The sequence below is a fragment of the Scomber scombrus genome, chromosome 5, assembly GCF_963691925.1.
Source record: "Scomber scombrus chromosome 5, fScoSco1.1, whole genome shotgun sequence".
Classification (NCBI taxonomy): domain Eukaryota; kingdom Metazoa; phylum Chordata; class Actinopteri; order Scombriformes; family Scombridae; genus Scomber; species Scomber scombrus.
The window spans coordinates 1,207,973-1,280,061 of NC_084974.1; the positions used below are offsets into that span (position 1 = coordinate 1,207,973).

At 39.7% G+C, this 72,089-nt stretch overlaps 3 protein-coding genes and 1 long non-coding RNA gene across 5 annotated transcripts; 3 read left to right on the forward strand and 1 right to left on the reverse strand.

Annotated features, from left to right (window-relative positions):
• Positions 1-1,280: 1,280 nt before the first annotated feature.
• akap1b (A kinase (PRKA) anchor protein 1b) lies at positions 1,281-22,608 on the forward strand. The gene is made up of 11 exons (XM_062418459.1): positions 1,281-1,414; positions 7,624-9,239; positions 11,370-11,494; positions 12,946-13,072; positions 13,397-13,524; positions 13,858-14,035; positions 16,043-16,193; positions 17,766-17,833; positions 18,060-18,133; positions 18,221-18,286; positions 19,183-22,608. The coding sequence occupies exons 2-11, from the start codon at positions 7,649-7,651 to the stop codon at positions 19,243-19,245; spliced, it is 2,571 nt and encodes an 856-aa protein (XP_062274443.1). The 5' UTR covers positions 1,281-1,414; positions 7,624-7,648; the 3' UTR covers positions 19,246-22,608.
• Positions 22,609-23,578: 970 nt separating this feature from the next.
• LOC133980955 (uncharacterized) lies at positions 23,579-24,023 on the reverse strand. The gene is made up of 3 exons (XR_009925195.1): positions 23,937-24,023; positions 23,762-23,827; positions 23,579-23,660 (listed from the first exon to the last, which is right to left on the reverse strand). It is a non-coding gene; the product is annotated as an uncharacterized LOC133980955 (long non-coding RNA).
• Positions 24,024-28,696: 4,673 nt separating this feature from the next.
• On the forward strand, positions 28,697-53,554 carry cuedc1b (CUE domain containing 1b). 2 transcript variants are annotated; one of them, XM_062418474.1, is made up of 11 exons: positions 28,697-28,812; positions 39,335-40,011; positions 41,674-41,801; positions 42,351-42,477; positions 44,440-44,704; positions 46,092-46,157; positions 46,416-46,496; positions 46,603-46,696; positions 47,200-47,258; positions 48,811-48,880; positions 50,992-53,554. In XM_062418474.1, coding segments are annotated over exons 2-11 (1,203 nt in total). In that variant the 5' UTR covers positions 28,697-28,812; positions 39,335-39,699; the 3' UTR covers positions 50,993-53,554. The 2 variants fall into 2 exon arrangements, with proteins under 2 accessions (XP_062274458.1, XP_062274459.1); XM_062418475.1 differs by having other exon boundaries at positions 44,443-44,704.
• A 4,371-nt stretch (positions 53,555-57,925) lies between these two features.
• wsb1 (WD repeat and SOCS box containing 1) lies at positions 57,926-71,863 on the forward strand. The gene is made up of 9 exons (XM_062418720.1): positions 57,926-58,306; positions 59,940-60,108; positions 61,912-62,195; positions 63,370-63,501; positions 63,859-63,959; positions 66,627-66,799; positions 67,923-68,036; positions 69,269-69,376; positions 69,618-71,863. Exons 1-9 carry the CDS (start codon positions 58,267-58,269, stop codon positions 69,778-69,780), a joined length of 1,284 nt encoding a protein of 427 aa, XP_062274704.1. The 5' UTR covers positions 57,926-58,266; the 3' UTR covers positions 69,781-71,863.
• The last annotated feature ends 226 nt before the right edge of the window (positions 71,864-72,089 follow it).

The following is a 72,089-nucleotide window of genomic DNA, read 5'->3' on the forward strand; positions in this document are numbered from 1 at the left end:
GGTGTGCGGATACTCCTGATGTAGAATCCACCAGCTATAGACAACAGGTTTGAAAGTCATTAAGACATGCAATATATACCAATCACTATAATATAAACATGTTTTTTTATTAGATAAAAACACTTTAGGCCCAAAACAGGAAGTAAGTTGTCAACAATAGCCAACTTGCACAGCCCAATATTTCTTATATGCTTGTTTTTCACCAATAAAGAGTGGTTGTACCATGCTAATGACCTTTCTATGTGATTCCAGGTGTCAAGGTTGTATGAAAAAGTGGGTTAATTTGTCTGTTTGAGGTGTTGTGTAAAGGGGTGTTTTTCAACTCTCGCATGGACATCAATTCAGGAGTGATGCCAAAACAAATTGTAAAATTATTAATTAGACACCATTAGGGTTTTAAATAAGTAGGTTACAAAAAATGCCATGCAGTTACTCTTTCTCCTGCCTGATTACATCAGATTAACAGGGCAAAACAACACATGACCTTGTGCAGGGGGAGCACACACTATACACCGGTTAGTGTGCTCTATGTGTGTGTGGGTTTGTGTATGTCTATGTGTGTGTGGGTTTGTGTATGTCTATGCCTATGTCTATGTGTGTGTGGGTTTGTGTGTGTGTGCATGTGTTTCTATCTTTAAGAGAACTCATTTCCGTTGAAAATCAGCGTTGTGAGGACATGTCTGTGTTTTGAGGGCATTTTGACAAGTTCTCACCACTTCACAGGGCCATTTGAAGGTTAAGGTTAGAATATAGGTTAGGTTCAGTTAGGGTAAGGGTTGGGTTTAGGCATTTAGTTGTGATGGTTATGGTTAGTGTGAGGGGTTAGTAGTGTCAATTAGTGTCCCCACATATGTAGAGATGAAGATAGATATAAAGATAAAATGCATGTGTGTGTTTATGGGGTTATGCCTTGTGATCCAGAAAACATTACCAAAAAAGATTATAAGTTATGTATGTTTATTTGATTTATCCAATTCTCCCATGTCCAAGTAGTCATTTCTGTTGGATTTAGTTACTGATGAATTAATTCATTCATGAGTAATCTTATTTAGTAAATATAAATGTTGTTGTTCTCAGTTACACAGTCTGAGTCAGTCTGTTGTGTGCAGTTAATCGATGCAATGTTACAGTTTCAACACATAATCTATGTATCCTCTATATGAAGCTAGAAGCTACGGTGCCTTTGCTGCATCCTCAGTTGACGCGAGGCTACAAACGGTTTGAATGATTTTAACATCTGAGTATCGCGAGATTTTACCAGCTGTTTAGTATGTGTTTTTTTTAGACTGGTGCTAGTCGGTCAACACGTGGAGAGGAGAGGCTGACTTTCCTTAGGACGCGTTTAAAAAACCAACACTCTGACATTATACTAGTGTTGCTCTCATCGTGGCGGCGCCAAGGATCCTAAAATACCGTAAGTAAACTGATAAACTCTGGAGAGGACAAGGCTGCATTTAGGAGGCGGGTAGAAAGCAGGTTAGCCTGTAGCTATCTGCATGTTCACACAGCGTGACTTGGTCCAAATCCTCTCACAAGGCTGCAACACACGCACAGTGTTTAAAAACACATTAATTTCCATTTTCATGCATCTCTTCAACATGTCTACGGTTTATTGTGTCACTGACTGAATGTAGGAACCACATGTCATTGAACAACTAGCCTTCACATCTTTCTACAACTTAACAGTCGGCACACTCCAGCTAGCTGCTGTCCCTATTGTATAACTAGAATTACCTTCATTCCTTTCCTCCTGCTGTTTTATCCACATTCTAACAGCCGGCTCATGTGTCATGAATAGTAATAAATGTGTACATGCTATCAGCAGCAAGAAGGCATTTTGGTATCATTTCACGGGCCGGCTAGCAAGCTAACGTGAAGGTCTGAGGCCCATGCAGGACAGAAGCAGTCTTTGGCTTAAATGTCCTTTAACCCTGCGTCAGTCTACCACACTGCCTGCTGCCTTTGCTCGCGTTTCAAGCTGTCCGATGCTCTGCCTTCATGTTGTGGTGGATACATGAAACTCATGTGTCCTGACACACGAGGCTGTAGTGATGTAAGCTACCCACGGTCATAGTGTCGTGGTCAGATATAATGCTGTGGTGAGACTGTGCGGTTAGCTGCCATGACATTTAATTCGTGTGTATGTCCATAGACGTTTTAGCATGAAACCAAGGTGCTGGGCTAGCCTGCTAACTTCGTACTTTGTATGAAGCACTGCGGCCTCCTCAGCAGCCATGCTTTAACCCAGCAGTGTAACGTTAGTGAGGTTACGACTACCTCTGAACAGATTCTATTCCACACAGTGTTACGCCAAAATGTCCTTATATAGGTGTCATTGAACTTTCCCCATGCTCCTGACAACGTGTGTGTTTTAGTAGCCGGCACGGGTTTGTCTTTGAATGTTCAGGGTTCTCCGATTAAATCGGCATTCAAACGGGGCACACATGAAGTTAGTTCTCCTTGCCTGCTGCCACACACCGGCTCTGTTTGTTCTTTCAAAGGTTGGTTGCACTGTGTTCGTTAAGGAGCAGTGTAGTAGTATAGACATGGAAAGGGAAAGAGTCTCATGTGAATCAAGAGAGCGAAGTGTCGACTCTTATTGAGGGAATATTAACGTTACCCTCCCATACATACATACATACATAGACCACCATACATACATCACCATACTAACTGGCTGAATGATAAGTGTTACTTCCCGCAGTGGTCTTTGCTGCTATATAATCCCATTAGCAGGTCTATGTTGTGATAGATCTATCATACACGACTGGCTTTTACTTGCTAACGTTACACGCAGCACCAACAACGTGATTATTTATTGTGAGCCATGCACACATTCATTGTAGGTATTTATTATTATCATTATATTATTATTAGCATGTAGCTAGCTGAAAAGCTCTGGCATTAGCTTAGTCGTTACTGAAAGTAGGAATTATGACCCTCACGTATTCTAGACAACTCGGTAATACAAGGATTACTCTGTTGTAACTACCGGCAGATAACGTTAAGTTTCAACTTGACTGTAGCCTCGGTGTGTTCCGTCATGTAGAAGTCCATAGTATAATCTGCACATGTAAGGCCAGAAAGTGTCTCATGAACATTGACGAACAGTACCACTCTGCCATCCGACGTACACATAATGACCACGTTGGTGTTAATAGTTGTGAAATGTCACCGTTTAGAAGGAATTCCCGGTTATCCTCGCACACCTTTGACGTTACTAAAGGACGGGGTCAACCATTTATAGAACAGTAGTCTTTAGAGTCAGCCTGCTGGATTTCATATGACGCTTTCAGCGGACCGTGACTGATAAATCATAAATCCTGTTGTAGATTAGACACGTACGTCTGCCGATGAACAAAAGATTATGTTGCAACATTTATAGTAAAGCGTTTAGATCGTCAAGCAGTTGTAGGAATTGATTAAGTGACAGCATGTCACCTTAGTAGAGACTGATAGTGTGTTGTTAATATGAAAGGTGTATAAGCTGCTTAGGCTGCCTGTGCACAGCACTCTGTGTGGTTTGTAACATGCAAGTACAGCATGACCACTCCCCTGTCTGAACAGCCAAGGTCACACTCTGCATATTGACTTTAAGGTCAGGAAAAGCTCCAACAGAAGTCTGACCTGGAAGGAAGGCTTCAGATTGGTTTGACTGCTTGAAAAGCAGCCAGTCAACTTCAGTTGTAACCTTGTCCAAGGTGAATGTAGCGTGGGCCACCATTTCATAAGCACATGTATACAGTCTCATCCCTAAGTTTCCTTTTTTGAGTCAGGTTCCACTGCCCATAATGAAGCTTTTCATTTGTTGATCTGATGCTGAATTGTATGGAAGACTGTGTAGTAGTTATTGTAGTTGTCATTTTTAACATGCTCAGAGAAACATCTGCTGAATGTTGGGTTAGAGGACCCCTTCACTCTAGGTTGAGACCCCACTGGTTTGTGTTGTTGATTTGCAGACAGCCCTTTATGTGTACTCTATATATAGAATGATTTTCACACTTTCATAAAGCTTTAGTTTTGGTTGCACATGTTCATGTCAAAGTTTGTCTCATGTAAGTATACAGCTGGCCTGCAACCATAAAGCCACCTAAATGAAATGAGCAGTTAGTTTGGTCTGTGCAGGTGTTTTCTGCTAAATGTCAGCTCAGTTTGAATAACTGTGGCATGCACATGCTGTAATCAGCAATGGTCAGAGGCTGTGGTTGGTTTTTCATATGTAAAGAAAGGCATGATTAAAGGTGTTGCCTACCCTGATGTTATGATGGAGGTTTTGAATTCAGCCAGTCTTAGGAACCTGTTGCTGGCAGCTTTCATCTCACCAGTTCAGCTTAAGTACAAATGTCTTTAACTAAAGCTTTCTTTAAGGAAAAGTACTTAAATTTTACTGATTAATCAAATCCAATATGCATCTTTAGATGCAGCTGCTACACCTTTGATATAATAAACTGCACATCATATAACATTTTTAATAATGATATTTGAATCATATACATAACTGTCAGCCATCATATCTTCATTGTTAATGCTTTTCCGTTGAATCAACATGTGTGCCATGCAGTAACAGGTGATAAGTCCTCAAAACTCTCCCTAATGTTGTGTTCAGGGATGCTCTGACATCTGATGTTTGAGCCTCAGCTGCAGGACAACCTTTAACCCTACAACAGATGAGCAAAGCCAGACTCTTCATGTCACTGCATCCATGCTTGTTTATATTTTTCAAACAGAGCTAGCAGACTTTCAGTACTTGAATGTCTGAGCAGCCTTGAATGTGTAACTTTTATCAGAAAACCACAGATGTTAAATATTAACTATAATGGATTGCCTATGTCAATCTGTGTTTTTATTAATATCCAATACGAGATTCCTGTGGTTGTTTCAGCCAGTAATGATGTTTCATGTTATTGCATAGTATTACTGCTGTGTCCACTTTACATCAGTTGAGTTGACCTGTTGGTGCAGATGCTACAAAATCCAGTTTCTTAATACTTGAAGGAAGATTATCAGAGACTGCTGTTCCTTCAGTATAGAACATGTATATATTTTTATCTTTACCCCTCTATAATGTGTAGGCTGTGACACTGTCACTTCATGTAAAAACATACTTTTTATAAATGTCAAAATGGGGAAATAAATATACAAGGCCTGGCATTGTTGGTGTAATATCTATATTAAACCCATGAAGCTAATTTGTTCTTTGAGTCTTAATTTCACTTTGCACAGGTAGATCTGTACCAGTGTCCTGTACAACATAAAGGCTGTCTGAGAGTGTCAGGGGGACCAGGAAAAATGTCATGAATTTTAATGTATTCATTTTGTTGTTTCTGAACTTCTCAATAGTAAAATAAAAGTGCTATCCAGCACTCTATAGTTTGTTCAGATTTGTAGCACCTGTAACATTGTTGCAGTAAGTCAACACTTTAATCATTTTGAAAGAAGTGAAATAAATGATGTGCACAAATGACTAGTTCAAATTTACAAATGTCAGACATTCTAACAGGGTTCGATTTGCAGTGTGAGGAAAGGGTCAGAGTTACAGGTTTTAACAGATCCATTTAAAAATGTGAAGCAGTTGTTGAATGTGTGCATTTATAAATAACAATGGAATCATCCACATATCACCTTGATGTGTGGATGGTATAGTCTTTCCCACCTCTTTGGAAATGAGTCATCATGGCTATGCATTATTCACGACAAAGGCCACAGCCTCAGTACATTCATGTGTCTGCACTGTCTTTCTTTCACATTCTTAGAGAAGACTGCTTACTGCTTGTTGAATGCCTGTAATGCCTTTTAGAAAAATGTGTTTCAGACAGCTAAAGTGATGAAGTAGTAGAATACCAGGCAGTTTTCCAAACAGTATCATTCTACATGAATGTAGCACAGTGTCAGTTGCATCTTAAAAACTCTTAGTTTTTGATCTGGCCAGATTCCCATGAAGCAGCTTTAGCAGTTAGATCATGTTAAAATGTTCTGTCTCAGAACTGTGTTGCTAGCCTGTAGGCGGCCTGGTGTTGATTACGTAGAGCAGGTGGTAGTAGCAGAAGCCATAGAGGTCAAAAGTCCAGGTTCGCTGGTGCTTCCTCGCTGTGTCTCACACGCACACACACATCTGAATGTAAGGGCAGCTGCCCATTAGAGCTGTGACTAGAAGCATGGCAGCATATGATTGAGTCACATTCATCCCATGTGATGCATTCCTCCTGGTGGAGGCAGGCCTGGCCAGGTCTGTTAAGGAAAGGCATGTGTACATGGCCTTTTTTTAACGTGGACAGTCACCTCCTGTTAGTCTGCGCACTAGGAGTCGAGTGTGCAGAAAGTTCAGAGGGCTGTTCCACTGTCTCATATCCTCACTCTGTCACTTTAAGACCTTTAACCCACTCTGTTTGCTGTGCTGTAACTTTTCAGGTGTCTGTGGTACTCTGGGATGAGCATTTTACAAAGAATATTTAGGCTAGTTACCAAAATTGAAAAAGCTTTTGAATAAAAAGAACCACTCAACTAGTGACTTATTAGGGCTGTCTCAAACATATGCAGGATCAGGATTGTGGCTCTGTTCCATAACTCCAGTTTGAGGTTGGCACGTTGGATGTCAAATAGTTAGGGGTGTGACGATACACTCAGCTCACGAGACGAGACGAGACGAGATTTGAACTATATTTTTAAGAAAACTTCAATGAGGAAATACATGACTGTTCTTTTATCTAAAATTCACAAAATGTAAATTGAATTGAAATGTTTTAACTAATCATCTTGTAATGAATCACTTTTTTGTACTTTCTAAATATATAATTATCATATGCAGTATGCAGCACTGTAAAAGGTTTCCCCATATAGATATTTTATAGATGGATCATTTTGGTATTTATGGAAATAACAACCATAAATACAAAAGTTAGATACAATCAAATACTAAAAAGTAAATTATAAAGAATAGAAACAATTCTAATATATAAATATAAATTAAATAAAGAATCCAATTATCACAAATTAAAAACAACATATTGCTAATAATCACATAAATACACAAGTAGAACAACATATAAATTGTGTTATAATTTGGTAGTGTGACTCATTTGACTTTTTGCATCATTAGGCTTCCATAGCAGCTCAGTGTAGAGACCTGAGGTTAACTTACCACTGCTCATCTCCTACTGCTGACTGAGATCTTCTCAGCAGGTAGAAGCTGCAACAAGGTTAATGATCCACACGTGACATTATAAAAAGAAGACGTGTGAATGAGCGATAGAAAACCGATCGTCTTTTTTTTTTTTTTGGTGCGCCTCTTAATTATAGCTTTGCGAGACAAAATTTACGTAGACGAGAAATATCGTCGCGTTTCGTCTCGCTAGATCTCATCACACCCCTACAAATAGGTCAAAAGATCCCATTTGATCATATAGAAGTGAGTTTATACCAGCTTAGTGTCTCTGAGGGTCTCATGGAAACTGGCGTGTATCACAGTGTAGGTTGGCTGAAAGGCTGAATGAAACGGTTCAATGAAGCTTAAATCAACCTGCAGTCGATGACACATCTAGACCCGTGTTTCCTCATTTGCTGTAAATAGTTTTAGATGTGAAACCTCATTAAACTCACATGTACTTGTGTCTTTGTGATTTCCAGGTGTAGCTGCTAGTTTCCTGAGGAAATGCCACTGAGGTTTCGCTCTGTTGTGCCGTACACACTGCCCGGAGTCCTTGCGTTGATCGGCTGGTGGTGGTACATCTCACGGAAGAAAGAGCGGCTCATCATCCATGACAGCCCAGAGGGGGATCCAACCAACGTGGCCCTGAGAACTTCTCCATCAGAGGGCAGCAACGGTTTGGTTGAGAAAGGCACTGTATCTCCTACTGACACCCACAGACCTCCAACGGTCAATAACCAGAGAACAGAACACGACAAATCTCAGATCCATGTCCAGGACACTGAAGCAGCACCGGCACTGGACCAAAGTTCTGAAGAAGCATCCCATCACCTCGGCAAAATAAGACAAGAAGTTCATAAACCTGCAGTCTCAGCTGTACCACCACATCGTGAGGAAGGAGGCCTTCAGGTGTCCCTGAAAGACCATGAAGAACTACAGAGGATCCCAGCATCTGTCTTGGCAACAGAGCCTGACAAACTTCTAACGAGAGATTCAAACTCTACTCCAAAAGCCACAGTGGAAGAGGTCATCTTGCCCTGTCAGTCTACCAAAGTCACCAGCTCCTCCCCCACAGATGCACACCGTTCTGATGCAGAGAGGCCTGAGCCAGAGGGGGAAGTTGCAAAGCACCACAGTTCTATTAGTGGACAGGATGAGATGGTTGTTTGTGCAGTCACCCCAGCCAAAGTGCAGAGAGTGAACTCATCAGAGGCCGATTCTCTAGAGACACCCACTTCAGTGCAGGATTTCCACCAACACATTCTGACCAGCACACCTACCTCCCCGGCCCCTGCCCCGGCCCTGACCACAACCCAAGACTGCACCACCACATCAGTGACTCAAGAGGACATCCAGGTACACAGCAGCAGTGGAGAGGAGCAGGATCTGGAGCTTCTGGCAGCTGGGCTCATAACTGAGGTCATCTCAGCTGCCACCCAGGAGGTCCTCGGTGTCACCAGCTGCCAGGTCACAGACAAAAGCCAGGCTGGCCACCCTGGCTGCAGCAGCAGCACACCACTGGCTAGCGACAGGCTCTGCTACCAACAGGAGCTAATTACAGCAACACAGCAGCACCACCACCTTCTGACAAGTGTGCCTCAGGTAGGCCATGACTCTGCAGAGGCAACACAGAAGGAAGAGCAAGGGGTTCCTAATGGATGCACCTCAGCCTCAGTATGGGAGCCTGTTGAGGTCAGTCACAAGGTTCATCAGACAAATGATGTACAGAGAGGCCACTGGCCAACACCATCACACCAAGCAGCACAAAGTGCCCCTCTGCTAAACATCAAACTGAAAGGAGATGAAGCATCTACGCTAGCTGAGGACTCAGCCTGCAGCACTTGCCACTCTGAGGACGGCATCAGCAGCGAGGACCTCCAGAACAGCACGTTTGATAACCAGATGGATGTGATCCAGGTTACAGACTTGTCAGTAAGAGAAGCAACACCGCCTCAGTCACTGGCTGAATCAGCCACAGAGGCAACAGTTTTGGCCTTAACTGAAGAAAGTGAAGTGGATGTAAAGAGGCTTGATGGGATGGTCCTGAGGAATGGAGCTCATGGCACATGTGAGCTGGAGACAGACCAGTCTGGAGGTGAGTCATGAAATCTGTTTAAATCGAGGATTGTTGTAAGCATTTTTTAACCATGATTCTATGGAAGACACGCCTATATACCCAACCTATATAGCTATTATTTCCTAATCCTAGTTTATCCCTGGGAGGGGGTGGTGTACTTGTTTCCACAGTAGTAATTTCATGTGTACAACGAATGTCAGGTCATAATCACCACTCTGCTACTGTCTTAGTTTCTCACTTTTTTATTCCAGTCACTGTTATGTTTTGGCCTGACTGCAGGGACCAGCCCTTACAAACATGAATGTCTGTCCCTGATTCACTGACTCACTGACTGAGTGATGAAGTTACACCACTTTCACATTTGTGAAAAGACAAAATAAAAGCAGTTTCGCTAGTCTTACAGGTAGAGATTCACAGCATGATTCCATGTCTAGGGTAGAAAATGTCTTTTTATCTTCTGAAATATAATCACAGATGATCTTTATGGAGTCAATTTTTGATATCTGTCTAATGTGGTCTGGATTGGAAAAAACAGTGAAATTGCTTTTTCTTCATACCTCTGAAACAGTTTTAATCACTCTGGTAATTTAGTCCATATTTGACAGTGTAAGTGTAATGGTCTTGATCTAGACCTAGTCTAATGTGGTCTGGATGGAGAAATGTCAGTGAAATCGTTTTTTTTTTCTTTTGTCAAATCTGAAAATGGGTTTAAACAGCTTCTGCTACTATGTCTAACACTTTGTCATAAGTAATTACAAACAGAGAATCAGCTGCTAAACATAATTTGTTTCCATTTGTTCTCTCTGGTTACTGCCTGTCCTTGATTGTATGTGATCAAACCCAACAGCCAATCAAAGGACACATTCAGTATTCTAAGTGACCAATCAAAGGAGCGCAATGTCTCGACCAGTGAGTCTAGTGTGTGTGTGTGTGTGTGTGTGTGTGTGTGTGTGTGTGTGTGTGTGTGTGTGTGTGTGTGTGTGTGTGTGTGTGTGTGTGTGTGTGTGTGTGTGTGTGTGTGTGTGTGTGTGTGTGTGTGTGTGTGTGTGTGTGTGTGTGTGTGTGTGTGTGTGTGTGTGTGTGGTGCAGAGAGGATGCTGTTCACTGCTCTGTGCTTGCGTCACATGCACACACCTGGTTTTTATTCATGCGCATTTTTAAACAAATGAAACGCCATAGTGGACGTTGTCTTGTGATGTGTTCAGAGGGTGTTTAGTTTCATTAACAGTAGCTTTACATTGAGAGGAGGGATGGCAAAGATTGGAATAAACTGGAGAATAAGAGCAGTTTATTATGAGCCCAACAGAGTGGTGAGTATGACCTGACTTACTGCAGTCATGTAAATTGTCCTGAATCATTACAAAAGGTAATGGAGGAAGTATTGACTGACAGGATCAAAATAATGTCTGTGTTTCTCAGTGTTCTTTACATCAGCACTGAACTCAGTGAAGGAGGGGTCATACATTTTTCCATTTTTCCATGAAATTGAATAATGAGGCACTGGACCTTCCACATACATGTCATTTCAAATCACGTCTCACAGAGTGAATCTTCATTCAGCTTATTATGAGACGGCTTAAGACAATTTGTTAAATCCTCACTGACTCTCATCAGCTTTGTTCTTAACTGTATCCAGCTGTGAGCAGCTGTAATGACAGTGTCAAACAGGCACAGTGTAAAGAACATCTTCATCCAATCAGCTCACTGCGCCTTCAATATTCATAACTTACCCTCAGTCATAAAACTCAGAGAATGTATTTTTATTTTTATGCACCAAAGAACTGAGTTGATAATGATTACTCAGGACACAGGAAGCTGGAGTTTCTTCATAATAATGAGCTAGTGGAATGATTAGATGGAATTGTTTGTATTTTAAATCCAGAGCAGACAGGTTTAAATAAAGTTTAAACTAGTGTAAATAAATGTTGATACATGCTGATTGGACTTCTTATAGTTTTTCTCCCAAACCTGACCTGATAACATGCACTGTAAGGTTCTTCCCAGTAATTATTCTAATATCTCATATGAAGTAATAATCAGCCTGTGTTGAAATGATGCAGTAGACACCCTCTCCTGTGTGCAGTAACAACATCTTGTGTGAATATAGCGGGTAAAGGTGTTAATGTGTGTGTGTGTGTGTGCGCGCAGGTTCTGATGTGAACAGTATGGACTCGGTGGACAGCGGCTGCACTATGGGTGCAGGAGAAATCCAGAGTAACCATGCTGCCTCCTCGAGCTCTGAGCTCATCATCTGGGAGATTGAGGTGCCAAAGGTGAGTCGGGCCATCTGACACAAGAAGTAGAATCTTATCTCATTGTTGTGACATGATATCAGCCCTCTTTACACTAAACACCACCTTAACTGATAAGTCCTTTAAGGGCTTAGTGGAACCCACCAGAGTGTTTAATGTCCCATGTTCAAGACTAAAAACATGGTCCTGTGTAATGTTTTAGTACTGGTCATATCTAATGAGACATTAGCATATCATTGTCCACTGTAAAACTCTAATTGCCCTCAATTCCAGAGTTGTAGGATTTAAGAATGTTTTAAAATGATAGTATCAGAAAAGACAATGGCAGACAATAATGCTTTCAGCTTACTGCTCAGGTCTCATAACCAGTTAATAATTCACTCAGTATGGAGCTCAACAGGTACTGTCTGAGGGCAAAGATCAGCACCTTGACTGAATTAGGACTCCATTCTCTGAGCCTATTCAACTTCAAAGGGCTGATGAATATAGTGTATCAATGCATTTCATTTTTAAAAATGACCCCTTATGTGTTTCAGAAGGAAACACTGGAGAGTAAGTTAAATCTGAACATGAGTACTGTTAAAGATCACCTGGAATCTAAATGATCATCTCCACAAATGTGATGCCATTTCTGCAACAGCTAGAGTCAAACTCAGTTTTCAACATACACGTGAAGATAGATGTACAACATTCAGAACTGCACTGCACCCGGCATAAGTACATTGTTGTATTTTACAAATGAGATGCACTTCATATTGATTTAACCACTGTGTGTCTGTTGAGACAATATTTAAAATGACAAGTTATCCAGATGTTTTCTGACTGATAACATTGAACTTAGTTTTTCTTACACATTTGTTGGAACAAAAAGAACAAAACTCCAGGCAGGTCTAGGACTTACCATTCTGATATGATCACCATCTGATATGTTGTGTTTTAAAATAAATCAGAATGTTGTCAATAAATCAAAACTGAATTTTCCAAGATTGTAGAGCTGATAGCAGGTAGGTGTAGTCAGACTGATATGTTGTATTTATACCCCTCTGTCTCTACATTTAAAGTATACAGATGAAAATGGTGAGAAATGTGCCGTCTGTTTAGGCTACCATGTTTGTCTCTGTAAAACAGGGACAAGCTTCATTCTGTTCTAACTGGCTTTCAAACAGATGAGATCTGTCAGCCAACACATTTGTTATAATTTAAATGCAGCATAGAAATATATGAAGTGTCCAATGATAGACTGGGCATTCACTATAATATATACTTAATTGATTCTTAACCTCTGAATCTTGAAAGTAATCACCTTCTAATGAGAACTTTTCCTCACACAGCCATATAGACCAGTGTTTGTATCTTTAAAGGCTTTGCCCATGTGTGTGTTTGTGATGAGGTTTATTCTTGTGAAATGTCTGTATTAATAAACTGTCCTTTTTGACATGAACTCATCTCTTCTGGTGGTCTTCATCTCCCAGCATCTTGTAGGGCGGTTAATCGGGAAGCAGGGGAGATACGTGAGTTTCCTGAAGCAGAACTCTGGTTCAAAGATCTACATCTCCACCCTGCCTTACACACAGGAGTTCCAGATCTGTCACATAGAGGGTGAGTCAGGACCACCCAGAATGTCTGTTGGAGGGGTTTTGGGAAGGGACTTTATTCCCTTTATAACAGGACTCTATGGCTGCCCCTCAGCTGGCTTCCTGAAGCTGGTCAAAAAGTCAGGAGCTAAAACTGCCTGTTAGAGACAGAGCTGAACTGTGGGGGCTGCAGAAAAAGAAAGTTTTTAAGATAGTTTTTTGAACTGTGAATCATACAAAGCTGCTCTAGTGGAGTCCCAGAAAAAAGCAGCCTGAGATGAGTGTAACATGTCCCCTTAAATCTAGACTTGCAATGAATAAATAACTCTGTTGTTTGATCTCTGTCCAGGTACGCAGCAGCAGGTTGACAAAGCCCTGTCACTGATTGGGAAGAAATTTAAAGATCTGGACTTGACCAACCTTTATGCGCCTCCACCGCCCCCACTCACATTGCCATCACTTCCCATGACTTCCTGGGTAAGGGTTGCTCTATGCTACCACTAGCTGATGTATTATTCTATCAGACTAACAAGACCAGCAGCACCTTGAAAAATACCTTTTTATTTTCATGCTTTCTAACATATGTCAACCCAAAGGCAAACTTCCTGTATTGTGAAATGCTCAACCCCTCAGATGTAATTAGAAACCACTTTTTTTCCTGCTTGTGAGGTAGTAACAAAAGGATTTAGGAGCTGGAAGGCCTTATGTGTACTCAGTGACAGCAGTTTTAGCTGTAGGGAGAACAGACTGGATCATTGAAGCCACACACTGGAGGAATAACTTTCCCTTTTCGGTCATTTTTCTCCTCAGCTTCTTCTGCCCAGTGGTGTGACAGTTGAAGTGATTGTGGTGAACATCGTGTCGGCCGGTCACGTCTTCGTCCAGCAGCACACCCACCCCACCTACCACGCCCTACGAAGCCTCGACCAGCAGATGTTCCTCTGCTACTCCCAGCCGGGCACCCCTGCCCTGCCCTCACCTGCTGAAGGTAACCTAGCTCACAATGTGCAGTTAAAGTCTACGGATGTGGATCATGTTTTAAACCTTTGGCTCTATAGGCAACTACTAGAATCACAAAAATATTTTCTACTTACTGTGAACTACATCTTCAGAAGTTCAACAGTCTTTAAAATTCCCCAGTTGCATAGGACGCTATGATTTAGAGGAGGAATTAAAAAATGCATGAATGAGTTCACACCAGTGTTGTATTTAAAGATCCCTTCCAGACTTGTTTCAAAGCCTATAAATACTTTGCTTTGAATAATTTGTCTGGCATTCACAAAAAATCCAGTTCCCTTGTTAAAAATTCTTAACACCACATTTACTCCACCTGTTACTTTGAAAAATTTGAGAGAAATTTGCAGAATTTGAAGATGCAAATATTTCTTCTTTCAAAAGTAAAACTACTTCACTGTGAGTTCTGTGTGAGTGTGCACTGGAGGCTTTATGTTTCCACATTTAGTTGCATTCTGGACATGATTGGCTGCAAACTAGTGATGTCATAAATTCTGCTTGTAGGTCCACGTCTTAAACCGAGATTTAAGGAGAGCTCAGAGAGACTTTCCACCTTCAGCAGATGAATGTGAAAGCAAACTGTGCATATAGATCATTGTGCACAGAGAACAACATCACAGTGAAGTGTCAGAACAGCACAATAAATCCTTGAGTGGAGGAGACTTAAAGGAACTGATGATCCGAATGTTGGAGACCATTTCACTATTTCACAGTGAGGAAACAAACCTGAACCCCTTCTGGTTTCCTCTGGTTTATTCACAAATAAAAGTGTGAAGTTTTATCCTTTTTTTTTTTTTGTTAAACATTTTTTCCTTTATTTGGAATCACATGTCAACAACATTACATACAGTCATCTTAATTATGTAATTACTTAATTTTACTCATTGATCCATTTCTTCATTTTTTTGGACAATGCATTTATATAATAACACATATAGAGCAAGTAGAATATGAACATGGGCTGTTTTCCATTGTAATAAAAGAAACAACTTTAATATGAAAATAAATGGGTGAAGAAAGGGCATTTCAGGGAAATATACATTTTTCTTTCCTTCCAAGTGTCCTTAAGTTTGGCTTGCTGAAGCGAAGTGATTCTTTCCATTACAAATATTTCATAAATGATATCTTACCAGTCGTCTATAGATGGATGTCTGGCTTAAGCCATTTCTTTGTGATTGCTTTTCTAGCAGCTACACGCAGTATTCCAAATAAACATTTTGTTTTAAAACTTACCGTTGTTACAAGCCCAAAAAGGAGTTTGTCCCAGTTAAATGTAATGTCTGTCCTAAACATAGTCACTAAATCTGAATAAATCGTACGCCAGAAAGTATTTACTTTTGAAAAGGCCCAAAACAAGAGATAATGATTGGTTTCCTGGAAGCCACACATCCTCCAGCAGCTTGAAGAGCCTGAATGAAGTTAAAACCAGTTTCATGCCCACTACAGTAGTAGTGGCAGGGAAGAAGTATTATGAAGGATCAAAATAAAGCCAATCTTCTAGGCCTCGTAGAGATTCCAGAGATGTGTTTTTTAGTTTAGCTGGAGGTAGCATCTGCACAAATCCTCAGTAGTACTCAACTTGTATTGTTTAGAGAGAGCCAAGTACACACACACACACACACACACACACACACACACACACACACACACACACACACACACACACACACACACACACACAAACACACAAACACACCTCACAGTACAGTACAGGCTCAGCAGGGCTCTCAGTAGCAGTGCTGTCTGTCTTTACATGATGTTTCTGTCATTTCTTTGTGATTGCAGAGTGTGTGGGGTGTTTTTATCTTTTCTTGTCCTACACCCTCAAGGCATTTCGGTGTCATTAGCTTAAAAGAGATGATGCTTTGGGAGACACATGAATTGCTTTCAAGTTATATTTTTCTAAGACTAAGCTTGGTGCTTACTGTTGCATCCAGTCTTAACGAGTATTTCTATCTTTCTCTGTCTCATTGTCATCCAGTCGGTGTAATCTGTGCGGCTCCAGCGGTGGAAGGAGCGTGGTGGAGAGCTCAGGTCATCACCTTCTATAAAGAAACAAATGAAGCAGAGATTAGATATGTTGACTATGGCGGCTATGACAGAGTCAAGATCGACTCACTACGGCAAATAAGGTGAGTGTGGAATGTTTCACTGTATCCAAACTGTTCTTCCTCAACAGTACTCTGTGTGTGTGTGTGTGTGTGTGTGTGTGTGTGTGGGGAATGTTTCACTGTATCCAAACTGTTCTTCCTCAACAGTACTCTGTGTGTGTGTGAGAGAGAGCGATCAATGTAGCTCAATATTTCTTTTCAAACTAATCTGATTTGTAGCTGTTGGCATGTTTTAAAAGAAGAAAAAAAAGACTAACGCTACCATCTAGAGGTGGTTTATTGAACAGGAGGTCAGACTCAAATACGTAATGTAGGTGCCACATCCAGGCTGTGGGATGAGTCTCAGCAGCCATAATGGGTTGGACTTCTGGCTGCTCTCCACTGTACAGAAAACCAGACTTTGTGCTGTATCAGAATGTTCAAAATAAATAAATAAAAAGAGTAATTTCATGCGTGAGTAGTCGTTACACATTCTGTCACCACCATGTTGAATTTAACACATCACTCACTGTTCAGAATGTAAATATTAATATTTACAGTATTGAGTTTGAGTGACGGGATTTTGTAGCGTCCATTTATTATTTAATATTCTGACAGCTGACCTGGATACAGCCGCATGCACACACAGGAGCCAACCAGTGTCCAAGCACCTGATGGTCTACATTAAAGAATACAGTGTTACTGTAGACTGAAGTCATTGAGCTAAATGTATACTGTTCATGTGTCTCATACACAGACACATGATATACTGGTATCATTAGGAGCAGTATAGCTGCTGTGTGTACATATTGATACAATGACTAGCAGCACTCACTGTGTTATCTGTGTGTATGTATCTGTGAATTCAGTCCCAGTCCCAGTCCACCTAACTAGCTTCATGGATAAAATCAGTCATGCAGTTTTATGTTTTATAAATAACTTTTTTTCTTTGTTGTAAATTCAATACTTGTATTGCAAATCTTCTAACCTGATGCCTCGTTCACATTGAGGATTTAAGGATTTCTTAGCAGACTCACAGACTAGGTTACAAATGTGACTTATAAATGAGAATCTTGTGTCCGACCTGTGATGGCCTCTCTGCTCGTGGTCTCCAGAGACCGACTGCTACACTCATTAAAAAGTGAAAGACACTCTTTTGCTCTCTGACCTTCATTCTCTCAAAATATATATCTGCAATGAGTCAGTGTGACGTGTCCTCTCCCTCACTCACTGTCCTGCTTCCAGCTCCTCACTCTGCTCTCTACATCACTCTATCATCTGTCCTAAACGGCAAGAAGAGTTGAACGTGCTGCTTTGTCAAATACACTCTCCACAAAGTTTAAAAAGTGTGACATACTTTGATACTGACATTTTTCTAAATTGAAATGTATGGATCATTTAGGAATTGAAGAGGTTAATACAATACATGCTTATGAACAAATATACCATAATAATACCCAATACTTCCATGAAACCTATGTGTGATTATCACAGCATTAAAACACACTATAGTTTGTAAGTTTCTCTGAGATAAACTTTATTTAAGTATTCTTTAACACTGATACCTTTCTATATATTTGCATTCTTTAACAGATCATTTCTTTTGTTTTTCAGGTCTGATTTTGTAACATTACCGTTTCAAGGGGCTGAAGTATTACTAGACAACATCGCCCCTCTTCCAGGTACATCATTGTCTGCATTGACTCATCATTTTAATACTTACAGCTGACCACCCTGCATTAATTTAGTGTCAATTCTCTTTAAAATTTGGAATGATTTAGTTTATTTGCTTTTACTTCAAAATGTTTGTCTCTGAAAGCTGTTCTCATATATTCTGTTCTTTGAGCTATTGGTCATTGTACTCATTGTTTGTTGTCCTGATCTTTTTGTATAAATGTCTTTCATTAGGAGAGGATCGTTTTTCACCAGAGGCCACATCAGCGATGGAGGAGATGACCAGAGGAGTGGCTCTGCTTGCACAGGTAATCCAACCTTCATCGCTCAACTCCTCCAGACTGTTTAAGTCTCTTGTAACTGACTGGCCATTTTTTCCCCTCTGTCTTTTAAAGGTCTCAAATTATGATAACAACACAGGCCTGCCATTGGTCCACCTGTGGAACATGGTGGGAGAAGAGGTAAGCTGCTCAGATACAGCCGGTTTGATAATCCAGTACTACATACTGACTATACTATCAGCAGGTAGAGGTAAAGTTAGAGCAGTATTTAATGTTGAATACCTGTAGCCATAGTTTTTGGAATTTGAAATGGTTACTCTAACAAATGTCTAATTTCATGTAACTGCACACTAACACATTTATTTGAAACCACAGAATGATAAATGGACTGTTCTTATATATAACTTTTCTAGTAGTTCTGCACTTTTACACTACATGTCACACATCATTTATACACTGATGACAGGAGCTACCACACACTGCTCATCAGGAGGAAACTAACCATCACACACCGTTGACACAAGTACACATCAAGTGGAGTGGAGGAGCCGGGAATCGAACCACAAATCTTCCAATTGGTGGACGACTGCTCTACCTCCTGAGCCACAGCTGTTGCCAAAAAGCTGAAATCAGTGCATACATAACATTAAAACCTCTTGTTACACTATCTGCATATTTATAGGGAGAGTTGAATATTAAACTTGGTTAAGTAAACTGAAAATCCACAAACTGTAACTTACCATATTTTTAAATTCTAATTAATTTGACTAGCCTTTCTTGTCATTTGGTGTTAATGTCCTGTCAGAAACTCAACAGTGATGTTTGACAGGAGAAGGAAATCTCTCTGTCCTTACGGGCTTTTAATGTGAAACATGTGCAGGAAGTTTAAAATTTCATTGACAGTGACTTTAAAAATGATCAAAAGTACAGTACAGTAGAGTAGAAGCCAGTGTAATGAATGAGTAGAGAAAGTGATAGCAGCAGAGTGGTGAGTGAATATTAGGGATCATGTTTATGTGTCTGCTTTTCATTGTTGCAGCATTCATGAGAATAAAGTGACTGTTTCTCTTCTTCAGGTGGTTTCAGTGAACCGCTCGCTAGCAGAGAGGGGCCTTGCTGTTTGGGTGGATGGATTCTGAACTCCTAACATGCTTTGACATCCACCCCCCCCACGCACCCACCCTGTTCTCCTGTGATCAGCATTCTCGGACCCAGGTGACCCCCAGATTCCCAGCCACACCAGACACACCACTGAATCTAAGAAGATTGTTTTTTCTTTCTTTTCTTTTTAGTTTTTTTCTTGCCCCCTCCCTTGCCCCGATGCCCCATTACTTAAAAAAAAAAAAAATTAAAATTGTTTGCAGGCATAATCTACGAGAACACAGCACTGCTGCAAAATAAGACAAGCTTCCCTCTTGTTTTGGTTCACAAAAACAACTTAAAGAAGGGAAGGAAGAGGTACTTGTACATTTTTAAAAAATCTATATTGTAACAAAATAAAGGTTCAACCAATATTTTTTTTCCTCCCCCATCCTAACTTTTTTTGCGCTGGGCCTTTGCACACTGACTGGATCATCATGCTGTGTGGAAGGACAAACTTCAGACTATGTAGACACTTGTAAACAGTTTCATCGACACCTCGGCTATACTCTGCTATACTCACGTCTGTAGGTCAGCACATTTCAAAGTTGATTTTTTTGGCTTCTTATCTGGATAGAATGTGCGAGGCAGAAAAGCTGTAGATGCTGACAGTGCTGCAAAATCCTTGGTGGAGCACCAAGCAGCCAATAAGGAGGAAAGGAAAACACCCACAGAGATAAGGACTTCTCTGAGGTCTCCATCCTCAGCTGCTGTTGCACCTCCATCTAGGAAAGAGAAGTGAGAAACTGGCCCTTCCCTGACTTTCCTCCACCAACTTGTAGTGCATTACAGAGGAGCCAGACGTGTTCACCCACCACACAACATGCAGTTGAACAGTTCTGCAAATTGGAGCTCTAAGTTGAAAACTCTGGCAAAGTTTAGTACGGTTTGTTTTTCTGACGTCTGCAAGGCAGCATGCAACTTGATGTTGATGATACGGATCATAACTTTGGAAATGTGTAATCCTCAAATGATACATGCTCTGTTTTTAAGGACTGACATTAATGTAAAGACCACTACTTGATTCTGTTATAGTGCATAGGAAATACCACCTCTAAGAAATTCTTCCAGCTCACGTGTTGATGTTGAAACTCAACAGTTTTACATTTGGAGGCACTATAACAGAGTCAGATAGCATTTAACTCACTGTCAAAACACTCAGTAACAAATGGTTTAACCTGAAGGGAAACCATGCTAGAGGTATGTACTGACTAGTCTTCACTGAGGTAATATTAGTTGTAACAATATTTCATGTCGGTCAAATTACTGTATGTGTCATGTGTATTCTCTGGCTTTTTATTCCAAAGAAATCAGGCTTTTTCTGAACTGGGATGCAGCATCAACACACTACTTCTGATTGATTTAGTCAGATTGTTTCAGTATGATGGCAGAGTGCTGCTCTTATCCTGAGGCTCTGAAGGAACCACTCAAAACTGACGGGAAAGAAACACTACACAAGATTTAGTGTGCAGTGCTGCTCCTCAGTGTAGACCTGATATGAACTGTTAATGTGAATCCACTGTGTGTCCTCAGTGTGGACAGTGAAGCTGCCCAGCAGCACCTCTGTCCTGTGCTCTTCACTGTTGACTAAAATCACTCTGTCACCTGTCAGCTGTTGACTAACAGTGTGATGCAGTACAAAGCAAGGCCCTGTTCTTCTTATGTAATAATGATTAAGATTTATGTAAAGCTGTTGTCATAGCAACAAATCCTCAAACCCAAAACCTGAGAAATGTTAGTGTACAATTCTGATTTCAGATGAGAACATTAACATGATTATGATTCATCAAGATGTAATTATCAATGTATGTTTGCCTTTTCAAAATAAGAGCACTGTGTTGCACAAAATAAGTAATTTGTGTGTTTGGGTTAGCTGAATGAGAATGAACAGGATCATGTTTATCCTCAGGAGTGTTTCATTAGGAGGGCACAGAAGAGCTTGGTTCACTGTTCAAACCAGGCTGGAGTGCATCTGATAAACGTAAGGCCAACTCAAAGCTTATATGGTTAGATAAATTAAACATGGTTTAAAATCTCAGATTTGATACACAGAATTGACAGTGAAGAAAACCAACATGGAAAGAGAAAATGATTATACAGGAAGACTAGATTTCCATGATAACTGATTTACTGAAGTAAACCTGGTTTACCTGGTGATCCTGTTCTCTGAAACACTCCTCTGGACTGGTTAACACATTTTGAAGAACAGGGCCTTGATGAGCTGGGAGAACATACCATGTTGTTGGAGGTGTCATGAAGTCAAACCTCTGTTTGCACTAGATTGAGCCTGAAGGTGCTCTGTGCATCCTGTAAGGTGGTCATTTCCAAGATGACTTAATTCTGAATGAAGTGAACTTCTCCCATTAATAGTTTTTATTGAGTCTCTCTTCAATGGAAATGAAAAACACTGTTACTCTAGCAATAAGGCAGCTTTATTTTGACAAGTTGAAAGACAGAATGGGGATAAAGGAGGAATAAATGTTAGATTTGACAATTAAGAACTAGGAAAGGTAACTACATAACTGTTCTCAACATTAACAGGTAAACAGCACTATACAAACTCCTTAATAATGCATAACTTTAATAACGTATCTCAGGAATGGTTCATTAGGTGGTCGACTGGTGAATCAATGTGCCTGAGGGCAGCTGATGGAGGAAAGGGGGATGATTGTGCTTGAAAACATAATTCAGATGCAAAGGAAAAGAGGCATTGCATAGAAGAAATATGAGATGTAGAAGAAAGCGTCCACATGTTGGTGCTGGAATCGGAGCAGTAGCCATATTGATTGTTTGTTGGCTTGTGTGCATTCTTCCTCTCTGTTTCACATGAACTGTCTGCTCCTGACTTTTACTTGTTTTGTTTTTTTCCCCATCCAAAAACCAGATTTAAAAATGCCATACTGGTAAAGTTGCTTCCTCCCTTCCAAGACTACTATCCCTGCTGCCCAGAACCCCGTCACCACACCTAAAAGAAATCTGTTTGATTAAATTAGAGTTTTGTTCATTTCACTGTAAATAAGATATTTGACTGTACTTTTCTATAACACTGGAGAGAAAGATGGAATCTAAAGGGAACATAATTGTTTTTCTTCCGTTTGGTTTGTTTTGGTTCATCCTGCTGCCCCCCCCCCCTCCCCCCCTTTTTCACTCACTCATGTTCATGTTTTCAAGCTGAGGGACTGATTTTTAAGTGTTTGCATAGCTAGACAAGTCATCATTTGATTATTTAAATGCGTGTTAAGCTATTGTGCCCGAAAGCATTTAACATGTACAGATCAGTTTTTGCTAGGCTCATCTTAAGTTTGATTTCTTGATTGTACAGATCTATTAGGGGAAAAAAAATAAAAGTTATTGAAAGTGTTTATGCTGATCTTTTCCTGCGTCTTCATTGGGGAAGGGATTCATGAAGCCTGTCACTTCTTGGCTCTCGTTACTTTGCCGTTAAACCTTTTTCACAGCAGTCATTTTGGTAAGTCAAAGCAGGACTAATTGTAATGGCTAGATTTAGTTTTGTATTACTGTTAACCAGTATGCTTCTTTTGAATGGAACTTGGCCTTTGTAAATGGTATAAGTTCAACTTGTGCTTTTCCTGCTACAAGACAACATGTCTGCTGTGAGAAAGTCCAAATGCACATGAAGACACAGTTGGCCTCCATGGGGCACTAAGCAAAATTAGATTTTGGGGCCCCCTATTACTGCCAATAATAATGATTAATGATCATTCACACACCTACTATAAACATATTACGAATACACTCTTAAAACTAAATGTGAGAACTTTTTGTTGTAGTTAGATTGTAATCCACAGTGATTAATGCCATGGAAGCAGACACCAGATTTGCAAATTTACTGAAAAATCTTTCAATTAATATTTGGCAAAGTCAGCAACTCCCCCTACTGGCCACACAGAGAATCAATACATAAAACCTCAAAGAGCAGCCCGGCATGTTTTACCCATATATGGTTTATAATCTGAAATGGTAGAAAATTCAGCTACAAGAGCAGCCTGGGGTTGATTTACACTTAATATTCAAAGTGATATAGTACTAAGTGGGATACAGAATGTCATGTAGGCCAACTAAAAGTAACAAAATAAACCAATAGTTTACTGTAAACACAATCTGCTTTATTATTTTTTGTTTTAAATAAACTGCAACAGCAAATGTACAAAAACAGACAGTATTAAATACAATTAAATTAAAAAATATCAGACACATTTTTAAATAATGATGTAAATCAACAGAGGCACCTGAAACAACGTAACACAAATGGTTTATAAATAAAATATAAAGTAGTCTGACAGGAAAGAGGGACACTCAGCTGGGTCTACTGGCGGAGCTGCTGATCCCTGCTGCAAACTGGACGCTGAAGAAGTAGATGAAACATCAGTCTCGATGACCAAAGATGAAGGACCTATAGGGAAATTAAATTAATATTTTTGGACAAAATTATTCATCTCAGAATATTCTGCAGTACACTGAGCAATTATAAAGGCTGTTTTGTTGTTAACTTACCAGGTACAGCTGAGGTTGCAGAGAGGACAGTGGGCACAGAGGATGGAGCAGAGGATAGAGATGGACCTGAGATGAAAAACATGTCCCTTGTCATATGATTATATCTTATATTATTACATCTTAATGAGATCATTTGACTAGAAAATAAATATATATGGTGACAGTTTTTGATCACCTGATTCATCAGCCTTGGCTGCTCCTGAGGAGGTGGATTGCCCCTGGGCTGAGTCAGTGCCTCTTCCAAAATACTTTAACAGTGCTCTTGAGGAAGTTTCATATAACGTATGATCATAATAGGGAGTTGATGTACAAGGAATATGTTTATTTACTCACATAAATGACTGTGCTCTGCAGCAAACAATTGCAAACAACATACCTCAAACTATAAGTTAACTAAGTTAATTCATTAATGCAAAACCATACTGCTAGCAAACGTCACCGAGTTTGTAATTAACGTTAGTTATAAACATTTGCTATCAAAGGACCCAGAATAAAACTGAGAATCAACTTATTCAAAGTATTACACAAACACAAAAACGTTGCTATTATAGGCTAACGTAGTTGGAACAAAATATCAACAATAATTAGGGACTTTCCTAATTTGAGGAAACTTTTCAAACTCTCCTTGACACCAAATGTTACATTACCAAGACATACCTTTATCTTGTCGTTTTTCCTCTTCTTCCTCTTTCTTCCTTTTTCTTTTTTCTGCCCCTCAAGGGTAGGTCTTTTTTTGCGACATTATTCACCTGCTCCTAGCTCCTGGATGCTCAGTGCGCACTACACGGTTGGATGCACTGCACAGGTTACTAGCGGAGCTCTGACATTTCGAGCAGAGAGGCAGTAGGAAACTACACTCTGTTAACATAATATTGTTGTTGTTTTTATTGTACAAGAACGTACATTCGATAATATATGAATCATCATCACTCACACATGGAAAAAAACAATTAATTACTTTTTAGTTAATTGCTCTTGGGGGCCCCCTAGTGGTCACGGGGCCCTAAGCAGCTGCTTAGTTCACTTATGCCTTGGGCCGGCCCTGTGATACATCCTGGAGGAAGGCAGAGGTGTCCAAACTATTCCACAAAGGTTCATGTGGCTGCAGGTTTTCATTCCAACCAAGCAGGAGCACACCAGGCTTTACTCATTTAATCAACTGATCTCAGTCTTTAGACTGTTGATTGGTTGGAACAAAAACCTGCAGGCACATGACCCTTTAAGGAATAGTTTGGCCATGCCTGGTCTAATGGGTCTTCAGTTTTTCAAAGAGTATAAGTTTTATAAAAGTCTTGCCTTAGTAGCTATTATTTTGGTGGCAATATTCATTATTTTACTGAGAGAGTTGTGTGCCACATAGACAAAGGGTGTAGAATATTATGAGGCTTTCAATAAGCCCCATGAATTTTTTTTTTTAATCTTGAAAGCTTAAAGTCCGTGTAAAGTCAATTCATTGATTTACTTCTAAACATATTATACATGTTGGAAAATGGTTACAGAAAACATGTGAAAAGGCTGATAACTATGCAGTACTGAATTGTGGAGATAAAGCCTTAAACTGTTTCTCACCCTCTCATTTTTCCTGATTTTCTGAGCCTGCAAAAAGGGCTGCTCCGCATACCGTTGGCCCCTCCCCTACTATATAAGACAGAGAGTCCGCTCTCCTCAGTGGTTAACCTGCCTAGTGGCGAGTTATTGTTACTACATCTAACACTACTACTACTACAGTCTACAGTTAGCCAGTTACCTGAGCTAGCCGCTGAGCTAGCAGGTGAGCTAGCAGCAGAAAGCTCTCAAACGTAGCGTCCATGTTTTATGGTAGAGGTGGTGACTTTGATTGACAGGTGACACTTGGTAGGGGGCGGGGTTTCAGCGAACTCGGCGGGCACTCCCACAGCGTTTGGGAGAAGAGACAGAGGCAGATTTTTACACAACTTTGAAGCCTAATTTCATATATTTGGCAATTTTTTAAATCATTCATATTTGGCAGGGTGGTTAACAACACACTTTTCTGTGGTATGTCAAACTCAGAACACATATTTATTCTTACTTTACACAGACTTTAAACTTTGGTGCCCCTAGTGGTAGTTTAAAAAAAGACACTGGCATGTTGTAGCTGAATGGAGCTGCTGTCCTTTTTGTTCCTCTTCTTTCTTCTAATGAAACAGCTTAGAAAACATGTTGAAGTCATTAACATACACTGAAATGGGTCAAGTTCACAAACAATGAACACTGATAAGCCCTCTCTTTACCTTCTCCACATGAATCTGACCAGAGACACAGAGATGAATAAGCTGAAAGCAACACACACACTACAAACACACACACTGGCTGTTATATTGACTCATACTAGTGATGAGTAGTCACCTTCATGTGACATACAGTACATTCTGTAGCTGAGAGAAAGTTGATCTCAGATACTGTTCATAAATTAGATGCTTTCCCTTCATGGTTTAGTGGCAACAAATAAAATACTTCTTTTGTAGTGAGTCATTACCCTTCAACACACGTTAAAATGTCTCTGGAGGGCCTTAGGCATAATGGGGGTCGTATATTTGTTTTTATTTAATCTCGAAAATCATTGAGGGCGAAGCATTCATTCACAATGACATCAAGAAAGTAGGGAATCAATTAAACAAATGTATACAATGTAATGTAATACAATGAATAAATAAAGTAACAACACAATCAATTAAAACAGGTACAAACAGAAGTTTAAAGGTTTGAGATTGTAGATTTACCAATGAATTCATTTTTAAAGTGCTTTATAGTGTGTTCCAGGTGGATGGTGCCAAGAGCCAAAAGCAATTCTGTCAAGCTCTGTATGAACACGAGGGACATGGAGCCAGGAATTAGTCCTACTATAATATGGTCCAGAAAGCAGCTCCCTCATAAGGGTCTTGTAAATAAACATATACATATGCAGATCACAGATCTGAGAGAGAGAGGACCACCAAGCCTTTTTGTACAGGATGCAGTGATGAAGGTTATAAACATCACCAGTAATGAACCTGAGTGCAGAATGATGAACAGCATCAAGGAGCTTTAAAGTCACACCTGAAGCATGCCTGTACAAGATGCCACATAGTCTAAAACTGATTTAAAAAAAAATGCATCAACAAAGGAACAGGAAGCAGGATTTATTCCTAAAGAAAAAGCTAACTGGCTTCCTTCTTCAGTGAATGACACAGTCTCGTCATTAATTGCCATGCATCATTTGTTAATCCCTCAGTCTGGGTTTGTGTAAAAGCTGGGTTGATATAAATGCTGCTCTTTGTCATACCTGCGGCTGCAGCTGTTGTATAAACTGTGAATTGAATATGCACAGATTCAGAGAACAGAGGTGGAACCCTTATTGAGTTCAGTGTTAGGAATGACAGGAGTAGATGATCTGCCATCTGTCTTATCCACTAAAATCTAAAACCAAAATCAGGTTGTTAATGCAGACTTTAATATTCTCTAGTATCTTGGCCACTGCTGTTTTGATTTTGACTTTTATTTTTGTAATGTGTCTCCTGTCTCTCCAAATGTATGGTAGTGCAATACATGATGAGTGGAGTGCTTTGTTTGATTGGAGCTGCAGTTTTATCACACTGCTGTAGCTGGTAGTTACAGCTCTTCATTTGAGGGCAGATGAACTCTCGAGTCAACAATGAAGTGAAGCAAGTCCTCAATGTTCTGTCATTTAAGCCTGACCCTTGTCTTGAGTCTACCACAACGTCAACAATAAACACATATATATGTGGTGTTTTCACATTTGAGGTTTTTTGGTATGGTGTCCCTGCCTGTTATTTTGTCCACCCTGGCAGGATTATCATGTACCACAACTGATTGGTAATTACTACAATTAGGCAACCGATTTTCACCCGTTTGGCTAAATCACAATAATAACCAGAAAAGTTTCAGCAGCTGACAGCAGCAAGCTTCACACTGAAATCCATGTCAGTTTTCCCAGATAGCAGTCTGTACCAAACCTGTGATTCTGCCTCCCTACTGTTTATTCATCTGCTGTGCCTTTTAAAGGACCAGGGGCCCCTGGAGCTGCAGAAAAACAAGCTGCAGAAATAAGACAGGAAGTAAGATCATATGGCCATTCAAAATATAATAGTAAAATATGTTAACATGAAAAACAATGTAACAAACATCAGAAAGTTTGTATTTATCGAACTTTTGATTTCTACATTGAAGAGAACTTTTACACTTTATGACAATATAGATAATCACATACATAGTATCCTTTTGTTCTAATAGCTAGGCCTTTATTATGCTTACACTTCAGGATGCCATGTTTTTTTATGGATGAACCATTACATCAAACCAGAATATTCTAAGTACTCATGTTATATCAGTCATATATGTTTTCCTAAAATCCAGATCAGGATGTACACTACAATTTTAAATAATCATTTGTTTGAAAAATGGTTGGATGAACAACATGAGGTTGTAGAGATGTGTGTGTCCAGAATACTGTCATTTGGATTTATGTATTTATAACCTTTTCAAAGTGTACTATGTACATTTAGTTGCTCCTATGCTGGATTAATCTGAAATAAACTACAATAATTAAGTGTTCAGAGTTCAGATTATTAAACCACCCCCAAAGGTCACTAGGTTCAATAAAACCAAAGTCAATATGAATATTCTCCTGTCAGTAGCTGACTGTATATGACTTCCGTAAACATACTTACTTTTTAATCTTGTAAACGGCATTTTAGGGCACTGAGGTGTTATAGTGTAGATTGCTGACTGAATAGGCTTACATATGATATTAATATATAAATGTAACTGCTTTCTTCTGCTGGTCGTTCATACATTGTTGACCCAGCTTTATATGATGTAGTATGTACAGTATATTTTATTCTGAAGCTTTCAGTGTGTTGTGGCTGACTCGACACATCCGGTTAGCAGATGAATTTCATGGCAGTGCTGCTGGAGAGTGGAGGGACAGTCTCCTTCTGGTTCCCATTACAATGATCAAGTGTGCCGTGCTGCTGCTCCGCAGTGCTTCTCTCGACACTCCGGCATACTGTGGATCCTCTGCGCCTCTGTCAGTGAGTACCAGCGACTCCGCTCCGTGTCTTTTCCAGCCGGGAGGACATACACTGTCTGAACCCGTTGGATTTTTGGTGTAAACATTTATCCTAGTTTACTGCTCCTCTGTGTAAACACCAACACGGCTGAGGAAAACGGTTGTTTCACTAGTGTGCGTTTCTTCAGCTGAAAATGAGTGGAATTCCTAACACTTGTGTTTTTGAATTGAATGACATATTTAGACTGAGCTCGTTTAGGTTGGATGCTGAGACGGAGAATCAGTGGCGGAGGCCTGTGGAAGACAGCTGGCTGTCCGGAGCACCGTGTGTGCCGCCAAACCTGGCTTTACTAAAGGCCGCTGCTAACATAGCTACCGTAGCATTACCTCGGCGTTATAGCCTCTGAATGTTTGCTCGGGAGACTAATCCTCATTTATAAATACATTAGACAGCCGTGAGTTGGCTAACAGCTAAATAATACCGTTAGCCAGTTAGCAGCGACCTGTTCCCAATAAGAGCACATGCATAGAGCAAATAAAGAGCTTTAAGTAGCTAAAGGTACGCCACACTCCATAGTAAACATTGTATTTTATTGCGGCCCTGCTTACAAATGTAAAAACAATCTGCTCTGATACAAGAGGCACGAAGAATTTAAATAAACTACAATCGACTTGTTTTGTCAGCTGTTCCCGTCACAATACTTCCTCCCTCCGCTCAGACCGTGCTGAGGCGGTCTTTAACTAGCTTTAACTTTTAACCAGCTGGCAACATTGTTTTTATGTCTCATATGAATCTTATTGACAGCAATGAAAGATAAGTTCTGTCACTTCTAATGTGACTACATCATGCTTTTATTGGTATTATATTCTACATAATAGTTGTTGTTGCCATCAGTTTCTGTCACACTGCTATTAATATTAGTAAGTCCTATAATTCAAGCAATTTTCCATTATCAGGAAGATGAGGCATAAGGATGAAACTTGAGCCTCCTCTTGTATTCCTCTTCTTCAGTTTAGAAGTCAGTGTTGAGCTCAGATTTTTGTGGGATGTGGTTTAGAGCCTGGCTGACTCGTGATTTATGATGCTGATAGCAGTGTTGGTATTTAGAAAAAGTGTATTGAACCTGTTTTTTTATTAACATGAACACATAATATATGAACATGAAGACATAATATATACATATTTAACAATAATTGTGTATTTAAGAAATGTTGTGAGCAGATTTTCTACTATTGCAAAATTAAGTTGTCAGTGCCCTCTGGTGGACAAACTGTGTAATAGTGACAATTTTTCACAAAATGTGGCATTTCTGGACTGCGATACTTCACTGTAGTGGTGCATGTAAAACAGATGAAAATAGACTTGATGTGTAAAAATATGCTCCAGGTCTCAGTCATATATGTAGTTTATAGTGTGATTCCCTCACACTATAACCTACATGTATGACTGAGAGCTGTTGTGCAGATGTGTAAACAGCTGTATTAATTGAAATAGAAGTTAATGTGTTCTGTATTACCGCTGAAGAATGCAGCTGAAACACCTCCTGTGTAGACACACCTCTATACATCAGCTTCAACACTTAGTAAATGTGACGTTTGATGCTTGGGTTCAACTCAGGAAGTAGGTGATAAGCAGTAGTCTTATCCTATCCTGTCTGCAGGGTAATGGTAGCAAGCAAAGTGACACAGTTTGAAAAGTTGACTTGAACTAAATGAAGCGTTTATTAGAAAACCACTGTGGAAATGTTATTATGGGATAGTTTGGTTTCTTCATACATGATCATAGATGCAGTTATGTATCTGTATGCAGTTTGGATGTAAGGTGCTTTTGGTGTAGCTTGTTAAATAGATCTACGGCACCAAATAGTTCCTCTCAAAAGAAGAATACATCATCTATTAGTAAAAAAAAAAATAGCCTACATGATGTGTATATATAATTATGGTGATTTCTCTTAAAAATTAAATGAGATTTTGGAGAAACTCGGGGGAATTTGTTGCCCTGAGCTGGGCCTCTCAGGCAGTACTACCTCTTAGGCTGTGTGCATATTTCTCCTAAACAGAGCCATTCGATTGGTGGAGCTTGCTAGGAGTGGCACACAGCCTGAGAGGCCTACCTTAGGGCAAGACAGACCCAAGATAGTAACTGTGTCCCACTGATGTGATGGAATATTGTAGACTGTATTATTGTGAATGTTCTTATGACAGCTTGTTTATGTTCTAAAAATGAGTACAGAATGTGGAGCCCTTGGTGTTGGAGAAGGTAGAATTCCTCTCTGTCATGTACTGTACATGACTTGGCCGATAACAGAGCAACATATGTTCAGACTGTGTGCAGTGACATTAGAAGTGGAAACAGGAACTAGTATGTGAGAAATTACTGAAATGCCTTTTAATCATGATTTGCTTATTACACACTTTTGATGGTAAGTAAAGCACAACAAGATGTTTGCTGCTGCCTTTCTATTCTATGTAGTGCTTCCTGTCTAATGACATGATGTCAGGCTGACCACTGTATGTGTAAATGATGTGCTGTAGTTAGTGGCATCACATCAGCAGATATGGCAGATTTTGCCACCCAGTTAATACATCCAGACTTGTGCAGCCTTTAACTAGGGATGGGTGTTATTAGAAATGTATCATTACTACTACTCATACCAGCTCATATTTCTATTTATATATATATATATATATAAATAACGTTTCTAGAGCAGAAGAGTAGAAAGTCCTGATTCAATCAATAATATCATAAAACAACATCTCAAATAATTATATTCCTGACATCAAAATATTGAGTGAAGTTTAGAAAGAATGAACACAGACATCAGTCAGTATCAGTTCTTCCTCCCTCTGCTGCTGCAGGTACCACTGGTTTGGGAGGAGAGCCTGGTTTGAGGTTTAATTCACAATTTAAATCTACCTCTGTCTCTGTTCTCACACACACAAACACACACACACACACACACACACACACACACACACACACACACACACACACACAAACACACACACAAACACACACACACACACACACACACACACACACACACACACACACACACGTTCACTGACTGAGATAGCAGTTAATAGCAGTTTGTGGATTCTTAACTGATGTGACAGTGCATTTATGTGCAGTAGGAAATCTCATTGCGCAAAATATCAAATGTACCAATATTTACAAATGGTACCGGAAGGTAGTCATAGAGCGGGGCAGGATATGACTAAACACATAAATGGGGATAGTTGTTTGATTAAGTTTTTCCCTAAACTGTTTGGAAATGGTTTTTTCTTTGTCTCAGACTGTACCTCAGTTAACAAGAATTTCCCAAATTTTAAGTGAGCCATGAAAAAACATATCAAATGTATTTAAAATGCCATCAAAGCATTTCTTATGTGTCAAATATGAATACTCATTTATTCAAAGAGGTTGTTCATTAAGCCTTCATTTCAAGCTCTCATTGTGCGAGCATGGAACATCTGGCTGTCCTGCAGCAGGATATGATCCCTTTTTTAATTTACATCATGTGCAGCTGTAGGATCTGAGGGCTGACTCTGCATTTGTGTCTAAATCCAGCTGTGTATAGCTGTGTATAGCTGTGTATAGTTCTGTATCTGTGACATAGATCCAGCCACACAAAGCCTCAAACAGCTCTCTGAGTATTCTGCTTGATGTGCCAGATGGCTCCTCCTGTGCTGCTACATTAGCAGGTTGCATGTTGATGTTTCCTTCATTTGATGGTGGACAAATCGGACACATTGACTCTTCTGACCCTGATGGCCAGCAGCTTAAACATGACCATAAGATGACACCAGGCCATTAGATATTTACAATACTCTTATCCACATTGTACATTATATACATGATTACTGTCTGTAGAGTTCAGCATTTATTCCCAGCAAAGCGCTCAATCAACTTTCATCACTAGTATGCTTCATGTAGTTTAAGGAATTGACCCCTTACTACCACTGACCCTTAGTTACTGTTGCTACACCTGCCAAGCTTCCCACTGCATGTACAGTACCAGTCAGAAGGCAAGGCAGCTTTATGTATATAGGGCATTTCATACACAGGGATAACTCAATGTGCTCTACATAAAAACAAAATATTAAACAGTAAAAATACTAGAAACAGACTATTTAAAAACAAGAAACTCCAATTATAATAAAAGAAAACAAAGTACAGAAAAATAGGAAGAGAGAAAGAAAACAAAAAGCTAGACTAAAATAGAGCATAAAATAATGATTCACTTTAAAATGAGAAAGATTACAATTTAAAGAGCTCAATCATAAGCACATGAAAAGAAGTGAAGTGAAGTGAATGAGTAGGTGTGTCCAAACTTTAGACTGGTACTGTATGTCTGAGACTGCTAAACTGTCGGTTTCCTGCTTGATAACTTGAATGAGATAAAAAATAATTGAATAATTCAGCTCTTTTACACTTTCTTAAAGACTTTATTGGGCTGAATGGATCAAATTCTGATATAAAAAAATTCAGAATAAAACAAGTGATTTCTAGTCAGAAAACTGTATTAATGTTTTACAGCTGCTCTTTCTCAGTGACATGTATAGAAATGTTTTTTGGGGGCCTGTGTGCATCACGTGATGGACCCAGAAAATGTAATTACATGGTTTGGCCTTCATGTCAAAATAACTTGACAGCCTAGAGATGTTCCTGGGGGCTTGATGCAGTTACATTGATAAGTGTCAGATTTACCACTGCAGAACTCATGATAGTCAAGTTGTATTTACATAGCCCAATATCACAGATCACACACTTGCCTCTAGGAGCTTTACAGTTTATACAGTAAAACACAATCTATCCTGTGATTAGAATAAGGAGAGAGGGATGGACAGATATGCAATACATGCACATAGTAGAGCAAGATAACAAAATGACAGTATGGAAAACACAATCACAGTATTACAGATGGATTGATACAATTAATCAGTCGAGACCACAGCTGCAATGACTTGTTTTTTTTTTGTTGAACAAACATAGGTGTTTCAGGTTCAGAGCTGCAGGGTTGAGTGGAGGTGTGTGGGGAAGTTTATTTGTGCTGTTGAACGTAACCGCTGTGAAACAATTAGAAAATAGCGTTTTATTGATCTGATTCACCGGCTCTCTTACTGTCAGCGCTCCCTCTCTTCATTCACTCTCTACCTCGCTCCACCACAGCTAACACAACATCAACGTTTGAAAATACGTTGATATATCTTAAAAACATATAAACACATACCGCTCAGCCCTAAAACAACGTAACGTTTTGGAGAGTGTACAGACATGCTCAGCTCAATATGAGACTGTGGTGGCACAAATTAGACTATGGCGGGCCGCCACAGAAACCTCCTCTCTGCTTGTTCTGCATCCTTTTGTGGAGTATGCATACATCTTGTATAGATGCTTCTGCTCATCACTTACAATTTTTCTTTTTTCCTCGTCCAGGAAAGCTCTGTACCTGCTGTACAGTACAGTACTTCATCTCTTTTGTAAGAGGCACTTTGATGACTGTGCCAGACAAATCTCTTTCCAGCAAAATAACCGGTTAAATATGTATGTTTAATTCAGAAGTCAGTCAACAGTTGTGTTATAGCAGATGTTCACCAAATTGCGAGTGTCATTCTCAAGTCATCTCTGCTTCCCAACAAACACAGAACCATAATGTGCCCCCTGCCTCTCAAGCTGTGACTTAACTGTCCCATGATGCCAGCAATGTAACGTGTGTACCATCATTTGAATTCAATGTCAATAAAATATCAGCACTCATCGTGTAACCAATCAAATCACACCAATATGAATATTCCCTGTAAAACTAAGGGACTTGGTGTAAGAAAGGCACTGCCAGTTTTTAAAGGGCATGTTAGCATCCATGTGTTGTTAACAAATAACAGTAGTCTATTCCACTCTTCATTTATTCCTACAGCAGATATTCGGCCTGTCAGCTGATTATCTTACACACATTTCTGGATGACTTCATTTTCTGGAGGCACTCATCTGGCTCGGAGTACATTGTGTTTGGGTCAAAACACGCCATGTTTCATACTACAGAGCAGAGTGTATTTATTCAGATGCTTGAGAGAACAATCTCAACACCAAGCTGGCTTACACTGCTTCTGCTCCTGACAGTCCCTGACGAAAATAAGTGCTTTGTCAAAACTTCAGGATAACTACACATACTCAGCAGTGTGTTAACATGAACTCAGCTGTACATATCAAACTACAGCTTAAACATTTCAAATTAGTCACAGATCTTTGACTTGGCTGCACATTGGCTAGATACTCTTCAGCACATCATTATTGAATTGTTCTGACGACTAAAAGGCATGAATACACTGGATGTTCCACCTTGAGGGCAGCTGCTGCTGGGAATGACCCAAAATGTCTGGTCTTTAATGTCAAGCCTCACAAGCTTGTTTGGAGTAATGGCCAGAGGCATCCCGCTTGATGAGGTGTCTGAGAAGATTCTGACAAGAGAATTACATTTCTTCTTCTTCTTCTTCTTCTTCCTCTTTGTGTTTTATTTTTTCTTATTCCTTCTACCTTCTTGGAAGAATGGAGCGTTTCGAATCCACAAGTTCCCAAAAAACACAAACTAACAATTAACGTTGGGTCCATCTGACAAGTAGACATGTTAAGCTCAGAGTTTCTGCCAGTGTATTGCAAACCAGTGGTCCACCAGACCTGAGCTGAACCCCCTTGCCAGGCCTAAAGATCAGGGATTTAAAAGGGGGAAAAAAAGTCTTTTAAGATGTATTCTAAACTAAAATGTATTACTCAAATTAGCGTATCTTCTTTAGTGTATCTGAGTACATGAATGTGTAGCAGGTGCGCTGTCTAGAGACAGCATATGGGCGGCTGTGGCTCAGGAGGTAGAGCGGTCGTCTACCAATCGAAAGATTAGCAATTCAATTCCCGGCTCCTCCAGTCCACATGTCCATGTGTCCTCGGGCAAGATATTTAACCCCTAATTGCTCCTGATGGCTGCACCAACAGTGTGTGAATGTTAGTTTCCTCCTGATGAGCAGGTTGGCACCCTGTGTGGTAGCTCCTGTTATCAGTGTATGAATGTGTGTGAATGGATGAATGTGACATGGAGTTTAAAAGTGCTTTGAGTGGTCAACAGACTAGAAGAGTGCTATATATATATAAGTACAGCCCATTTACCATTTTACCATTTACATCTGAGAGAGTTTCTGCCAAAAAAACAAGCACTGACCTGGGGAGACATGAGAGCAGTTTATAATTGTAGCGTCTGTCGTCCAACTATGTATTAATAATATGCTTAATATGTCACAAGTCAGAGTTTGAATGTTTTGAGACAAAGTTCCCGTCGTGTTTCATATGAATTTGTTAGATGGTTTTAGCCAGCTACCATATTTATCGCCGAGCCTGCATTATTTGCTTTTCCTTTTTTCCCCACTGCAGTCTTTGAAGACTTTAAGGAGCCTGGAAACAGCAGGTCAGTGAGCAATGGTGGCAGTGAGGCAGGCCAGCATTGCTGTTAGTACAAGATTAAGATTAGCAGAATTACAGATTAAATTGGGCGACTGGTCACTCAGGCAGGAGAGCGAACGCGTCACCACGTTATATATGAGGTTTATTATCTCAGACTAGCAGCATTAACATGCACATGAAAATCAGTAGAAACACTAAATCTAAAATGACTCCTCCCAGGTCATGTAGCAGGTGACACTACAGCACCATGGCATTACTAGTACAGCCCAGAATGTTCAGCTTCATCCCACAAAGCCTCTGACATGACACCACGTGTTCACTGGACATGTCCCAGTGTAGCTGCTCAAAGAAAACACAACTCACTGTTTTTTGTTGTTGTTGCTATAGCTAGTAAGCAACTCTGCTATACACACCCCCTCTGAGGACAGAGTCCTGGATTGTGAGCTAAATATAGCGTGGTTCTTATGTGCAGATTAATATGATGTTGTTGGGAAGATATCTTTGTGAGTGCATGGCCAGGGCATGCTATCACATACACACTAATACTTGCATGCTCTCATTCTGTGGTAGAATTAGGCTAAAAGCTTCTGATACGGTTCTCAGTAGAATACTGAGTGAAAAATTGCATTAGTTTAAAGTTAAACATAGACCTGGGTGATAAAACAATAGTACCAGTGATAGACATAAAATCAAATAACCAACCCCATGAATGCTCCTTCCCTGACTCCAGCATGGAGTGCAGATATACAGTGAGGAACAGCTGTGTTCCTTGATTAAATAAAGTGGTTAAATTCTAAACAAGGTGTTTTAAATTCAAGCTTTTCTATTAAAAATAAGTCATTAAAATGATTACAGTGTTACTTCTACAGTGTAAGCATCCTTCGTCATTTTGGATTGCCCGGTAAATGTAAAACCATGCTTCCCATCAGCACCACACCCACCTTCTTATATGTATTATAGTTCACTGGAATTCCTCCTCAGTCCTATTCATGGAGGCCCACAATGGTTTTCAGGCTTTCGTCCGCCCTTAAGTAACAGTTTTGCAGGCTATAAATATTAGGACAAAGTTTCTATATATTCTATATTTTTCTTGTAGTCATCAAATCCATAAGAACAAAAATAATGACGTGATCTACAACAAGTATTTGTGTGTGTGTGTCTCTTTCTGGAATAGGGATATACATAGCCACAAAGAACGTGAAAAATCTTCAGTGTGTTCAAAGGAGCTTGTACATGAAAGCTTAAACTCGGTTAAACTAAAGAGACATTTGGAAATGAAACAAACCTCTCGCATCAACAAACCCTTAGTTAGGAGTGAGAACTATGGAGCCAAAACACAGCTGTGTGTGTGTGTGTGTGTCGATCTGTGTGTGTGATTAAGACCCCGGCAATGTACTGTGCCTCAAATCTATTTCTGTATCATTTAGTTCTCTTGTTCTTCACACACACACACACACACACACACACACACACACACACACACACACACACACACACACACACACACACACACACACACACACAGAGCTTCAGTGTGGCCAGGCTATTTGCAAGGCTAGGGCAGGCATCTTGTTTACATCAAAGCCAGACTCTTAGTCAGTGGGAGACTAAGAGAGGAGCTCTGTTTATAGGCTGTGGATGGAACCTGGCACTGCCATGTGGCACAGGGCAGCTGCCAGCGACAATGAACCCCCAGTCAAGCAAGAAGGAAGGGGGGGCAGAGGTGAAGAAAAGAGCAGTAGGAATCGCAAAATAGATTTAAGGATTGATACAGCTAACTTCTCCCTCCGGACTTCCACATTTTTGACATACCAAATTTTCAGTCAGTTCTCAGAAAGTCCAACATACATCAGGTCCCCAGTACGCACAAGAATGTTACAGTAACATAACCCCTAATATAACATGAACTCTTATCAACCTTTTGAGGCTTTGTGTGTCCACTGTATTTTTTTCAACCAGGATGTCAAATTAAAAAAGGCAACAGCGGGACTGTGTAGTTGATGTGAATGCTTAAAGCAACACAATAACAACATGTTATTCTACATTCTTTATTATTATTATTATTATTATTATTATTATTATTATTATTCCGCCCACGTTTTGGGTACTTAACCCCTTCCACATTCTTCTACATAGAAACTTTTATTCAAACTTTTTCACACTTTTTCATGAATTTCAACTTTAATCAAGTCATTCATACTTTCAGCTACAAACTTCATTAAAACTTAAAAATGGTTCACATTTTTTATACATTGAAGGTATTATTCAACTTTCAAATGCCATCAAAACCTTTCAAAATATTAACTTAGTCTGAACCTTAGTTATAATGGAAATTAATAAGAAAAACATTCAAACCCTCATCTTCAACATCATTCAAATAATTCTTACATTCACATAGAAATGTATTCAAACTATAACTAACTTTATTCACTTGGGGCTTTCTCAAATGATTTCAACATTTTCATATAATTTACAATCACAGTTCAAGTTTCAAGTCTTTTTTACATTAGTGTTTACAGCACAGAATGTTCAGACCCAGAGAATTTGAAGTCATACATCAGTTTCACAAGTGGGTCGTTCAAACTGATTTTATTTGGGGGTTTTTACTTTTAGTTTTTGAGTTTTTGAGTATTTTGGTTTCTTGGCTGAACTTTTCCAATGGATCTGAATATGGGTGCTTGTCCTCCCCCTGCCACAGGGCTTCACTGTCACTATAGCAACCTGTGACTCAGTCTCTGATTGTTGGATTGACATTAAGCCTTTTTTAGCCTTTTTAACTGTTTATATCCTTTAGCTGTTTGAGGTTTAATTCACAATTTAAATCTACCTCTGTCTCTGTTCTCACACACACAAACACACACACACACACACACACACACACACACACACACACACACACACACACACACACACACACACACACACACGTTCCCTGACTGAGATAGCAGTTAATAGCAGTTTGTGGATTCTTAACTGATGTGACAGTGCATTTATGTGCAGTAGGAAATCTCAGTGCGCAAAATATCAAATGTACCAATATTTACAAATGGTACTGGAAGGTACCTAACACACTGACCATCTTTTCTCTGTGTAGGTGCTGACGACTGTGAAGTAGCCATGCATGTTACCTGGGGGATTTTGGCTCTCTTCTCCACCTGGTGACAGGTACTTGGACATTTAATTTCTGTCACCATCTGGCTATTCCAGTCCCTTCACACCCTAGAATACAGTCAGCCATGCTGGATGCAGCTGAATAACGAGTAGCATTGGGGGGAGAAACTCCAGTTTTTCTTAACTCCCATCAAAGGACTGCTATTTTTGTGTTAGAATGAGAAACTGAGCAGGGACAAAGTGAAAATAAAGTAAGACCGAAGGGGCCAAAGTGCTTGTGTTGGTGACAGAAAAGAAGAGCCATCCTTTCAGTAGGTTGGCAGTATCTGAGGCAGCCAGGCCCTGAGGATGACCAGCCTGTTCAGGCGCAGCAGCAGCAATGGAGGTTCCAGAAACAGTGGAAGTGGTGGTGGGGGCGGCAGTGGACAGGGGCAGCTCAACAACAGCAGGCCCAACAGGCAGGTCCGCCGCTTGGAGTTCAACCAGGCTATGGAGGACTTCAAGACCATGTTCCCCACTATGGACTATGAAGTAATTGAGTGTGTGCTGCGTTCCAATAATGGAGCTGTGGACGCCACCATCGACCAGCTGCTCCAGATGAGCATTGATGGACAGGGCTCAGATGACAGCTCGGACTCAGATGACAGCATCCCACCAGAGGTCAGTGGAAAGGGTCCAAGGTCATTAACACTACTTGGGGATGTAATGCAGAACCAGCCTGATGTGTTTTCAATCCTTCCACTCTTATTTCAGTGATTACCAGTGGGGACAGACAGTTTAAGATGATGATACCTGGGTATACCTCAAAATATATAATCCTCCTTGTGTTTTGGCTCATAGTATACAATCACAGGCCCAACAATCCTAGGTTAAATTACACATTTTAACACCCTTTTCTGAACAGCAAAGGTAACGTAAAACCACGAATGCAGTAATTGTACAGTAGCAGTAATGACTTTGGGACTGGTAAATCAGAAGTTTCTGTATGCTATGCTGTGAGCTAATGACAAGTGTTCAGGTTTTTCTGCAGATGAGGACAGGCTGGTGTTATTTTTAGGTGTTTCAGAGTTCAGTCTGTTCTACTGATTTTGTGTCACATGTGTGATTGCATCACCATGACTAGGATCAGGGTGCGATTTGTGAAAAAATCAAAGGGGATGAAGGTAAATCAGAACCACAGTGGGCTCATATTGACTATGGAGCATAGCAGTAACATTTATAAAATAATTATGAAATAAAACAATTAAACTTGAACTTGAATACTGCATTTGCAAGAATATTTTATTTAATTTTAAAAATGTCATAAAGTAGCATGATATTTTCAATCATGTTCAGCCTTGTCCTTTCCTCATACGGAAAAATATATACACCAAAACTAAAGGTTAAATGCTCATTTAACATGCTAGAATTAAATCCCCCAACACTCCTTTCAGTCAATGGTGAATTCAGCTCTGTGCACAGAGTGTAGCAAACTTCAATATTGAATAGAAAATATTATGTCATGATAAAATAAAAAAGCTACAGTACAGGCCTACTTGTCAGACTAAGAAAACACAAATCTGAAAGGAGGCAACCCCTGCTCCATTTATACCATCATCATGTAGCCTAGATGTTGTCATCTCTATTCTCACATGAGCACAAGTGCTGACAGTGAAAGTCCATTTCTCATGTTATTGTTGTTGCACTAATGGCTCTTCTAACATTGCAGAACCTTACTCAGATTTTGTGTTTTAATAGCCCATTTTTATTCTAAATATTTAATATGGTCCATGACTGAAACAGCATAAATCACTGTGAGGGGGATACATTTTTGTCCCCACCAGAGATAAAAATAACTTGGTAGAAGCAGGGATATGTAGACCAGAGGGGAGGAAATCCCCCCCATCCCCCTAGCAAATCTCATCCTGACAAGGATAACTAGCTGGTCTAGTGACTCCATTCAGTCACAGGATATTCACACAGGGATTCATGACCTGATAGAGGTGCTGCTGACCCGAGCACTTATTGATTTGATCCCAACCTGAACATGCAGCCATAATATATTAAAGCACTGGCCTTTCTGCATCTGTCATCCTAAACACACACAAAGCGAATGTACTCTAATGCTGCAGAACTGTAACATTCAGGCTTAAACCTAAATAAATCAAATATCACAGGGAGGTCTAAATTTAGCATATTATATTTGATGATGGCCAAAGCAGATATATGACTGTAATTGGAATCAAAACGGAATTCTTGCCAAATTCCTAGTACATGAGGGTGAGGCAGGCTCAAAACATTAAATGAAACAATGCTTGTGTAATGCTGTTTTTTCCTTTCCAGATTCTAGAGCGGACGCTTGAACCTGACAGTTCAGATGAGGAACCGCCTCCAGTCTACTCTCCACCAGCGTATGATATGCACATTTATGACAGGAAATACCCAGAAGCCCCACCAACACCCCCACCAAGGTAAGGAAGAATGACCAGACTATTTGTGTAAGAAGCTGAAGCGTTGATTATTTAATATAAAATTAAGAGCTACTGAATTTTGGCATTTTGATTCAACAGAATCTGTGTGCCTTTTATTAAATGGACAGAAGGTTTATATTTGAAAAAAGGTAACATGGCCTTCCAACTAGTGCCTCGATGTGTAATGTTTGATAGTCTACACTAAACCATTATGTGATTCATAGTGTGGCTACAAAAGAATGTAAACAATACAGGACAGTAAAATAAGGAGAGTCAGATTACCCATCGGCCTATTTTATCCATTTGATACTTTTGTTCCTGTAAGGAAACCATTCACCTTCAAGCTCTTATAGGGCACTGCTTAACTCATTACATGATTTGGTTTAAATAAAATATGGAGTACAGATGGACATTTCCTCTCTCTGGCCCTCCTGTTTGTATTAGTAAGTGGACAATTTAAGGAGTATTAATAATTCAAATTGTTTTTAAACATTATAATATACTTAATAAAGTTGATAATGGGTTCTGTATCTCCACCCGTTGTCATAGATTTGAAGCCCAGCTGCCTCCAGGTCACCAGCAGGTCAGAAGCTACCGGAACTGGAACCCTCCTCTGCTTGGAAACCTCCCAGATGATTTCCTGAGGATCCTCCCACAGCAGTTAGACAGTATACAGGTACAATTATGAAATAGTCATAGCTAATTGTTGTTACGTTTGTCAGATTGAGAAGTAGTTGCCAAAATTTAATAAAGATCAGACAATGCCTGAACAAGACTGCTGCAGTGAGGGTGTAGATATTACTGTTGGGATGTAGTGTCATTTCTAGTGGTTGTAATTATGTCAGCATTTAGATGCTAGGTAACTACTGGTCTTTGGAGAGGTGTAACTAGATACTTGAAAGGTTATTAGAGGTGGTTTCCAGTATGTGCCAGGCAGCTGCTGGAGTGTTTTCTAGTTTCTGTAGAGTTGATGAATGGTTGCTATGGCTTCTAAACAACTCCTCTGGTCATATTATGACCATATATTTGTAAGTTTTAGCTTCTGAGCTGCAAATCATGTATAATTTGTATTTACTGACTAATTGAAAAAGCATGCTATACAGTTAGATAATAAATGTACCTTTCAACAGCTCCTTATGGTCTTTATCTTTAAATGGAGTTGTTAGCTCAGTTGTCATTGTGTAACATGAGTATAAAATATAGAAGTATTATGTTTGGGGTTTTTTGTGTGTCTCTTACTACTTGGCTCAAATTTGTGAAGGTCCAGAAGGGTCTTGTGGATCTCTAGTTAAAGGACAAGTTCACAGTTTTCCTGTTCTGAAATAGCTGCCCACATGAACAGTGACACATGTTTTTTTTCTTACTGTTATCATTCCTCCTGTTCATACTGACCATCAGATGATCCCTTCATAATGCACTTACAATATAAGTGATGGATGATAAAATCCACATCCAAATTATCCAGTGTCTTTCACTGTTATCAAAATCCTTCTTTTGGTTACAATCCTTCCACTGCAGCTGAAATGATAAATAATGAATAGAGCGAACTTATATAGACGTAAAATTTTCTGGGATTTTGTTCCAGATATGTTCAAACAAACTAAGTGCTGCTTTACCAGAAACATGCAAGAGTTGTGCAGTCCATCATAGTGACCATAAAGTCTGCTTTAATATTGATCAAAGTTACATTACGGTAATGCAGTGTAGGTGTACACTGAAGTGCATCACCTGTACTGCATTACAGTACAGTAATTACAACAGTAATGTACCTCTGACAGATAAATGCATAGACGACTATTCTACAACTAGAACAGCAGCAACAAAGAGCTATCAGGACGCTTTGCTCTCACACGCGCTGCATTGATAGTCACGCAATCGAATCGAATCGAATCGTGACCTTAAATTGAAATAAAATCGAATCGAGGATTTGGAGAATCGTGACACCCCTAGTAGTGGACACACTGTTCACAGTGAACATGGGTCTGAAATATATGGTATGTATCTAGTGTATGATTGGATTTGGAATGTCCAAATGGCAGTCATTTTCGAAGTGGTTAGCTGTCCTTTTAAAATATGGGCTGAAACATGCAAAGTCACTCTTAAGATCAATACCAGTTTCATATCTGTATTTTACATATAGAGCTAGAGCTGGGAGGCCTAGCTTAGCATTGTTATTGGAAGCACAGCTAGCCTGGCTGCCACCAAAGTCCAAAAATATACCTACCAACACATCTGTAGCTCACTAATTAACATTTTGTATCTCCTTTGTGTAGAGCATTTCTGTTTGTGTACAAATTAAATCAATACTATACTGTACCATGTGTTAATTAGTGAGCTTTCGCCGTTTTGGTGGCCACATTTGCGGACATTGCTCCAGAACCTCCAGACTACCTTTTCCCCCTGCTTCTAGTCTTTATGCTAAGCTGGGCTAATCGTCTCCTGCCTCCAGCTCAGGTTTTAACACCGATAGGAGATTTCAAGTGAATTTCAAGTGCAAATAGATCATCAGTAGCTTTTTGAGTAGAAGGTAATTGTGCTGAGGACTGTTAGTTTAGAATATACTGAATGAACTCTACAGATGATCTCTTATCACACTACATGATGTTATAACCAATAACCTCTCCTGTTTTTACCTCAGCAGAGCTCTCAGACCAGTCTGTCACAGCCCTCATCATCATCCTCTTCTTCGGTCTCTTCAATAAGCCACTGGACAGCCCAGTCAGGTTCGCAGTCTGGAGCCGCGGGGACCACCGGAGGCCCAGGTCTGACAGCGGGAGCTACAGAGCAAGACAAGAAACTGAAGCAGTATCTGGAAGACGAGCGCATCGCCCTGTTCCTACAGAACGAGGAGTTCATGAGAGAGCTGCAGCGAAACCGGGAGTTCCTCATTGCCTTAGAGAGAGGTCAGACTTTCTGTACAGTCAGTCATTATACACAGAGAAATTCTCCTTATCAACAGCTATACTGTTTTGACAGTGTAGTAGTCTACTTAGGATATTGGTCACTGGAAAATGGTGCATAGAATATAAAAACATTGACATTAGAGGTTGTGAATTACTTTACATTTAGCCTTGAGATCCTGACAACCCCTTTAAAGGCTGTTGTCATTATAAACCTTTATTTTTATGCTATTATTGCCTTGATTTGCCTCAATGCAAGTCGTATGCTTGTCTCTTTGGAATTGCTTTTGTCTTAGTAATGAAACTTAAATGTTCGATCACAAACCACACAGTAATACCAGCAATCCAAAGCTAGTAAAACTTAAAAACAAAGTTGTTAAAATGAGAAAAGCCAAAAAATGGGATTTCTTGGGAATTTTGAATTGAAAGAGATGATTACAGACCTAATGTTTAATCATATTTATACATGCATAATCTGCCTGGAGAGTCAGCTAGGAGCTCTGATGCAACCTTTGGACATAAGCACGTTTCTACCCATTGCTTCCAGTCTTTGATGATAAACTATTGCTAACTATGTTACATCCCCAGTTCAGTTCTTACACAAGACTGGTAACAATTGTCTCATCTCATGATCACAAAGAAAATAAGCATAGTTCCCAAATATTGAACTATTAGTTTAAATTGTGATTCTCTATAGAAATCCAAGTTCTTTAGCTTTCACACTCTTGTCACATTTCTTAAGGTGAATGGATTGCTGTTGTTGCTGATTGTTTTGTTATCAACATAACAAAGCTTTTCTTTACGTGGACAACATTAATTTCAAATGTCTCCATTTGTCATAGTCTTACATCCCTCAGCTTATGAACAAGGCATTTGCTTCCATGCTTTTAGGAGGCAGATTTAGAGGTCCAGCTGTGCCTTGACCACTCTCAAAGGTTTTTGAGGTGTTTACAAAGAGAGGTTGTTTGAAGTCTGAGAGTAATCAAATTATTCATATTTTAATTCAGTAGTTTTATAACGTTCATTTTCCGATTTTGTTTCTCAGACAGTCAGTGTCTTAACATTTTGCTCAGAATTCAGACTTTGACAATTCCAAGTTTAAGTTTCCATCTTTAAAGTCTTTGACAACTTGAACGAGATGAAAAACGAAATATTTGGCCAATGCCTGATTTTTCACTGTGATAGCAAGTGAACAGCATTCTTGAAGAAAGACAGTTTTGCACAGGTATACATTTGTGTTATCTGTGGAAATACTGACTTTAAGCAATCAGGCTTGGCTGGGACAGTTTTCATCAGACACTGGTCGTGATGAATTGACGTGGAGGTTTAGAAACTCATCACATCTTGGTTCCTCACATCACTGGTCATAACATCTGCTCTCTGTTTTTAGATCGCTTGAAGTATGAATCAAAGAAATCAAAGTCCAATCATTCATCTAGCATGGAGAATTCCACAGGTAGATATCACTCATCAAGCTTCCTCTGTTGAGCTATTTGCTACTGTGTCTGTGCACACTGGATTCTACTGAATACTGGTCTGTGTTTGTCTATGCCCTCACTGTGATATTTGTTGGTTGTGTCAAGGATTTGTGCTACAGACTTCATACTATAAATTCTTGTGCTTCTACAGTTCAGTGTGTGATTTGAGCATGTCCATACAGTATGTGTACAGTGTGGAAGTGTCACTGTGTGTGTGTGTGTGTATGTGTGTGCAGGAGAACAGTACTCTGCAGCTTCAATGGAGGCTGCTTCAGATGATGCCCTGTTCAGAGACAAACTCAAACACATGGGCAAATGTAAGTCCCCTGATTTACACTTCTAGAATTTCACAAATAACTGCATTAAACTTTACGCTCATGTCACCAAATGAGTTAATGACACTGAATGTTTTCCCATCTTCAGCAACGAGAAAGAAGCTGTTTGAAATTGCCAGAACCTTCTCAGAAAAGACAAAGAGGAAAAAGTCAAAAAGGAGGATGCTCCTGAAGCACCATTCGTATCCTTTGTTTTGTTGCGCTCACATTATCAGACTAACATGACTTGTTACTGTAAAATGAATGTTTCAACGGCCACGTCATATTTACTTTCTTACCATGGGACATTTGATTCTTAAAATCAGAAAATAAAAGCGTTTTACTTTGACACCAGGTCATACAGCATTAACAGTTGACTTGAGTGCAACCACCAGAGACATAACCTTATATTGTTTTGTCTTAGTGCTGTTTGTTTCTTTACTGCTTGTAGAACAAGTGAAATCCATATGGAGGAAAGCAAAATCTTCCCTCCTTAAGATGCATTTACACCCTCAAAGTCTTGAATCATCTATATAAAGCACTGTCATGCCCCATTAACACCACTCCTATTAAGGTTTCTGCTGCTCACATACATCACCAACCATAGAACCTCAGTCACTGTGATTTGTTTGTCCACATCCATGAATCATGATTCTGATCTGGTTTGCAAGGTTACAGTTTGTTTTTCTTAATGAGAACCTTCCAGACTGGGCACAGCCAACTCCACAGCCAATCTCCTTGATGATGTAGAAGGAAACCCCTGTGGTAAGAAAATCATCTCTCCTGCACAACATTAAAGCTGCAGTCTGCAACTTTTTTTGTGTTATGTTTGCTAAAATTGTCATTATGATCTGAAGGTAGAATAAGATACAGATACGCTGTGACAAAATCCAGTGTCTTTGGGTCCACCCAGTGGTCTTAATGTGATATGCAGTCGGCAGCGCCCCTCCCTGTGCAGCGTCTGCTTTGCTCTCACTCGGTCAAACAGGCTTACTGTCTTACTGTGTGGACGAGCCGTCACATGCATGCAGCGTGCACGGCCGGTTCCTCCTTGTGGAGGGGCTTTGAAGGCCGGACTGTAGTGCAGCAGAGAGGAAGAAGGAGGGACCAGGAAGTTGTTCTTGTTCAAATTTTCTGGCTAAGTCCTTTTTTCTCATAACTACATACTGCAGCTTTAAGGTTTTGTTAATATGCTATATAGAACAGTAAATTGATAAACATGTACAAATCTGAGTTGAGGATAAAATCAGCTTGGAGGCCTGTACAGCTTGAAAGGTTGTGGTTGCAGGGCGTGTTCAGGTGAGGTGTGTTTATTGAAGTGAATGAAGTGGCATGTTTTTTGATACCGTGTTGTTGTCTGATGTAGGGCTATGCTTGCCATTAATGTGCAGGTTTTTAGATTTGAAGGCACCTTGTCAGGTTAGTCAAACAGCTTCTGAAACTCCCCCCACACTATGTGTGTGTGTGTGAATGCTTCACAGTGTAGCATTGCAAACTGCCTACAACATTTTTGTTTATATATGTCAAATTTCAAGGTGGGGCCTTTCACTTAAAGCCAATATGCCACACCAACACCCAATTGCAATATCAAATTGAACATAGTTGCAAAGTTTTGTGAGTTTTTGCGCATTCTAAAGGTCTCAAACGTGTTTCTTAAAGCTACTCTTACCTTTCTTGCATTTCACACAGCACTTTGAAAAAACTTGAACAGCAACAACCCCTCCTCCCTCATATGTCCCACCCCCAATCATATCATTCGGTCCGAATGATATGATTGGTCAGAGTTTTCACAGAATATTATGAGAATGGAATAATGATGCCTGGTTGAGTGCCATTACCTTATTAATAGCATTTTAACCTAAACAAAAACATTTGTAAAAATGTAACAAAGGTAAGGGTAGCTTTAAATGAAAAGTGATCCCATCTAACTTCATGAACGTCCATACAACTTTAGCTCAAAATGGCCCTGTGTTTGGGGGTGTGATGGAGCCTGTTGGCTGTGCCCAAGCCCAATCACTACAGAACTTTTCCATTTTCATCAGTTCTGCCGTGTGTGCCAATTTTCGTGAGTTTTCGATCATCTCGAGCCCTCAAAAACAATAGGTTTGCACTTTCATGAGACTGTTGAGCCCCTGTCACTTTTGTGCTCTGGTCCTTATTAGGCTGTATGATCCAAAGTTCCTTCCACATCATTGCTCAGCAGCAGTATTGATTATTAGAGTTGCTGTCAGGGTTTGGTTTATCCTCTGCCTATTGATATTCATCATTACATGGAGATGCATATATAAGTATGTTATGTTTTTGCATCTGTGTCCAGAGGAAGATGGTCAACCTGGAAGAGCAGTCACTCAGGAAGAGAAAGAACAACGCAATGAGCCAGTATCATGGTAAGATCTTAAGTCATTCCATGCTATGCTTCAGATTTCACCTTCAATCAGCCTGACTGTCATTTTTCCTGACGTTATAGAAACACCACATACACCACTCTCCTCACAGGTTAGTCTACCACAGATTACATACACTAACTTCAAGCATGTATAAGCAATAAGAACAAGCTGATCTGAGCATTCAAGTCTATATTAAAACAGCCAGCTGCATCATCACAAACATGTTACAAACTGAAATCCCAGACAGTAACTGAAGCCAAGTCAACCACTCACAGTGATGCATTAGATGATGCAAAGCAGCAGGGACAGTTGCAGTGAGAGTGATGTAATACATGAAGGGAGGGGGGGGGACCTCTCAAGAGATGATCTTTAAAGTAGGGCTGGGCAATTAACCGAAAATATACCGAAACCGACATTTAGACCCTCTAACCGACATAATCTTACTCATGTCGGTTATTTCGGTTATTACTTTCCCCGTGCTGTCCCCTTGGGGGAAGAAAAAAAACAAAACTACGCCGTGTAAGCCACGTGACTCCGCCCCATCCATCTCGTCTGCGTTCACTCAAAGTGGAGCCATGAGCGAAACTGATGCTGCCGACATGGAGGAGAGGAGCACAAACACCGAGCCAACAAATCAACTGGAGCAGCTTGTACCGAAACAGAATGCCGTGTCCGTTGTTTGGACACATTTTGGGTTCAGTGCAGACTACATTGAACAGAAAGAAGTCAAGTGCAATTACTGCAGAAAAACTATTTCAGTGAGCCAGGGTAACACCACAATCACGTTACCCAATATGAAGAGTGCATAGCTCAAAAAAAGAGGGAGACTGACAGGCACCCTAAAACTAATGCTTCCACAAAGCAACTGTCGCTATCACAGGCGTTTACAAATGCCACACAATATGCCAGCTTTAATAGTTAAGCATTAAAAAAAAAAGATTCAATAAAAATAATAACAATAAAAATAATCATTCATTAATCGTAATCGAGGTAAAAGCTTCATTTAATCATGATATTGATATTAAGTAATATCGCCCAGCCCTACTTTAAAGCATGAGTGTAAAATAAGCACTGAAACTGAAACTGAAAGAGGCAGGATGATGCTGACTGTAGCCATCAGTGATCCTGGATAATGGATGGAGACATAATAAAGTGGATATAATAATCAAGACAAGAGTTGCATGGTTTTAAGTTTTGGACAGTTCCAAACTCTTGATAATTTTTTTGGGGATTAGGGTTAGTCTAGAGTCTGACCACCTTAAAGGAAATCATTTTAATTGCTTTGATCATCATTTCAAATTGTGCTAATGAACATTGTTCTCACTTAAGTAACTGCCGAGATTTAGAAACACGGTGACATAACTGCTACAAAATCTGAATTACATCCCATCATGTTTAGACAGGTTGTAAACAAACAAACCAGGTTAATCAGATTTATTTGGAAGAGAAAACCGAGATTATAACCTGTCCGTTGTAAATTTCCATCACAGTTTACGTGTGTCTTCACCCTGTTGGACCTATTTTTTGCCACATTCTGAGATCTCAGCAATTACTTTGGTGGGTACAGTGTTATTAATAGATGGTGCAGTTTTTTCTGCCTGCTAGTCCAGATGAAATGAGGCTGACGATGGTGAAGCCAGCCATACTTTGTTCTCATTCAATTTGAGCCTCCACCGGGTGGAAGGTTGAGTTTTGTATCATTTCACATAGGAAATAAAATGTCAACATTTCCCTCTGGCCTCAAGGTGGTGCAGTCTCATCACAGCTTGAATGCAATTGAAACATAGTTAAATGTAGTCAAGCTATACTAGTCTGCTACTGAAGTGTGTGTCCTGTACCTGACTGTGTGTTTGTCTAAACTGAGAGTGTATACCTTTACTGACCACCTTCTTTCTTCTCTCCTGCCTTCTTCCACTCAACAAGGCTAAAAATAAAAATGTCCTTATTTTCCAGTGTATCAAAGACTTGATTGTTGTGCTTTTTTTGTCAGCTGACATATTTTTCAAAAGCTTTTTAAATAAAAGCACAGACAGTATTTTCATTCTTTGTTTATTTTTGGACCTGCCACCCTGTGGAAGCTCTAATCACAAGACTTTTACTTTGCATTTCAGATCCTCCCATGCTGCACCATATCATGGTTACCATGGCGACGGCAGCATGACCCATGGGTGGTGCTTGGAGCTCTTCTTGTCCCCATGTGCGCACCCTAATACAAACCAGCCAATGTGAGGCTCAGCAGTGAGTGGAGAACCCCTCCTTCCCAGGGAGAGGAACTGGACTGTTCCCAGCATTGGGCTAACTGTCTATAAATGAGTTATCTCTGTATTATAACACTTTGTTGATATATCATTTTAAATGTAAAGGAAAATGCATTAGTCCTTACCAGTATTTCTTAATTGCTTCCTCTAAACCTCCACTGAGAGGAACACTAGCTGTAGTGATGAACTTGCCATATGAACCTTTGTTACTTTTCCAGTCCTGTACAGTAGCAAACTGTATGTTTCAGATTAGGGTCCCTCAGGCTGGGCATTTCATATCCAAAGTGTGCTCATGCCCCTTTATATACACTAAACCATGTAGAGCTTTTTTACCATGTTTTCTTAATCAGATTGTAATATTTTGCAGTTTCTGAATGTCAGGGGTTATGTAACTGAAATTCTTATGTGTCAGACTATTGTGGCCATTAAAGTTGGGGATGCCCAAATGTCAACACTTCTCCATAGCCATTATAACTAGTCTATCACACTTAGTGTACTGTGTTCATACAAAGCATGTGTTAAGCAGTTTAATCCAATGCTGCAGAGTTTGGGCCATTGTACAAGTTTGGTTTGTTCGGCAAGATAACAACAATGTGAATCTTTTGTAGCACTACTAACAGCACAGCTGCACAGGTAAAGCTCATGATTAGCCCCATAAAATCAAGTCAGGATGACAGAACAACAGATAATGTTCAGACAGCTTCAAAGCTAGGGTTAATTAAGAGTGTAGTTTATACAAAGTGTTGTTTAACCACATCTAAAGGCAGAAGTGTTGATACCTCCTCTGAATGGGTACACTCGAAATCTGTCCTTATTCATTCAGGGTGATTCACTTGGTTTTACACATGCAAACTGACACAGTTCTGTGATTAATCAAGCATTTTATATGAAGCATATTGATGGATCCCTTGTGAGAAGGAAGGTCAGTTTTTTTTTCTTCAGTCACATATGGCTGCATTGTACCTGCAGGCAGATCAAATCAATCCATTGTTTCAATTTCATCCCAACACAATAATGATTTTCAAGATGGTTTTCATAATGTAGTGAAATGACTAAAAAGCAGCTGCTGCAGAAGGTAAAAATGTTACAGAAATCTAAAAAGAAAGGAGACCCACTATTGTAAGGAACCAGAGTTTGACTCCCGGTGGCAATACTTATTTTTTTTTGTTTGTACAGTCCAACAAACATAATTTGCCGTGTTCATACGGTGGGAAGCCAGTGAGGGTTCTCAGCCTTGTCACTGCACGAGTGATCTTGCTTGCTGGTTAGGGCACTGTAACTGAATGAAGTAGAAATGAACCTCTGACATGTTCCACCCCCATGTGAAGCCTGTTGCTAACAGGTGGAGACACCATATGTCACAGAGGTAGCACATGTCTGTCTGCAACCCTCCCCAGGATAGCAGGACTGTTAGCAGTGGCCAGTTGCATAGTGTGGCACTCAATGTTAGGTAAAACTGTGTGTCCAAAATCCACAGTAAAAGTTTGAGAATATTACAGTATGCTGAGGAGAAACATGAAGGACATTCTGTTTCAGCATTGTGAATTCCATACACTTCAGAATAAATACTGACATATGATTGGCTGCAAGGTCTCAGCTTCTGCCTCTTACCCATTTCCCCTTGCATTTTTAAAGTCATTTCCTGTAGTTAGATGGGATTATGTGTTCAAGTCCTGCATTTTTGGGCATTACTGAAATGTTTTTCTTGACAAAAACATTGTTGTCACCTCGCCTAATGGACCAAACTGAGTCTGAATCCTCTGCTCTAAACATGCTCGCTGTGAGCTTCATTCACTGCTCCATTAATGCAGAACTTTGCTAACATTCTGCCAGGTTTCAACAACTCTTGCTGTGAGACATTTTGCAAGATATTCTGGAAATAAGGTATATCACTCACACTACTTTGCCATATCGCATATTGTCCCTTGAGTCTTTGAACTAGTCCTTTTGAGCGATGGGGAACACATTTCTAACATGTATGTTCTTACTGTGAATAATGGCAGTTGAGGAATATGTCTGAGAAAGCATCTTAAAGGTGATTGGATGATCACCCTTTGAAGACTCATTCTGAAAGGATGCTAATAAAACTAGAACTGAAGTTGATCAAAATGAAAATACAAAAAAAAAAATGCTTGTGAGATTCACATCTACCCTGTGGTACACAACCCTTCTCTGAATACTCTTCATTTGTGTGTGTAGATGTGAAACTAGTATGGATTAAAGAAGTAGTAAAAGTGTGTAACCTGTGTGAGCAGAAGGTGCTAGGAGAGGAACAGAAAATGTGTTAATAGAAGGTTCCAAGAAAAACAGACTGAATTTAAGCTTGAAACTAAATGGATAAAAGAATGTTTCCTTTCCCTGTGCATAAAATCTTTTTGTATTACTTCAACAATTCAAATTAAACTCTCTGAAAGTTTCTCAATTTATCAAAGTGAAATTATTACATTCCCCAATTAATTGATTTCCTTAAAGGTGCTATTTACCTAATATAGTGTAAAGTTTGGATTGGTAGTGGTTTTGAATGCTGAACTTATAACCACCAGTGTTGGTGCTTGTTTAAGTCCTGTATACTTTACAGAAGTACTCATTTTTTTTCAAAGGATGTTGTAGAGTTTTACATTTCTGTATTTCAGAATGATTTTTCTTCCCTTTTTTACGTTACACAGAACAACCTAAACTTGCCTGACTTAGGTTTGTAGTCTTTTTGCCATTTTGACCATAAAAAACAGCTTTCAACTGCATTGTGTTATCTTCATCAGCAGGTTTGTTCAGTTGAACTCAGTTACAGTCAAGTACTGCTTCCAATGTCTACAATGAACTGAATGACCCTCGAGTAATTTCCACCAATGTGTGGTCTTGATGGAGTCAAGTTTGTTGTAGCTTTTTTTCTTTTTTGGAGTTACAATTTTAGTAAATAATGCAATGTTAATGCAAATCACACTCTAAATTCAAAAGTCTGTGTTGAGTTTACTCTCTGACTGTGAACAACAGTTAGATGAATATTGAGGAGCCTATTTATTTGGATGACCCACTAGTGGGACTTTAATCTTGAAACTACTCAGGCTTGGATTATAGCCCTGTTTGAGATAAATCCTCGGTGACGGTGAACATCATGTCCTGTTTCGTTGTTGTCAAATTAACATTATTGTTACCTGGTTATTCATCAGTATGCAGAATGATTCAAAAAGTATGCACTGTAGAAGTAAACAATTAATCGTGATGTATTTCCAAACTCAAAAATCTGCAAATTACATTTTCAAAAACTGAATGGAAAGCAGTGATGTTCAACTATCCAGCTCACTACAACAAGCTTTGAAAAATACACAGCTTTAACTGGTTTAAGCCGAGCAGCAACACTGATCTGATCATTTAAGGCTAGTAGTCATGGAGATGAGTTGAAAGGTCAGTTGTAGGTTCAGGTATTGATGAGAAGAGCAGTGTAATCTTACAATGATCATATGATCAGATGTAGGTGAAAAGTTTACTCTGATAAACTCCGTGCTCTTTCTCATTTCTCAATCAGAATAGTTACTGCAGTTTTCATCAGCTTGCGTGAACATTGAACTTTTAAAGGAAAATTCTGCAAGATGATTTTCACAATGTAGCAATATGAACCAATGCATGAATGATCTTTATGCATAACAGGCTTCTAAAACAAAAAAACTTCCATGTGTGCACAAAACAATACCATTTAAAATGAATTTACTGATTCTAACAGAATCTGAGACTCAGACAGGAGCAGGTTAATATAAACAGGTTGGCTGGGCTTGTGTTTTTTGTCCATGACCTTTTATCCACTTCCTAACTGCTCTGTCAATTTTGGTTCCAGATTCACAATATCACCATGTGCTTACATATCCACAGTCCAAAATACTTTGGTAAAGAGTTTTGGACCCTGAAAGTAATCTCTCAGAATCTTTGATACCTAGTTTATTGTCTTTTGGAAGGTGACGAGCTGGCTTCCACAGTTGTTTTAGAGCAGTTTGTGTTTCTGTGTTTTGCTGTGATCTGTGAGTAAGTTGATGATTGATCCTTCTTACAGGAAACTTGTTGATGTGTGCTCCTCTCAGGGAAACCCACCTCAATTATTCTCTTCCATCTTGATTTTTAATTTGGGTTTTTTTTTTTTTTTTGGGGGGGGCGGGGGGGACTCGCACCACTCATGCACAAATCTTCCATACAGGATACACAGCATTTTTCCCTTAAGGTTAAAGCAATATTAGCACTATTTAGTACCATTCCGAGCTGTCTGTCATAATACAAAGCAGATTAACACGTTTTATTAAACATCATTCAAAGGAACAGCCCAACGTTATTGGAATCAAACTGATATTGCACTTCTCGTCTGATTCAAGTGATCAAACCTACTTCTCAAAATGTTGGACTGTTCTTTTAAAGACAATGTACTCCATCGCACCATATTTCCTATCATCAACCTCTGCACTGCCATACATAACAAACACTCAGTCTTCCAAAACACAGTGTGTGGTCAGACATAAAGACATGGTGTTGTCTGGAAGGAACATTTACCTGTATTTCACCTCATTTCCTTAATTGCACCACTAAAGAGAAAATCCACCTGAGACAAATGGTTAATGGTAATGTATTTAATATTCCAGGTTTTATATTGTTATTTAGGTGTGAAGTTCTTATTTTGTAGAACTGATCAACATGATGTCACATACATTACAATGTGCAGTCCCACAATATGTTATATAGATGTTGATGAATAAACTTTGGGCCACTTTTAGTTGTCGAAAAGCCGGGAAATGATGAAAATGACTAAACGTATGGAGTCTAAAGTGTGCCACTAGAATGATTACTAGAACGATCATTTTTAAAATCCAATTCAATTGAATGATGAATTAATAAACAGAGTTTTTAAAAAAAGAGCCAAATTATTATATTTTCTTTTCTGTTGGAGAGCTGTGTTTAAATACATGTGATACCTGAAATGCAATCATTAAATGTCAAAATAGGAAACAAATGAATTGTGAGATGGAATATAACCACCACATAACATGTGAATGGAATTCAAAACAATTTAAAATCCCTTTTCAAAAGAAATGTTATGAATCTGAATTTGGTTACTTAGTAATTAAATAACAGTATAAGAGAATAAATGATTGATTGATGAATATTTTTTTATTGTTTTTGCTTTTTTATGTAAAGCACTATTTGTATATGCAGATTAAATGTATCAATCCAAAATAGTTTTTAAAATTGATTAATTTGTGACTTGATTGTTATTCAACACTGTAAAAGCATCTCATTGTTCTGTTGGCACATTTCTGAATTCATATAAATGAAGCAGATTGAGGAAAACAAATTCCTGGAATGTATTGAACAGTATAAAATGATATATGGGTGGATTTTCTCCTTACATTGTACTTCCCCACATTTTGCATTTCTGCTGAAGAGCACTGAGCAGTTGAAACATCTGGACTGCTGTTGAGAGAAACACTAAGGTGGTGTTGTACAGGTTTAGTTGTGTGTGTGTGAGTGAGTGAGTGATACATGTATATGACCTGAGGTGAAGCCATTTAGCATAGAATTGTTTACTGTGCTCATGATCATCTGATAAGAATCTATGCCACATAGCAGAAACCATAAACTGGGCCTCAAGTGTCCAGCCCTTTTATACTGAGCTCACCTGTGTGTGTGTGTGTGTTGCCATTCTTCACTGCCAAACAGGAAGAAAACATTTGGCATCATTAGATTTGAAATTCTTTTTAAGGAAAACTAAACCTCTGGCTCTAGAACTTTGTTTCTGAAGGTGAAGATTAGATTTGTTTCTCCCCACAGTTGTGTAATGGTTGTTAGTAATTGTTGTATTTGAATTTTTATTTCCACAGAAGTTTTCTTATATGCAAGGAAATGTGTTTGTCATTGAAATAACTGTGTTGTATCTTGTCTGATTTGTTTGTGAATTATATTTGTAAAGATATTAACATGACCATTAAAGTTTTTTCTATGAAGTAAAATTTTTTGACTTTGTCCCTTCTGATAATTAATAAATGGAAAACAATACCGAAAGTAGAAAGCTTCGTTCTTTTTATTGTAAAAATACTAGGATGATGCAAATTGAAATGTGTGGCTATAAATGTCTGTGATTAAAATATTCTAAACTCCTGGTTCTCTTTTTCTAGCTTTTCCAGAACTTGGCCTTTAAACTTTGTAGACTGCATTTAGCATGATCAGTTGTAGTCAGTATCTTACAAAGGCTGTAGGCCTACGTATAAATATTTTCTGGACCTGTGTCAAAATGTAGCTTTAATGTTTCACACCAAAATCTGCACCAAATTAAAGCCACACTGAGCCAAAACAATTATCCCTTGCCATAGACATGGAAAATGAGCTCTGAAAATTGCAATATGTCAGGGTTGACCAACTGATCCAAACAAATGAATCTCAATAACACAAAATCACTCTGACTGCAGATAGAAACCCCCCCCCCCCCCCCCCCCTCTCTCTGACCTGCGAAATCTGCGGACCTGATGATCTGCCCTGACGACCCAAAACACACACAAACATATTTATTTTTACTTGATTACTCGTTTTTTTATGAATCTATCGTGTTGATTTATTTATTACATTGATCTCAGGTGCCTCTGTTGTGAAAAGAGAGAACAAGGAGGAAAAAGTGGAGCAGCAACGACAACAAAGAATAACAAGAAAAAAACAGTAGGGGGCGGTGTTAATAGTATTACCATAGTAACACTGATGACGTGTAAATGAAACCCTCCCCCATTTATATTCGGCCGGCCCACGCCTGAAAATAGCTTGATACCAGCCAGTTAGAAGCCATTACGACACCGCGCTGTGTGCAGAAGACGACAGAAACAAACATAGTAAAACTGTTTTTATCTTATAGAGTATTGTCTTTGAAACAGGAGAAGTCCGTAGTCGAAGAAGTCAAAGGGGGAAAAAAGATATTTACGGAGGTTAAACGACGACTGTATTTTTCACCCGGGACGTCAAGCTTGGCGGAGGGATTTAACAGAGCGTTCTAGACATCGGAAGAGTGAAATCCGCCATCTAAATCCGCTCCAATTGTTTATTTCCATCACATATCTTCGTTTTGCGGTCCGTGCTTGGCTTTTCTCTTAGGTCTCTGTCTTTATTTAGATGGCAAGCTTCCCAGACTCTGTCAACGAAAATGATATAGGTAAGTGGAATTGTATATTCACATATTTCTATTAGGGGTGGGACTCAGCGTGGCGTTATAACGCAGATATAGGCTACATCATTTAATACGGTCTGGAATTCTTAATAAACCCACATTAGCAAGAAAGAATATCACTAAAACAGCTTTACGTTACATTTTCTTCCACAATAAATACAAAGTTGGGCTGTAGAGAGCATTGTTTACTCGTTGAAGCAGCTAACTAGCTTGGCTACCATTTAAATTCATTGTTTTGTAAAATGGTCTCGTATGTTTTTTATTATTATATTTTAGTTAACCGTACATTATTTTCACTTCTGAATGAAGTCAAGCGCCCTGGGGCTTTACAGATAAGTTCACGCATTCCATGTCTGAAGTGGAATGTGTCTAAAATTGCAACCGTTTTGTCATTTATCTTTATGAAATACAGCAGGTTTATTAATGTTTAATTTCGTTAGTTCATTTGTTGCAGTTTGACACTGCTTGTACAATGCTTTAGTACGTTAAAGTGGCTTTCCTTCTGAGTATCTGATGCAAAGCTCAGCCCCTCCCCCACCCAGCAGCAGCAGCAGCCAGTGATTCATAACCTGCCTCTCAAGCTACAGACGTTACTAACAGACGTGCAGACACACTCAACTTTAATGGCCAAGCGCTGTGGAGAAATCAACTGCATTTAAACGAGGGCGATTTAAGACCCTTTTTAGGGGTGCTCAAGTACCCTTAAATTTGATATCTCAGCACCCCTAAAAATAAATACATTATCATTGTTTTTTTCTCTTAAAAAAATTCAAATGGTTTTATTAACTTTGGATAGTTCTGTCATTAATATTGTGTTTCCCTCAGGGTTCATTAACTATCTCAGGGTCCTCTCTGTAGAAATCTGTGGTTATTATACAATATAGTGGAACACTCTACTGTGTATTAATATTTCTTGTTGTAATTTACGTTATACAGTGAAATGAGTCATTTAGCAGGGGGTTTGAACACCTGCATTGCATTGTATGTCACATTCTCATAAAGGTTTGATCCAAGAATCGCCCCTGATATAAACTGCAACCGTGTCTCCTTATTGCATCTGTAATGTTAGCCATGTACTAAATATCAAACTGTAAAGCAAAACGTAACTATCTAACATATGAATTTAAGAAGGGGAATGCGTTATTTTGTCTTTGCCAGAATCTTTACCTTTAATCAGTTGTAATATAAAAAACAAAGCATGTTGTAACCTATCAGCAATGTTTGTGGTAAGTCTTCTGCTATGATGTCCAACACCATATGATATAGAGGGGAATAGTAAGTCAAGGGTTACTTTTCAGAGTAGATCTTACTGTTGTGTTTACATACTCATACAACTCCCCCACAGTGTCATTGTTGTTATTAAGATAGTAACTGAAGGTTTCTTAGAAAGGATTCCACCCACGGTTATTGGACAACTGGTTTGACTTGAACGGCCAATCAGATGTCTGCATCACTGACAAGCCCACTCATAAATTATTGTTTGTTTGTTTGAGTGAAGAGGTTAGCTTGGTATGTTTGGAATTCCTGTGGCTCACAGTGAATAAGCAACAAGCTTTAAGATGTTAATAAGTGATCATGTTGATGAATGCAGCTGAAGTAACTGTGTTGTTTTTTCCAGGTAAGGCTAAGTTCATCGGTGAACTCCTGGTGCCCGTTGCTCCCTTCGACCAGAAGTCTGGGCGCGAGGCTTGGACTGTAGCCTTTGCACCCAATGGTACCTACTTTGCTTGGTCTCAGGGGCATCGCATTGTCAGGCTCGTTCCCTGGCAAAAATGCCTGAAGAACTTGTAAGTATCAGCAGTGGTCACTTACATTTCATGACAGATTTATATAATAGTAAAAGGGAAGAACAAGAGATTTAGATAAAAAAAAAACTAAAACTAAAGACTACATACAATAGATAATAATATACATACACAACTATAAAATATAATTGATCCACCAAAAACTATAGTAGATATCAAACCCTAAATTAAACTACAGCATTCAACTATATGAATCAACTAAATGATTTTTAAAATTTTACTTATATGAAGGTCACAGTCACAGACAATCAACTTAGCATTTCATAATTGTGGTAGCAGCGGTGCAGCAGATGTAATGAAGTCCACGCAGCACGCTGGATGCAAACTAATATTAAGCCTATAGCCTATTCATTATAATGTCGATGGACATAAATTGAGTTCTTTTGCCTTAATAATGATACAATAATACACTAAAAATGGTCGGACTGGGAACCCATACATACATAATGTATCCGCGTTGCATTATGTTGCTTGAAATGACCAAGGCTCAGCTAGTGTTGCCTTTTAAAAATCGTCGATTTCCCGGAATTCCCTGGAAAATTGGCTTCTTTTCTTCTTATTTTCAGTAAAAATATGAATCCCTAGTGCGCATGCGTGAGCAAGTGTACCGTGCCTAAGCACAACTCTTCCAACCGTACCGTACCAGGGAAGTGTACCGTACTCAAGCACGGTACACTTGCACTCACACTAGCCAAATAATCCGTATTTTAGGGGGAAAACGTGCTTGGGCACGGTACGATTGCCTAGTGTGAGTACGCCCTCAGAGACCAGTGCTGTGTTAAAGACAGTTTCTTGGCTTTCTCTGTTAAATGTGCACTGACTAAATCCAGTCCGCAAAACTGAATATTAACCATTCCTGTGGTGGCTTTAGTGTTACTGTCTATATTTTATTCAATTTTAAAACTCACGCAGACTAACTGCACTTTACTGTGTCAGACTCCAGTATGTGTATCTGCAGCTTAGAGCTAAATCACTGGAAATATGTAAACCAGTAAATTCCTGGAGATAAACAGAAGCCTGAACTAGATGTCATTAACATTATGTCACATGTTGACCATGAATTAGCCACACTTTGATAAAGCATTCTTTTATATTTTAATATATAAGCAGATAGGATGAAGTGTGGAAATGTTTGGGTGGCTAACAGATAAGCCGCTGGAGAATGTTTCCACTGGATGTTTCTGCTGTAAAATCAGAAGCTTTATCTGGCTGATCAAACAAAGTAAGACATTCAAAGCAATTCTGACAGATAATGGCCAGCTACAATCTGCATCAAATCAATTCAGGATATCATGCTCATGTTGTGGTGTTTGGTAAATGTGTCCGTAGAACTTTTCTATCAATTTATTAGCCTGAAGTATCTGTGCCTGTATAACACAGGAAGCAGAATATACACACAGAGATGTTCCTCACTGCCAAGGACACGTGGCTCCTATTATCAGCTGCCTTTTTGGCTTAACAGGCTCTTTTCCCTCTCAATAGGGTCTTCTGACCCTCAGAGCCACACTTTGAAATTGTCTGTAGAACAAAAGCTCATTGTTCCCAAACAGCACACCATGACTGTTTGGCTGCTTTTTCTCTGCTGGGGCAAAAACCACAAAACTTCCCAGCTGACCTCATACCTCTGTAACACTGACAATAAGGCTTGCACTGCAGAAAGTCTTTTCTCACTTTCATCTAGAAAAAGAATAACGGTTTATGGTGGGGTAAAAACTTGTTAGTAAATTAGTAAAACTTATATTTTCTAATCATTTACCATTTGTCTACTTGTATTTGGTCTGTTAGCTATACTGGCCAGGATGGAGAGGGCACCAATGCCTCAAGCCCGCGGCGCCTGTCCCGACAGAACAGCGATGGAGGCCAGGTAATACCAGTGGCCAACGAGCCCCGCGAACACACCATCGACTGCGGTGACATTGTCTGGGGTTTGGCCTTCGGCTCCTCGGTACCAGAGAAGCAGAGCCGCTGTGTTAACATCGAGTGGCACCGGTTCAAGTTCGGCCAGGACCAGTTGCTACTGGCAACAGGCCTCAACAATGGTCGCATCAAGATCTGGGATGTTTACACTGGTGAGGACACACTGCAGTCTATTAGAAGTAGTTTCCCTCTTCTGCTTTACCAAGATCTGCTCTAGCTATAATTTACCCATAATGGGTATATATCTAATGTAAACATAACAAGAGAAACATGTCTTTTAGTTAGTTAGAGCAACTTTTTCAAGATACGGTTACTTTATATGTGATGTGTACAGCAGATCGTCATAGGCCTGCTAATGACAGCAGTAGTGGAGCCATGTCGGCTGCTGTAGGAAATGGAAAAGCCAAAAACTGAAGACTGACTGTTTTTGTGTTTGGGGCGGCTGTGGCTCAGGAGGTGGAGCGGTCGTCCTCCAATTGGAAGATTGGTGGTTCGATTCCCGGCTCCTCCAGTCTACATGTCGATGTGTCCTTGGGCAAGACACTTAACCCCTAATTGCTCCCGTTGCTGTGCCAACGGTGTATGAATGTGTGTGAATGGGGTGAATGAGTTGTAGTGTAAAGCGCTTTGAGTGGTCGAAAAGACTAGAAAGGCACTGTATAAGTACAGTCCATTTATTTCTGCTGTGTAATAGGCTCTTAAATCTATCCACATTGAGTAAAAAATGTCCAAAGTTTATCATCGTTATCAACATACATGTGACTGCTATCCAGTATGAAGATAGTTAAATCACCCAGCCTTATCCCAGCTGTGCTGCTGCTCTGTGCATTATGAAACAACCTTTGTGCGTCTTGATTGGGGAAAAAAATAATTTGGATTTTATCTACCTGGGAGCACCGCCTGAATAGAGCCTATGTATGAGAAAGGCTGATAGGCATTTAAATTTAACTGAGTCAGGCTTAGCTTTGAAGGAAAGCCAAGCTTTAGTGTAGGTTATCATTAGGCAGCAAACTGCAGGCCATGTGTTTAGAATAGATCCTAGAAGTACCTGTACTGTACACTGATATATCCACAGTCATGATACTATCAGTGCTAATGCTCTGAGGGAATGTTTCTTTATATTCAGTGATAAAGAGAAGCAGTGCACCTTTTCATGCCAGGCTGTACTCACTTAGTCGTGTTTTTTCTTTCTTGTAGTTGTCTGTTCTAGTTCTGATGAGCCTGTTAACATCATGTATCATGTTCTACACATTCTCAGGAGGTTCTTTCACTGTCTGTTGAGTGGTTCATTCATCATGTATGACTTGCTGATTTTGTTTTTTGCAGGAAAACTTTTGCTGAACCTGATGGATCATACTGATGTAGTGCGAGACTTGACCTTTGCTCCTGATGGCAGCCTCATGCTGGTCTCTGCATCCAGAGATAAGACCCTCCGTGTGTGGGATCTCAAAGATGACGGTATGTAGACCTGCCAAGATTCTTTGTTTGTTTGCACCTTTTATTGTAATGAGGTGAAGGCAGAACTCAGTGACCTTTTGTTTCTTGAACTTAGAGCGTTCTGTTGACTGTAGCCAGCCCACACCAGTATTGAGAAGAAAGAGTGCATACAGTGGGCCAGCTAAAGCCTGGTGTATTTGTGGACATAATATGCAGAAACAGAAGACATGATCTGCTGTACTCAGTGCTGCTTATTCATTTACAGTTGATCAGTTTATAGTTTAACATGTTCTTGTGATATTGTGTGTAATGAATCCATGATAAAGCAGCAGTTAGTGACAGCAGAGTAACTCACAGACAATGTTGTTTGTCTTTCAGGTAACATGGTGAAGGTCTTGCGGGGGCATCAGAACTGGGTGTACTGTAGCGCCTTCTCCCCCGACTCCTCCATCCTTTGCTCAGTGGGTGCTGGCAAAGCAGTACGTACACACGTTCCTCTTTTCTCATGTTGATGTGTTTGCTAGCTACTCTGTGTGCTATTGCTTGTGATCAGTTATGCTCAATGAACCTACAAATGAAAACACTCCCCATCAGCCCTGCCCTCCCAATTCCACTTTAAAACAAACGCTCGGTGTCATGAAAACTTAACCTTCTTGCATTTAGATACTGTTTGGGGTTGTTTGTAGTTGGAGAAAAAAAAGGCTTTTGGTGTTCAGTAGTTTGCATGCAGAGCAGACAACTGTGTTCACTATTGTTTTATAGATGAAGTAACCAAAGAAAAGTTAAACTCATTACAGCAAGGACGTCCTGAAAACACAATTGAAATGACTTAAAGTACAATATTGATGTAAATCTCACGTATTATCAAATGACTGATAAGAAAAATGACTTCTCTTGTTTGTGCAGACATGTTTCTGAATATTGATTCCATAGACTGGCCACCATAAGTTCACTTTATCTATAAATGTTGCAGCTCTAGATCAGACTGAACATGGTGGTCATTGGTAGACATGGTGGTAGCTTTGCCAGGCTGTGTGTGTCCCTACAGTGTGTGTCTTGCTCTTCCTGTCACAGGTGGTGGCAGAGCTCAGTGTGTGATTGGTTTTGAAGGGAGCGCCGCGCTGACATTTTGAGCAGCCGGTGTAAACCGGGGATGCACAGTGCCCAAAGGCCTGGCCAGGGGCAGCCTGGCACCTGACCCGCAAGGTCAATCTGTACGTAGGTGCTGCTCCGTGTCTGTCTACCTCTGCTGTCGCAGTTCCTCTATTAATTTTATTCATTTCAGTTTGAAACTATCATTAAACTGGTGGTTAAGTACTCCTTCTGTCCCCCCACCCCTTCACCCTCTATCTCTCTCCCAAATCCACCTCTGCACCCCACCCCACCCTTATCTTTAAATAGCACTGTCTACCATCTGCACATGCTAGCTTCTCTTTTGTTACTTGGTTAGGATTTCTGTTACTGTCAGTTAAATGTGTCCCATGTAGCTAAATGTAACATTGTAATGCTACTAGTGAAACATTTCAGCCACGTCCCCCACATTCAGTGTTAACAGCTGCCAGTGCTTTTCACCAAACCTGTTTCTAATAGAATGATCATGCAGCTTTCACATTAATTCTAGAAGAAGTGCTTTGTGCCTCTGCAGTGCACTTGTAGCTATAAACAGTCACATTTACATTAGTTTCAGTACATTTCATTGAGGTAATAGAGTATTATGTTGAATACACTGTCACCATGTGATATTTAATTAACAGCAGCTAGCAGCAGACTGGCAACACTGTATATGGACAAAAACAGGAATGTCCTCTGTTCCAACATAATCAACAACAAACATTTATCTGCCAGTGTGGCAGAAAGCCTTCAGAGATCTACGCCCAAAACAGAAAATGTACCCACATTTGGCACTTGACGGGTGTTAATTTCAGACCCTGTATATAAATGTCAGCTGTTGCCTCAAAACAAAAATAATGACAAAATTATTGAGAAAAAAACTGAGCAAAATCCCCAGTGGTTCACAGATTGGCCAATTATTTACTGTTTTTTCCATCTGCAGTTCTTCTGTGGCTTTTTCTTCTTTTCTAAAGAGCATTTGAGCATCTCTGCTTTTGGCAGCAACAGTGGAACAGCAATAAATAACACTGTTTATTTCAGCTGCATTCCTAAATCAGCATTCCTGTGCTGAAAATTAGACATGAGCGACAAAGTGCATAATTCCTGTTTTTAACTGAAATGGGAACCTAAAGGGAAGAATAAACTAAACCATTAGTCTGCATGTTACTGTTATGATTGAATGTAGACCATTAACTGCATTTGTTTGCTCACAAGCAGTGTTAGCAGCACTTCTAACACTAAAGTGATTCAGAGTTTCACAAGTGATATATTAGCAGTTCTCTCATCATGTGTTGCTCTGGAGCAAAGATACTAATACTGAAAATACTGACTATAGATGACTGTTAAAAGAAAAAAGTCTTCAACAGATGATTACTTTTCTACCAGATTGTGTGTGTGAGAGTGTGTATACAGTGTGTGTGTGTGTGTGTGTGTGTATGCATATGTATACTTGCCAAAGGTATGAACCCTTTGGCCATAAAATATTCTTTTCTCTTGCAGTATCTGTCTCTCTTCGTAGGCTTCTGCCGGAGGTGCGAGCCTATTGTAAACACAGTGAACTAAAACTCTGAAAGGGGAAACCAGAGGAGTAACATTATGTTACCTTAAGTTACTACTTGTTTTATTTTCTCTTTTTTTGTGTAGACTTTTTTTGTTAAAATAATAGAAGTATTAATTTAGTGTATATATAATGATATAATGAGAGTATACATTTCAATGATATTGTAGTTAAATACACAACAGAGATATTTTAATGTTAGTTATAATGTTGTAGTCAGTGAAAATATTTGAAGTGTTGCATTTGACTTTTAGCCTTGCTGCTTGTGTAGCATGTGCTCTACTGTTTGTTTGGTCTGGTTTAAAGTTACAAAGCTTTACAATGACACTGAGCATAACATGAGCATAATTCTGATTAATTCCTGCTTAATTTCTAAATAATTGATGTGCATATAGTAATGATAGCAGTAAGATAATATATATCTATATTCTCTCCTAATCATTCCATAGACTATAACAGTCCTCTCTTCACGTTGCAGGTGTTCCTATGGAACATGGATAAGTACACGTTGATGAGGAAGCTGGAGGGACACCATAATGATGTGGTGTCTTGTGAGTTTTCACCAGATGGGGCGATGTTGGCCACCGCCTCTTATGACACACGCGTCATCGTGTGGGACCACCACAAGGGCACCATTCTGCTGGAGCTGGGGTAAGACCTGGATAACTCAACAGCACCACTGTTAAAGGAAAATAAACATATAGTGGAGACTTCAGTGCTTTAGACTTAATAAACTTGTTTTCTTTTGTGCCAAGGAACTCCATTGTTAAACTCATCAATGAGCCACATTGTTGCAGTGGATGCAACTGAAAATAGTCCACAACAAATGCACTAACACTTTCTAAAGTACAATGTTTTAGATAATGTCAGAAACGATGATACTATATATTTATGAACGGCCCTCATTAGGAATCAGTGGACCTGGGGCTGTAGGCCCAGTAACAGCTACATCAAGTAACCCTCCAACTAAGGCTGCTCAATTAATTGAAATTTGATCGTGATTACGATTTTGGGTCCAAACGATCTATTTTTTGTCGGGACCGACTATTTTTTGTCATTTTCCTGCAAAAAGCATGCGTATTTCCGTCCGTCCCAGCATGCACTGTACACCATAGCTGCCAACACTCCCGTTTTTCCCGGGTTTCTCACGTATTTTAGACCTATGTCCCGCCGCCCTCCCGTTTTGTCTTTTCTCCCGGGAATCTCCCGTAATTTTACAAGCCCCAACTTTGTTTGTTAATAATATTGAGAAGCGCACAATAACAAAGGTTTTATTTTGAAAGCTTAGACAGGAAGCCGCCACAGCTCCATTAGTTTGACAGAAGCTGAAACACACAGCGAAATGTTTTTAGCTGTCAATAAAAGTGCACAGTTTCCAGCCTGCGTCAGACAAGGCTGAGTTTACTGACTAATTATTAAAACCAGGATGTTGTGTGAACTATCGTCATCTTAACCCGCTCGGTCAGCACTAATATCTCTGCACATTTTCTGCTGTGTGTTGCGTTAAGCGGCAGATAAAAGGCTGCTGCTTGGAGAGAAAATTAATTAAGTCGAATGGACAAGAAATGCAGCATGTTTCTAAAGTTTAGAAAAAAATCGTTTTAATAATCGTGATTTCAACTTTGACCCAAATAATCATGATTATGATTTTATCCATAATCGAGCAGCCCTACCTCCAACTGTCCACTTCAATTTAAAGTAGATTTAAAGTTGAATGGTTTGAGCTGCTTTCTTCTGATGCTGTTATTAAACTGTCACTCTATTCTTCCTCCAGCCATCTCTTCCCTCCTCCATCACCCATTTTTGCTGGAGGGGCAAATGACCGCTGGGTTCGCTCTGTGAGCTTCTGCCCTGATGGCCGCCACATTGCCAGCATTACTGATGACAGGTAAGACCACTAATGTTTAACATTTCTTAATGTCTTTGTATCCTGTAGTCTCTGTTTTTCTTTCATTACTTTCCCTGTATCCTCTGTGGTTAGTGGAGCATAAACGTCTCGTGACTCAATGAATGTTTGGTCAGCAGCTTTTCTTTCTCGACAACATTTTTAGAGGAACCACAGACAGTGTTGTTGTTGGAAAATAGAATCTGTTACATGAATATAGATACAGTGTTGAAATACTGACCTTCAGAATTCAGAAGTCCAAATTATAAACAGTCAGTAACTTCAGTGTGAGCCTCCAAAAACACGTGTTGAGCTGTGTGTGATGTTTGCTCACTGAAGCAGTGTGTGTCATGTAGCAGTTCACACGGCTAATATGTAAACACTAGAGTGCAGCAGAAAAGCTTCACTGTTTGCTGCAGTTTGTTTTTCAGTCTCACAACCAGTCATGAGTTTTAATGGGACTTGAGAGCACAGAGCTACTGTATACTGGTTTGTTTGGATGGGTCCCATGACTATCACAAGGTAGCTGTTAATCACTGTGAGCGCTGGCTGAGAGCTGAGCTGTTGGTAGAAAACATGTTGGAAAAAGAAGCTCCACAAAATGGTGGCTGGAGGGGAAAAAAGCATGTCAATGCAGCACTCCTACTAGAGGCTGCACATGGAAAACACTGCTTTCACTAGGTTTGGTTCAGCACTGTAAGTTCATGTGATTGTCAGTACTGTAAAAATAGAAAATATAACTAATCAACAGATAATAGAAAGTATTAGCGACTTTTTGCTGCCTATAGAAAAAGATATATTGACAACTACTGGCCAGAATGCCATGAAATGCATTTATATTCTGGTGCCCCCTTTTTTTGAAGGTTAAGTAAAAGGGGTCAACATCATATTCTGACTTTAAGTGCCTTGTAGGAATCCACAAGCACACATATGGGACAACGCAAGCATGAAAAATGTCATGTCCTCTAAACTTACTGAGTTATTACAGCAGACATACTGGTATCATTTATACTCTCATTTAAACCCTGATGACATCATCAGCCAGTGTTTGCCATCTGAGTTTTCAGAAGTTCATAGAAATTGAGACAAATGACTTTCTTACATTTTGTAATGGATGTAAACTGCAGTTGTGCTGCTTTTTGTGCATTTAACAGTAACAATAGAAAGGTAGTCCACTGTGTTCCATGCAGCCTGATTCCTGACAGCAGTGTCCTTGTGTTTGTGTCTCTGTTCAGGCTGGTTCGTTTCTGGAGCATCGAGGAAAGAGCTCCTCAGGCCATCGCCTCTCTCTCTAATGGCCTCTGCTGTGCCTTCTCCTCTGAAGGAAGTGTCCTTGCTGCTGGGTAAGACATTAGTACATTCTCAGACACACACATTAAAAAACTTCTGTCATATATTACTGTCACCTGCATTATAACCTTCAAGGAAACCTGTTTGCTTGTCACACATGCATTCTTAACCCTTTTTCAAATTTTCCACTGACCTCACTTGTGTGAGTATGTAATGTACAGTGTTGTGTGTAGCTCATATTTCTACTACAGTTTGTTGTGTCATCATTCTTAAAGAGCTGCATGTGTTTTGCAGGACTCGTGATGGTGGTGTGCACTTCTGGGAAAGTCCTCGTAGCATTGCCAGTCTGCAGCACATGAGCAGGATGGCTCTCCGCCGGGTGATGACCACAGAGCAGGTGGAGACTCTGGCCATTCCCACGCCACTCCGCGACTACCTAACCTATAAAGTCATCTAATCCCCCATCCACCCAGCCCCCACTGCCCCTGCTGCAGCATGCTGCTGGAAAACCAATGAATCCCTCACAAACATTTTTTTAGAGAACTCTGTTGAAAGGACAAACGAAACCAATCTGGACATGAGGACAAGAGGTTAATTTTACTGATGCCCCAGAGCCACGTTCCTATCCCCCCCCCAACCACATCCTCACACAGCAGGATGTTGTGTTGTTTTGTACATATTTATTTTTTGTTAGTGCTTTAGTAAAGGAGTTTGCTGAGGCCAGCACACAATCCATACCTGTAAGGTCAAGTTATTTCTGGGGCCTCCTGCCCCTTCACCACATCAGTGTGGTACCTGAAAGTGTTCTGCTCCAGCTCTTCACCAAGTTCACTAAACTCCTCCTCTTCTTCTTCTTTTCCTCTGACTTGAAATGGCTTTTGCACTTAATATAAGAAGCTTTGCGGTTGTGCTTGCTGTTACTGTCAGATTTTCAGTTTGTAAGTGTGTGAGCTAAAGGGAAGAGACGCATGGGACGTAAGGGTTTAAAGGATGCAGGGTTTTTGAAGGCCAACACTAAGATCTTTGGACTACTGATACTGTGGACTTACTTTTCTTTAATTCTGATCTTAACAATCCAAGCAGCCAGTGTTCTCACACATTGTGAATATTTTTTTCTTAAACAGTATTTACAGCACAATCAAATGTCCTGGACTTTTTTAATGTGGCTTAGCAGCAGATGTTATTTCCAATATAAAAACACTTGCCAGATTTATCAGCAGTTCAAGTACAGTGTGTAACGTAGCTATCATTCAGCTCAATGTCAGCATCATATAGTTTTTATACAATCAGACTCCACAAACTAGCTTGACGTTCAGCCTAGAAATCGCTCCTAATATCCACTGCAGCTTACATTATTCAAGCCCTGACATGATGCAGCAACAGTGCACCCAAAACATGTCTGACTGGCAACATAATGGCAACAGTGTGTGTGTGTGTGTGTGTGTGTGTGTGTGTGTGTGTGTGTGTGTGTGTGTGTGTGTGTGTGTGTGTGTGTGTGTGTGTGTGTGTGTGTGTGTGTGTGTGTGTGTGTGTGTGTGTGTGTGTGTGTGTGTGTGTGTGTGTGTGCGCGCGCATGTGTTCCCTATAAAGCCTTGAGATGAACGTTGTCAATGATCTCACACTAAAGCAAAGCCCATCTGCTGCTTCACTGCTATCTATATTTAAACCTGTAAAAAAAACCTGTATACACAATTCCATGTGATATGTATGTACATACAAAACTGTATCATGTCTGTAAACATATCAAAGTCTAGCTTTTTTTTTTGGTCACGTTCTGATGAACATTTGTATTTTTGTATTTGTATTTCATTTTGTTCTCCTTTTAAATGTGAAAATGTCTACAAATAACTACAGCTGTCTTACTGCTAAAGCTCAGAAAGATATTCCATTTCTCTGTGCAGGTCTGACTAAGACTGTAGCATTGAATGCTCCTGTGCCCTGTCACACTTTGCTCTGTGTTGAAATGACTGCGAGCAAAGCCAGCAACCTCGAAAGTAACATTTTTCCTCTGATAAACAAATGAGACCAAGTGACTGCCAGCCTCTGTCATCTGGTGTCAAAGACCTTCATGTTCACTGTATTTGAGATAGAAATCTGCACATGATAATCCACAGTGACTCTTAAGAAATCTTCAGTTTCTTGATTGTCATTTTCAGTTTGTATGTTGGTGAGAGGAGATAAGAAGAAGGGAAAACAAGCTCTGAGTGTTCTGTTTGTGTCTGTGTAGGCAGGTGAGTGCAGAGCAGCTGCAATAAGTTCTCTGACAGTCAGTGCTAATGCCAAAGGTTTCCCTGTGTGATAGTCTGTGAATGGTCAGGCTCTCATACTCCTCCGCTGATAGATGATGTCTCACAAATAGGCTGCAGTGCTTTGTTCTCCATACAGAACCTTAACCATTGTGATTGGAAAAACACAGTCCTGCCTCAGTTGGATGCAGTATGAATCGCTAAATATATCAAATATATATGAATGTATACATTTCCTTTTTTTGGTCATGTTTTTTTTGTTGTGTTTGTAGTTTCAATAAAGGCTTTTTAACAAAACAATGGGATTATTGTTGTATGAGAGAGAACAGTGGCTCCTCACATAGTAAACTACTTTTTCCAAAAGACTTAAAACCCCTGACATGTTTTGAATTCTTGAGTATTTGGCTGTAGCCTTTAATACTTGGATGTAATATGCAACAATTAAAGGTAATATTTGAAGAATTTATTTCTCAGACAGGTAAGCAGCATACACCTCATAACCCTTACCTGGGTTACAGAT

What these genes read in the sequence shown, in the direction of transcription:
- akap1b (XM_062418459.1), top strand. Translation starts at nt 7,649, where the DNA reads ATGCCACTGAGGTTTCGCTCTGTTGTGCCGTACACACTGCCCGGAGTC. An exon ending in CACTTCCCATGACTTCCTGG is followed by an intron (nt 13,525 to 13,857) that starts GTAAGGGTTGCT and finishes TTTTCTCCTCAG; the next exon opens with CTTCTTCTGCCCAGTGGTGT. An exon ending in GAGTGGCTCTGCTTGCACAG is followed by an intron (nt 18,134 to 18,220) that starts GTAATCCAACCT and finishes TGTCTTTTAAAG; the next exon opens with GTCTCAAATTATGATAACAA.
- cuedc1b (XM_062418474.1), top strand. Translation starts at nt 39,700, where the DNA reads ATGACCAGCCTGTTCAGGCGCAGCAGCAGCAATGGAGGTTCCAGAAAC. An exon ending in AGCAGTTAGACAGTATACAG is followed by an intron (nt 42,478 to 44,439) that starts GTACAATTATGA and finishes TTTTTACCTCAG; the next exon opens with CAGAGCTCTCAGACCAGTCT. An exon ending in CCTCATTGCCTTAGAGAGAG is followed by an intron (nt 44,705 to 46,091) that starts GTCAGACTTTCT and finishes CTCTGTTTTTAG; the next exon opens with ATCGCTTGAAGTATGAATCA.
- wsb1 (XM_062418720.1), top strand. Translation starts at nt 58,267, where the DNA reads ATGGCAAGCTTCCCAGACTCTGTCAACGAAAATGATATAG. An exon ending in GTGGGATCTCAAAGATGACG is followed by an intron (nt 63,502 to 63,858) that starts GTATGTAGACCT and finishes TTTGTCTTTCAG; the next exon opens with GTAACATGGTGAAGGTCTTG. An exon ending in GGAAGTGTCCTTGCTGCTGG is followed by an intron (nt 69,377 to 69,617) that starts GTAAGACATTAG and finishes TGTGTTTTGCAG; the next exon opens with GACTCGTGATGGTGGTGTGC.